Raw genomic sequence first — 70673 nt, forward strand, 5'->3', positions numbered from 1 at the left:
TGGAATGTTAGAGGATTGGGAAACCACAAAACTGTGGAGATTTTGATTAGTTTACTTAAATTACATAAACCCCTCATGGTTTTTCTTGTTGAACCTATGATGTCGTACACCGATGCTTTTGACGTCATTTTCAAATTTGTTAATATGCATTTGGTGGCTACGTCTCCTATTGTTAATAAAGCTGCTAAGCTTTGGTGTTTGTCGGTTCCTAATCTTGTCCAAAATTTCTTGGTCAATGATCAATTTATTTCTGTAACTTGCCTTCTAGATGATAAATGTTTTAACTTTGCAGGTGTTTATGGTGCTAACACATACTTGGCTAGACGATTTTTGTGGAGGGATCTTAGTTCCTTCACTTGACCTTGGTGTATTATGGGAGATTTTAATGTTGTGCTCTCGACGGATGACTGTAGAGGGGGTGACTCGTAATTAGGTTTTTTGTAGTGAATTTCTTTATTGGATTAATACTAATGATTTTTCTTATATGCCTTTTTATTGGATCTTGTTATACATGGTGTAATGGAAGGAGAGGGTTGCATAGAATTCATAGAAGACTGGATAGGGCTTTATGTAATGGAGTGTGTCTGGATGAATGAGATTCTTGTAGTTATCAGGTTCTTGTTAAAAATTGTTATAATCATTCCCCTATTATTGCTAGTCTTGCAAGTAATTCTTTGAGGAATGTTAGCAATTTTCGTTTCTTTTCTATGTGGCTTCAAAACACTTCATGTCTGAAGCTTATTCATGATTCTTGGGCTAACAAGGTTGTTGATTGTCCTGTGTTTATTTTGCAACATAAGTTAAAAATGTTGAAAATTGAACTTCGAGACTGGAATAAAAATTCTTTTGCTAATGTTCACAATGCAGTTCTTCTTAAGTAGAGTCTACTCCTTGGTATTCAACAAAACTTAGAGACTGCTAGTTTGTCTGGTATTGATGATCTTCTCTGTCAAGAAAAGATTGCTAAGGAGAAGTTTGATCATGCTATTCACTGTCAATATTTTTTAAAAAAGAAATGGCTAAGATGTTATGGTTCAAAGATGGAGATAGAAATACGACTTTTTTTCCATGTTATGGTCAAAAGGAGAAATAATTCTAGTGGGATTCATCGTCTACAGATTGATAATGAGGTTACTGAGGATCCTAAACTCATTGAGGATCATATTTTGGACTTTTATAAAAATCTTTATACCGAGTTTATTCCTAATGTTCCGGATACAAGTAATATGGGGGATTTTATTGGTTTTTATATTCCTGAGCTAGTTTCCTTTGAGGAGAATATGATGTTGATTAAATGTCCTAATTTTTTAGAAATCAAGACTGTTGTTTTTAATCTTAATGGTAATAATGCTCCAGGTCATGATGGTTTTGGAGATGTTTTATATCATTCTTGCTAGGACATTATTGGGACAGATGTTTGCAATGTTGTTCAACATTTTTTTAAACAAAATTGGGTTCTCCCATAAATTAATAGTAATGTAGTATCTCTTATTCTTAAGATTCAAGGTGTTGACTCTATTAAAGATTACAGGCCAATTGTTGTTGTTAATTTCAAATTTAAGATTATTTCCAATATACTAGCGGATAGGCTTGCACTTGTGGCTGCTAGAATAATTTCTCCTAATCAATATGGGTTTGTGCAGAGTAGACAAATTCAAGATTGTATTGGTATTGCTTCTGAAGCTATTATCATGCTTTCTAAAAAGGTTAAAGGAGGTAATCTGGCTTACAAAGTTGATATTCATAAAGCCTTTGACATTCTGAGTTGGAAGTTCTTATTACTAGTTTTGGCACACTTTGGTTTTCACCCCTCGTTTGTCAGTTGAATTAGTACAATTCTCCGTTCAGCTATGCTTTCTATCATAATAAATGACAGTTTGGTTGGTTTTTTCCTTGCAGTAGAGGTGTCAGACAAGGTGATTCTTTATCTCCTTTACTTTTTTGTCTTGCAGAGATATCTCCAAGCTTGTGAATGATAAAAAAAAATTACATATGGCTAGTCCGCAAGGTTATCTCACTCCTTCTCGTATTTTATATGCTAATGACATATTTGTTTTTTGTAGGGGGGGATACTAAGTCTCTTAGAAATTTGAGTATTTTTATTAAAACATATGGTGATTTTTCTGGTCAATATGTTAATAACTCTAAAAGTAGTTTTTTCACCATGGATAATTCTGCAAGGTTTGTCACCAAAATTCAATGTATTTTTTCTTGTAATCATGGTTGTTTGCCTTTCAATTATTTAGGAGTGCCAATATTTGTTGGTGCTCCAAAGTGTCAATTTCTTCAACCTTTGGTCGATAAAGTCAAATTGAAGCTAACATCTTGGAAAGGTAAATCTCTTAGCATGATGGGTCGGATTCAGTTGGTCAATGTGGTGATTACAAGATTTCTATCTTATAGTTGTAATATGTATAAATGACCTATTTCACTTCTTAACCAAGTTGAGTAATGGTGTCGAAATTTTATTTTGAATGGTGATATTCTGAAAAAAGACATAGTCATTGTGAATTGTGATACAATTTGTTCTCCTCTTGGGAATGGAGGTTTGAAGATTATTAATCTTCGTCATGAAAATAATGCATATCTTCTTAAGCTTGCTTGAAACTTTGCTTATAGCAACAAGCCTTGGTCTTTTCTCCTGAAAGTCAGGGTTCTTAAATCAAAATACGAGTATAGAATGGTTTATAGATCCTTATCTCTTTGGCATGGAATTAAGTAGTTTTATTCTACTATACTTGATTATACTTCTTGGACTGTTGGTACATGTACTTTTATTAATTTCTCGAATGATAAATGGTGTTCTACTACTTCTTTAGGCAAATATTGCAGGGTTATCTGATGGGGCTAGCATTCTGGATACAGTCTCTCAGTTTTGGATAGTTTGTGATTGGAATATTCCCTTGTCTTCGCAACTGATGCCTTATTTTTTTAATCATATCATGAATAGGGAGGAACAGGATATTCCTAATTGGATTCTAAATGAGTATGGTCGTTTCACTCTTAAATCAATTAAGACTTTTTTCTTGGAACCAAGAGTTCCATGTGGTTGGGGTAAATTCATTTGGTCTTCATCTATTCCACCTTCCAAAACTCTATTACTCTGGAAAGTTTTTCATGGACAACTTCCTACAGACCAACATATTCAGAATAAAGGTTTGCATATATGTTCTATGTGTACGCTTTGTGAAAAACATGAGAAATCTATTCAACATTTATTTTTTGAATGTTCTAATATTTTGCATATTTGGAGTTGAGTTCAAGAGATTTTTCTCACTTCTCATTTCTCTAATAATGATGATCTTCTTTCTTTTATTAAGAGTGATGATAATCCTTTGGTTAAATTGATTAGGCTTGTTGTAATAATTTTTTCTAGTTATATGATATGGCGTATGAAGAATTATGCTAGATTTCAGGATAAGATTGAGGTTTTTAAGGCTTTTAGTTTAATTCTTCTAAACATTACTTTTTAATCTTAGTTCCTATAAATATATTTATTTTATTTTATTTTAATCCATAATAATAATATCATTAGTAATGTGATTACTTATATAATAACATCATTAAAAAAATTGATTAATTTTGATAGCAGTGTAATAGAGAAAATTAATAGCTAGAGCCATAGGACAAACTAGGGATAAAAACAAAATTATCCCTATTTTAAGGTGAGGAAAACAATTTATTTAAACATTTATATATTATCCTAATTTTTTTATGCTATTTCAAACTTGGTTAAAAATATTCTGAATTAGTTCAGTCTCATTTTTTCCTTTTCCCCAAAATGGATGAAACAAAAAATTGGATCTTTCAATCAAAATCACTGCTATCTTATAAGAATGTTCTTTTTTATGTGCTTATCTTGTTATTCCCTTAACATGTCCAAAACTGTGAGTTATGATCTAAAAAAGTTGTAACAGCTGTATTTGTCTTTATTTAAAAATATAAATTATACTTTTATATCCTAAAATTTAGAATAAATTCTCTTTTAGTATTTCAAATTAAGAAAATATTCCAATCCTGAAATTCAGTAAAAATGTGAATTTAATCATTAAATTTAAAACATTAAAAATGGTTTTAAAAAGTAGGAAATAGAATCATTTTTCTATTTTGAGATAAAAAAGTAAACTCTTTTTTTTCAAATTTGTAACCAAATTCAATGTTATCAGAAAGTTTCAGACATAATTAAGCCTTAAAAAAATATTATATCTGTGTTCGAAGTGAATGATAGAAGATTGAAACCTGAAAAATAGTCAATGTGGGTCAAAACGGATAAAGTCAAGTCGTGGTTTTCGAGACTCAGGTGGTTTTAATTCTTTTCACACGTGTGTCTGTGTGTGTATATATATATAAAAGAACAAAGATCCCGGTTCCTGCGACGGCAGAATGAGTAGGTTCAAATAATGTGGGCCATATTGTGGATGACATTGAAGGAGGGGAATTTCTGCTGAAAAGTTAATTGCTCTGACCGTTGGTAATGAGGTTTAGATCTTTCGAGCCGACTGCATCAGAGACAAAAGCTACAAACTTTTTGTGTTTTTTTCTGGTAAAATTCTCTTTCCCTGAACCTGTGATGTTGTGGGTATAGTTGAGGTATGGCTGCAATGGGGTTTCGTGGGAGAAATTCTGTGACCCCAAAGTACTCTTTGTTTGAGTCATGGGTTTTTTGCCCCTCGTTGTTCAATGTTCCTTTGATAATTGAGTTCTTGAGCGTTTTCTGTATCAAGAACAAAGTTTTTTTCTTGTTTGGGTTTTGGGTCGGGAATAGGGTTTGTGGGGTTAATTTTTTCTACCCTTCCTCTCAACCCAATTGCTGAATTTGAATTTGTGCGTGCCCTGATATATGTGTCTTGTTTGTGAATTGTGACGTGCTGTAACATATGAAACCTTGGCGAGGAACCCTGTCGCCTGCTTTTGATGTGTTATGCTTGGTGTGTTGAAGAGTTTATGTGGGGTAGATTAGTGTTTGAAAAGAAGTTAGAATAACATTTATTGAGGAGATGATGATGATGATGATGATGATTTTGATCATGTGAGGATCAATAGAGCCCTAAATGAGAATCTGGGTTAAACAGAGGCGGAGGAAGACTGAATAATCTGTTGCTAGAAACCATTTAAAACACCACGAGTTAAAATGTTCTGTATTAGTTTGCTAATTAAAATGAATTTACTTCATAAATAAATAGCATAACAAAAAGAACATAGAAATTTTAGTGTAAATAGTGAGTCACGCTTTTCTCCCCTTTCTGGTAACATCTCAGTTGTTGAATTCATTCACAATCATTTTTCTTTGCTAAATGTCTGCCATTGCTTTAGTTAAAAAAAGATTCTGCTAGTTATGTCACATTTATCATATTCTGTTTCAGCTTTATTTTGAACTAGTCCTTGGGTCTATATATTATTACATATTGGAGTCACAAGCACTGGTAGGTGAGGGGAAAGGTGTACCTAGTTAAAATTCAAACCCTGACAGCATTATTGTATCTGAAGCTTAAAGACTTGAGTCAAGTTCAATTAAATTACAAGCATGTTGGTTGCTCACTGTTATTTACCTTTAAAGTTCTGGATATTTCATGGTAATTCTTATAACAAACTTAATAAATTAATGGTTTTTGAGGGAATACTAAGTGTGAAATTTTCATGGAGGACTATCACAGTGGCCAAGCAGTGATGTTCCATTTGTTATCATATAAAAGGATATTAGTTTTAGGGGCTGATTTGCTGTTGTACATGCAGTGACTGAAGGTAAAGCCAAGATATTGTGTTTGTGCTGTTGTCTTACATGTCTAGTTTTTTTTTGCCAGAGTTCTAAGCTCTAACATCTGGGCTATGGATGATAGACGAGAAAATTTGTTATCATCCACCTTGCCCAGCCAGCTGTTATCAATTGACGAGGAACTATGGCAGATGGCTGAAGAGAGGGCACAAGAGATACTATGGACAATTGAACCAAATGTATTATCTGAGGTGAACAGAAAGGATGTTATTGATTATGTTCAGAAGCTGATCAGAGGTTGCTATGGCTCTGAGGTTAGAGGATTTTGATCCAATTATCATATTTGTAAATTTAATTGCCGGAGTTGGCTTTCTACATCTGGTCTTTTGTTCATTTAACGAAGTTGCTTTCTTTCCCTCATAATTAGTTGTGTGTTCTTGTTTCGCTTGCTGCTTTAAATTGTTTGTACATAATTAGATGCACTTTGATGTATGCTAAGAATATTCTTTTATATTTTGTAGAAATGATTGATGGATTTTTTTTCCTTTCTCCTGTCATACTTTTCTTTTAAGGGCCGTTAGATTTGAATGTGATTTTATTATTTATTCCACTATCTTAACATGATTTTACAACCATATTGTTGCCTCTTTTATACTTCTACCCTACCTTACATGTGCAGATTGATGCCTTACCCTATCGACTCCATCCATTTCTCCTTTTATATTTCGATATCTAAAAAACATAAAAAATCATGTTATCATTTGCAAGTCTTATGATCAACATAATCTTATTTTTATGGGCTGGCTTAAAATTTTCATGCTAGGTTTTAGTTTAGGGTTTAGTTTCCTTTACACTGTGCTCTTCCTCTCACCTTGACTGACCACCACTAAAGAAAGCTTCTTTTGCAATTTATATGAATTGATACTTCATGGAATCACAAGCATGCAAGCATAAATTGTCCCCAACCAGCCCAAAATTTACTGCCTGGATTCAAAAATATGTGCAACCTGTAGTTCCCCCACCACATTTGATAAATTTCATTTCTCTATACTGTAGTTTTAATAACTTTGAAATGCCTGAACTGAAATGATGTTGAGGTATTTTCCTATTCATTGATTGCTTGGGTGAACATTGTTGACTTCTGGAATTGGGTTGATGACTCAATATCAAATTTACAGATTTGTTTTAACCTTGAGTGCACTTAAATATTAAAAGCATTTTTGCTGCACAAGTTGATTTAATTATGGTTATACCATGAAAGTGGTGATTGAAAATTAATGTTTTACCTCTTTGTGGATCTCCTACAGGTCTTGCCATTTGGTTCTGTTCCCCTAAAAACCTATCTTCCTGATGGAGATATTGACTTGACTGCTCTTAGTCATGAAGATGCAGAGGAGGATCTGGCACAGTCAGTATTGAATGCACTTCAAAGTGTAGATGACCCTGAATACCAAGTAAAAGACATACAAGATATACGGGCACAGGTTTAGAAACAATTTTTCTTAAACTGCTATAATTACTGGCTTTTATATTAAAGAATTAATCCTTTTCTGTGATTGACCTTATTTGAAGTGGTGTTTAATGTTCTTGTTGTCAAAGGATATCTTCTTAGCTTTGTTATTAGACTTACCTTTTTTATGTTTGGGCTCCAGGTCCGGCTTTTGAAATGTACAGTGAAAAATATAGCAGTTGACATCTCTTTCAATCAGATGGCTGGACTTTATACTCTACGTTTCTTGGAGCAGGTATTTGTATTAATTAATATTTACCCCTAATTGGTGTTTGATTTCTACATACCATGTGCTCTGTTTCTGTGTTTCAGATGTCATGTAAGGAACACCATAAAAAAATTCCATGTCTCCATTCAGTCAGCTTGCTGTTTAGTGGTCTCAACGTTGACTTAATTGTTTACTTAGCCCCTTTCCATTCTCTTACTCCATTCACTTTCTTGAAAAACATCTTTCAAATACTTGTTGATCTCTATCCTTCTAATGAAATTCTACTATTACTTCATTTTTAATTGCAAACAGAAATTTTGCCCATGTTCTGATTAAATTCATTTTTTTTAAGTTTATATTCAGGCTTTGCTAATTTTGTTAATTGGAAATATTTTAGGTTGACCAACTTGTTGGAAAGAACCATATTTTCAAGCGCAGTATTATCTTAATCAAAGCTTGGTGCTATTATGAGAGCAGACTGCTTGGTGGACACCACGGCTTGTTATCGACATATGCGATAGAAATATTAGTCTTGTATATTATCAATCGTTTTCACTCTTCAGTGCGTGGTCCTCTAGAGGTGAGTCACGTCTTCCATCAATAATATTCTATGCACCCTTTCAGCATCTGTATTTAAACTTCCAAGAATAAAAACACTGAATTACTACTACTAGCAGGTGCTATTCATATTCTTAGACTACTATGGCTCATTTGATTGGGACCATAATTATGTTAGTATATGGGGTCCAAAGGCCTTATCCTCCCTTCCAGAAATTGCTGGTAAGTGTTGCAATGTGTAAGCAGTTGGATGCATTTTCAATCTTCAGTCCTTGATATACTCATACTCGCTTGCTTGTCGCAGAGACACCAGAATGCGATCAGGGTGAATTCTTGCTCCAGAAAGAGTTTCTCAGAAACTACAGGAATATGTGTTCTTTTCCAGCAAGGGCATCTGAGCCTACAGCCCATGAATTTCCTGTCAAGTTCATGAACATCTTGGATCCTCTTAGAAATGACAACAATCTAGGTCGCAGTGTAAACATAGGTAATTTATTTTTCCTACTAAAGTTTATGGATACTTTACACCTTCAACATGGTAACAAAAAAAAGCATATGAATTATGGTATGCATACACACTTTAATTGCTTGAGCTTCCATTCTTCATAATAATTACAGGACTTGTGGTATTTAGTAGATCCAAATTTTACCCTATGGAAAGTTTTTTAGTTAAGAAGATCTTTACGTTTAAGAACATCTACAAGTTCACGACAACTCAGCAGACTGGTGAAAATGCATCAAAGATTAGTTAAATATCATTATATATATTGATATCTGATATATTGATATCCGAAGTTTTATATATGATACTGAAATAGTTAGAGATTTTGATGTTTCATGATATTTAACACTATAGTGGTTTTGTTTTTAAAATTTATGGTTTTCTTCCACTTATTTGCCTTCCTTTTTACATACCTGCAGCCAGTTTACATCGACTAAGATTTGCTCTCTCCTATGGTGCTCGAAAACTTAAGCAGACCCTCACACTTCCGGGAGAAAACATGGGTGCAGCACTAGAAAAGTTTTTCTTCAGCACTCTGGACCGGAATGGGAAAGGAGAAAGGGCAGATGTTGATGTTCCGGTTTCTCCATTTGGTACTGGAAGATCTGAAGAGTGTGTCCTCCGTGGAGATTGTGAAAGTTACTATGGTGGCTTACAATATATTCAGCTGTATCGTAACTATGCCATGCCAGTATCTGTACATTCCAGTTCTCCTTCAAGGCCTTCTCAGGATGATATCCTTGCATTATCGAGGCAGCAAAACTGGAGTATGTTTTACCAAGGCGGTACAGATGTATATATCCCAGGACAAACACTTTATCATCCAACTTACAGCCTTGAAGAAGGAGGGAAATCACGTGGAACAGGCACATACATCCCTGACTCGGTATAATGTCTTTCTTCTGAAACTTTATCTATATAGGCCTTGTTTGGATAAATTTTCCATAGACACACTTATACAAGAGAAGAAAATAGAAAGTAAACTAATGCACGTAATTTTAATAAAAGTTTTTTTTTATTTTTCTTCTCCAAAAGCTAAGATGCATAAGATGATTATAGCTTATAGAGAAGCTCAATATACTTTATCTTATTTTCTCTTCTTACAAGTGTTTATGGAGAAGTTTAGTTAAATAGAACCTTATATTGTGATAATAAAACACTATATCATCCCCAAAATGGTTGAATCTTGCAGAACTATAATTCCTACTGGGGTATACGTACAAGGGTGAACAGGCCAAGGAGATATACTTCTACAAAGCACATTTCAATGCCCAAATCACCTCCGAAGATGCAACAAGAGGAGGAGGTTCACTATGAGACAGACATGAGTAATGGTGATTCAGATTCAAGGCTTTTTGATCTCTCGAACGAAGATTTCCCCCTTCTTCCATGCAATTGCAAGGCTACACAGTCAACACAAGCCCAAGGGTGTGCTCCATTAGCCAAGATTGATTCTGAGACAGGAATTTATGGTAATTCGAGTATGTCTGAGCCTTCAAATGAAGATTTCTCCCTTCCATTAGTAAAGGTTCATTCTGAGACAGACATGGATGACAGTACTCCACAGTTGTTTGAACTCTTTAAAGAAGACTTCCCCCTTCTTCCAAAGGTTTGTTCTGCGACCCAAATGGGGGGTAGTTCAACGTCAGTTGAGCTCTCAACGAAAGATTTCCCCTTTCTTCAAAGCCATCACAAAACCGTCTGCTCACAGTCTGGTCAGTTAACTAAGCAAGACAGGAGTTCCTCATGCCCAAAAGACTCTAAATGGAAGAGTATTAAGTTTGGCTCTTTCAAGAAATCACAATCACTGAAAGAACCAAGTTTGTCGACAAGGGATGAGAAAGAAGATTGTGGTGTTTCATTATCAGAAAAAGCTGTAATTGTAGTTCCGAAGGTGGCAACGGAGAGGAAAGAGAAATCTGGCGAGGGCAATGAGAAGATGTATTGAACGTGTTAACATAGGTATTTTGTAGGATATACATGAGCAGAGTAAGTGGAAAATAATAGTGTCAAGTCAACTTTTTCTTCCTTTTCTTTTATCTTTGGAGATGTATATTTGGGAGAAACATGAATTTGTTGGTAGTGATATCCTAGAACTTGGTGGGATGAAACAATTGGTAGGAGAGTTGTTCACCAATTTTGTCTTATCTAAGTGTCGGTAGTATACCATTACTCTGGGACAGAATGATAATGACAACTCCCTTTTAATTTAACATCCGTATGAAACTGTTATTCTTTTGATCGTTTATGAGCCACTTATTATGCTTCTATTTAGATTGGTAATAAAGAAGGGAACAATCGGATCAAATGTAATCAGATGGAAGGTATTACAATGGAATAAAAGAAAGGGGGAAAGGAAGATTTTTTATCCTCGGCATAAAACTTGTTTCAGATTTGGTCTGGATTACTACATTAAATAAACAAGTAGGTCTAGTTCAGGTCTAGCTACAAATGGCAATGTGGAGCGAACCTATTAATTTAGCATGTTGATCTCTTTAGGTTTGTCCCTTGACCCGTTTAGGTTTGTCCGCATACTCGTATACTCGTAGTCTCTGTGGATCAACAACAAAACAGGACAGATTGAACAAAACAGGATAGATTAATTCGATGGCCTGCATAAATAAAAAGTAATTATTTTATTTTTTTTTAAAAGAAAGTCATACTCCACTATCCATTATTACAATGTGACTTTTATTTTATTTTATTTTTAAACAAAATTTAATGTACTAAAAAAAATATATTTTATTTTAATCATTTAAAAAAATTAATATTAAGAGTGACAATGAATTCAGTTATAAGGAAAGTCTTATGTTTAAAATTTATTAATAATAAAAAATATAGAAAAGAGATTTCAATAAGATACTCATTAAAAAATTAGTTATTTTCATTAAAATATTTTGTAGCAAAACTTTGATAAAATATTATGATATATTTATATATATATATATAAAATAGATGCAAAATAAAATTTTAATTATTTTCAATCAAACCTTCTAACATTTTTTAAGAATGAAAATATAAAAAGAATATTTAAGAAACTAAAATAAACATCGGGATCCAAAAATTACACGTACGGAACATTTTGTAATGAAATTATTTCATGATACATGTAATAATTAATTTTAAAAACAAGTTGGAATCATTTTAAAAAAGCAACGGAACCAGTTATAATATTTAATTAGTATACTACATTCTTAAGAAAATATATTCATTTATTTTAAGTTTTAAAAAGTTGTTTTTCGTAAAAAGTTCTTATTTATAATAAAAAAAGTCAAAATTTAAGTATCCTTATATTTACTTAAAAGAGTTTAATTTTACGTCGTAAATACAGATAAATTATATTATCATAATAATTCTTTCAATATTTAATAAAAGAAAAACATTAACAACTTATTTCTAGATACACTCGTTTAAAATTCTGTTTACTATTATTTATAATTAATAACAGTAAATAGATACTTTTTATTTGTCGAAAAACATAAAATATCATTAATATTTATCAAATAACTAGCTAAATTTGGGGTTTAATTTTAATAACTGTAAGTTTGAATTTTTGCCCTGTTAATTCATTAAAAAATATTTTATATATTTTAAGAATAATTATCAGTTACATAAAAATCCACAATTGAATGAGAATTTTAAAAAATCAGCAGAAATAAAAATATTATAATTATAAAATTAAAATAATATATTAAAATATCAACTGAGTAAATCTGTTTCAATTATAACTTTAAAAACAATTACTATTTTTGTTATTGATAAATTTCATTGCAGAAACAATATTAATTCATTTGGACCGTCATTAATTAATTTGGTTCATCACTAATTAAATTTCTATTATTAATTAATCAATAAAAATAATATCAATCATAATAATAGTACATAACAATTAATAATGTAGTTTTTTAACTGTTTTTTATACATAATTTTCACTCTAATAAACACAACCAATTTTATTGATATTATAATATTTAAGAAATTAGTAAAAGTGAAGTGTAGTTATTTTAATAAAAGCATTTAAGTAATTAAAATATTATAAAATATTTATTTTTTTCAGATATTATTTTATAGCTCCAATAAATAATATTTTGTACTTTACTAATCTACAGTGATACTTTACTTTTTATTATTAGATTAGATGTAGATAGTGTGTTTTCATTATTATTAATAGTTATAATTGAGCCCATTAAATTTTGTTAAAAAAAGTGTCTGAACAGAGGTATGTCCCTACTACCAAACATTTCTCTTGGAAGCAAAGTCTGGTTTTGACTATGGATCTGAAGCCACTAACTGTTTTGGCCATTACCAAACCCCATTTCAATTAACTCTAATCAATTCCATTTTTCAGAGTGTTTTAAGTGTTTTACTACCAAATCTCTTTTGCTACCTCACTCACCGCTCTACACATATCACAACAATACCAAGCATTCCATTCTTCTGCATCTCACTGCTCTTCCTCACAACCATAATCCTTCTCCTTCCTCACTTTCTTACTTTCCTTTCCTGCTTACCTCACCATTCACTCTCTTTCTACCCTAAATCACTCAATCGATCTAAATTTCTCCCAAATCGTAAACTCCTTTGGCTCAATTCACTCAATTCTCCCCCCTGCTCCGCTGTCGGCTCCTGGGTGGGGTAAAGTTGTCGTTTTTATCTTCTGGGTATGTCTGGTTCTGCTGTTTCAACGTCTTCTTCTTTTTTGTTGTTGATGTCATTTGGGTGTTGGCTGATTCCCCTTCTGATTGGTGTTTTGAAATTGGGGATGCTTCTTTTTGTTTCGGATTGGATTTGGTTTTTCAGGTTTTGGAGCAAAGACGAAGATGGGCGAGGGAGAGCGTTTCCAGCTGGGAACTGTGGGCGCGTTGACTCTTTCTGTGGTCTCATCTGTGTCCATTGTGATTTGCAATAAGGCGTTGATGAGTTCATTGCATTTCATTTTCGGTAAAATAACTTCCCTCTTGATTGTTGTTGCAAGCTTGTACCCTTGTTTTGTTTTCTATTTTTGCCACTTTTTTGTGTCTTTCATTTCTTCCTTTACTAACCTACTTGTTCCGTCAGTGTTTGTGTGATTTCGTGTGTGCTATTACAATTGAAGATTCATAATTTTAACCCTTCCCTTCCTCTTGCCTCTTTTGTTGGAACTGGAAGTTGATCCATTGTACTTGCTGCTACTCCTTGTGATGTATTTTGCCAGCGATCTAGACTATGCACTCACCTAGGGTGTGTCTGGTTGGCTATTTAGGTGGAAGTTTATAATGAAAATTACGCCATACTTGCTTCTTTCAACATGAGAAGGTGGAAAAGAAAATGTTTTTCGTTATCACTTTTGGTTGACAATCATTTTCCACCAACTCAACTGCCCATGCCCTTAGAGAAACTAGAAGTGTTAGTTGGAGATTGGATTTGTCGAATTTTACAATTTGTCATGTTGCCTTTATGTCTAGAATTTAGTTTCCTGAATACTATATGCGGAAATTGATATGATCTGTTGGATTGTTGATATCCCTTCTTTGTCTAAATTAAATATTGCCACTTTGGACGTATCTATTGTCTGTATTCGCTAGGCGTTACCAAGTTAAGTATTTTGTTTTCTTTACCTCTTTCTCTGCAATCTATACAACTGCTTAGTAATGTGAATAATATATAAGTTGCCAGGTAAAAATTATAGTCATTGATTTTGTTTTCTGGAAGTATCTAAACATTAGATATTACTTATCATTATTGTGTTTTTTAATTTACCTATTTTATGTCCTATTGACAAAGAACGTAAACTTATCTCCTTTGAAATTTGGTTTATGATATGGTTTAGGTTATTTCCATCTATCTGTGTGCAAATTTGAGCTTTAATGTTTACACTTCAATATATGTTTTTGAAATTTGTCCTTTTATATTTGCAGCTACAACTTTGACCAGCTGGCATCTGCTTGTAACATTTTGTTCCCTTCATGTGGCTCTCAAAATGAGATTCTTTGAGCACAAACCTTTTGAGCAGAAAGCTGTAATGGGATTTGGGGTTTTAAATGGGATCTCAATTGGACTTTTAAATTTGAGCCTGGGGTTTAATTCTGTTGGCTTCTATCAGGTAGGTTTGTTATGGGTTCCGTTTTTTTCATTTTACTATTGTTGACTCTGAATCTATGAAGCTCGGACATTTTTCTTAAATGGCGTGTCTGAGTCGGACACACGTATCAGACACGACACTCATAGGACACTTATCGGTTAAGTGTCCAATTCAAAAAATATTTGTTTGATTTCTGACAATTCTAACATGGGTATAACACAATTTTAAAAATGAGAAATATATTAGTTTTCTAAAAACTCAAACTTATTGTATAAATTTTTATTTAAAAAATTAATAAACAAATCTTTTCGAATCAGTCATAAAAAACATCTTTATACTAAAAAAAACTGAAACATACTTAATGCACATAAATCTTTATTGTCAATTTATATAATTCATAATTATATAATATATAGATTCGTGTTCCCGTGTCCTCCATTTTAGAGATTATATGTATCTCCGTGTCCGTGTCGTATCAGTGTTGGTACTACATAGCTCTGAATATATTTGTGATATTCATTTTCAGATGACCAAGCTGGCAATCATTCCTTGTACTGTACTGTTGGAGACCCTTTTTCTTGGGAAGAGATTCAGGTTCCATTTAGCTTCTTGTCAGTACTATGATTTTTTATGTTTGATTGTTGATATATACTCGAAATGATAGTTATGTAATGGTCAATGAAGAATTGATTCATTTACCTACCTTTTTTTGCCTTATTTGTTGTCTCCCTCTCTCTATGTCTCTCTCACACACACACACTCAATGTCTTGACCTCAAGTATGCTTGTATCAATTTGTTATGCACATTTAACTGTTTGAGCTTACCTTCCTTTTGTATTTTCAATAAATAAAATTCATTGTTGTCTTTTCATTTGTTATTGCAGTAAGAGAATTCAATTTGCCCTTAGTATCCTCCTTCTGGGTGTCGGGATTGCTACTGTCACAGATTTGCAGCTCAATGCTCTTGGCTCTTTCTTATCTTTTCTTGCAGTGATTACAACTTGTGTTGCTCAGATTGTATCCTTTAAATAATTTCACTTGCATTACCATGAATTTTTTTTCGCAATATTGTCTGATCAATTGTGATAGATTGAATATTATATATACTGGGGACTTATTTTTGAACGTGTTCAACTTTGGCATTTATTATTATATACTCTATTTGTTAAACATGTTCAATATTTATGGATTATGCAGCTAAATTATAGTTTAAAAAAATTCTATGTTTGCCTTGGTCACTTGAAGCGATTATCTTCTGCCCAAGGTACATGAGGTGGTTGAAGAACTAATCATACCCCTAACTTCATTTTTTGTTGGGTTTTCTTGTTTAAATTGTGCAAGGCTTTACATGCAGAGCCTCATTTTTGGCCTGGAAGCCCCTGTTTCCCTTGACTTTGGACAAGTTCATTTTCTTTATCTAGGGGCTCTCATTTATGTTATTTGACGATAGTTAGCAGTAAATATAAGTTTTTATTGCAATTAAAAGCTTTACACAGATGGTTGTCTGATTTATTTTCCTGGGATGTCACTGTTTTATTTGGTGTCTTGTCCTTAATTAGTTGCTTTTAGATGACAAATACTATCCAAAAGAAGTTCAAGGTTTCTTCCACCCAGCTTCTGTATCAATCATGTCCATATCAAGCAGCAACCCTGTTAATCTTTGGTCCATATCTGGATAAACTTTTAACCAACCAAAATGTATTTGGTTTCAAGTATACAACACAAGTGACGGTAAGAGTTAACTTATTAAGCAAGTATTCTCAAGTTCCAACTCCTTTTCTAAACGTGTTATCAACTGCTTCTTTCTGCATTGCAGGTTTTCATTATTCTTTCCTGCCTTATCTCCATCTCAGTCAATTTTAGTACATTCCTTGTTATTGGAAAGACATCTCCTGTCACCTATCAGGTTCTTGGACACCTGAAGACATGCCTTGTCTTGGCTTTTGGTTATATACTACTCCAAGACCCATTTAGCTGGAGAAACATTCTGGGAATTATGATAGCCATGATGGGGATGATTCTATATTCTTACTATTGCACACTTGAGAACCAGCAAAAAACTATTGAAGCTTCATCACAAGCATCCCAGGTTTGTTCGGCCAACTTTGCATGTCTTAGTTTTTTGCACTGCCACAATCATTTCTAGAAGTACATTCTGTCACTATTTCTTCTTAACGTTTCCAGGCAAGAGAAGGTGAATCTGATCCTCTGGTCAATGTGGAAAATGGAAGTGCAGTTGTGAGTGATACAATTGGACAGAGACAGATGTCCCCTGTATGGAGCAAGAGCAATGACTAGTATGTTTAATGGGCTTTCGTTATAGCATTCTCAAGAACAGTTATAGTCCTTATAGAGGGTTGACACCCATGATCATTTGGAATTAGGAAGTGGAATTGCTGCCAAATATATGTCCCTGTCATTTTTCTCAGTAGCTATAGTCTAATATCCGTTTGCCGACCAACAATATTAGGGAGGGGAACAAGATGGTCATGTCGTAATTCTATTGGCCAACAGATATGCCTTATAGTAGCATACACTTTTCTGGTGATGTTTTCACATCATGTTACATTATAATTTCATATAGATATTCAAACTTTTTTCTTTTCCTGAATAACGTATAAACACCTACCGGTTATTATTTTCTTTTATTCACAGTTTTTCCTGTGTGTTTTAGATATGTCCTGGTTGTATTCCTATACCAAAAGTAGTCATTTCTTCTAGTCTTTATTGTATTATTTATTTTTTGAAACTGAACTTATTCGAAGCATGACGACCGCATTATATACTGTTCTTGGCTTGAACTTTACTCGTGCCCTCTATCTTTTCTTTGTATATTGTAATATAAATTGAAACTTATGCTCTTTTAAGGAAGTACCAAGAAAAAAATATTTCTCATTTCCCTGTTGATTTTGCTTCTCTTGTTGTCTACATCAATTCAAGCGTGCGGCAGATATGGTTTCGAGTGAATGAAATGAAGAAGCATCTAATAAAAAAGAAACAAAATAATTAGCATCCATTACTAAGGATATATTTGGGTAAATACTTGTTTATCATGTTAATGTAAGGAAAACTTTCACTTTGTAAAATACTGACATACAACCTTGATGAAAACCGACTCAATGTCATATAACCTTGATGAGGGCTCATCAAATCTCTTTCAAGCTGGAAATTTCGGGATCCATTTTGCTGTTGCAGAGGCAATGGAAGCAGGTATTCACTAGCAGCGATGTCCTTGGATATAGAATTCAGAATCCAAGATGCAACAATGTTATTCTACTGTGACTTTTTACATATTCATTGTATGAGAAGAAAATAAGTTTTTAAATAAAGTTAAAATTAATATATATATATATATATATATATAAGTTCCATTCTAAAAAAGTATTTTTGTTTTCCTTCCCTATTAATGTTTATAGAGAAGAGTTCACTCTCATCATGTAATACGTAATAAAACAAGTTGTATTTTTGAATCAGATAGAAATGGTGCAAATGATGATAACAAAAGAAGGGTTTTATGGGAGAGGTAGCAGCACCAGAATAGAAGTGCACCCAATATGAGGGGATAAAACATTATTCTGATTGAGCATTTCATTATTTAGTTTCAAATGAGTCTGAATAAAATAAATAGAAGCGGCGGAAAATGTTAATAACGTGGGGTGGTGGTGGTGTGCTGTAACGCTCCCATTGAGACTGGTGTGGTGTGTACACTCTCTAATATTCAATCAATCACTATATTTAGAAAATGTTACTTAAAAAAAGTAAGTTTAGTGAGTTGAAAAGCATGAATTTATTTAGTAAGTATTATTGAAAGAAGAGTATTAGTTGCATCATCTTATATAGTTGGCATTGGCCACAAAACATTTGATTTACAAATCCATTCAATCCGTATCTTTCTCGATGGCTGCGCGAGCCCTATTGACCAGAAAAACCCTAGCCTCGCTGCTCCGCAATGACGCCAACCCTCTCCGAGTAGGCTCAGCGGTGGCTACTCACTCACGCGGCTTGCACGTGTACACGTTACCTGATCTCGACTACGACTATGGGGCACTCGAGCCAGCCATCAGCGGCGAAATCATGCAGCTCCACCACCAGAAGCACCACCAGACTTACATCACCAACTACAACAAGGCCCTCGAGCAGCTCCAAGATGCCGTTGCCAAGGCCGATTCCGCTGCCGTCGTTAAGCTCCAGGCCGCCATCAAGTTCAATGGCGGAGGTCCGCTTCCCTTTTTCTCTTTCTTCTTTTTCGTATGTCTTCTTTGGTTTATTCAATGTTAAAATACGGCGACTGCGTGATTTGTTGATTGAATTAAAATCGATTCTTGAATAGGTGATAGTGGATTGTTTAGTTTGTTCTGGATGATAAGTTAATTGGCCTTTGTTGATGTGATAAGTTAATTGGCCTTTGTTGATGTGATAAGTCAGGAGTAAAATAGAAGCAGGGGAGTGGGGATTTTCTTAATACGCCGCTGTGATTCTGGTAGTGCTTAGTGAAAGTAACATATTGTATTGTATCCTAGCCATTGATGCACGTATGATTAAAATGACGACCATTCCGTTTTGTATCGTACTCGAACAAACATAATTTTTATTTCACCCAAATGCAGTAGTTGTGTAACATGGATCTTTGAGTGCTTGTGTGTGTGTGTGTTTCCCAAAATTTGTCATTCTGCTTGGAAACCGAAGGGGGTGGTTGGTGTCTAGCCTCTATACTAAGATGGATTGGTTGATGAGAATGGACAGTGGTTGCATAACTGCAATGAAATCCGGAGTTGTTGTCTGTGTTTTTCATATTTTACTCTTCATGTAAGAAATTATGCCTGGTTTTAAAATGAACCAAAAAAACTTTTGAGTGATGAAGCCAGGATATATCTTCCATGGTTTTTAAATTTATCTAATTCATTCAGTTCATGTACAACTAAGGATCATTTCCTGCAGGTCATATCAACCATTCTATTTTCTGGAAAAATCTAGCTCCTGTTCGTGTAAGTTTGTATTTTGATCCTGCTTTATGGGAAAGTATTTTGTCTTTGGTGGTCTTTTACCTAATAAAACTTCTCCCCTTTTGCAGGAAGGAGGTGGTGAGCCACCCAAGGGTTCACTGGGATGGGCTATTGACACGCATTTTGGCTCTTTTGAAGCATTGATACAAAAAGTTAATGCAGAAGGTGCAGCACTGCAGGGGTCTGGTTGGGTGGTGAGTTGGTCAGATTCTGAAGTTCCCAGAATATTTTCTTTCCTTGCATAAGCTTAATGTCTTGGCCATTGTTCGAAATGCTGTTTCCTTTTACTTATTCTGTACTGCCTTGTCAGTGGCTCGGTCTGGACAAAGAGTTGAAGAGGCTTGTAGTTGAAACCACTGCCAACCAGGTAAACTGACCCTTCCACCATCAATGCCCCTCCTCATTTTCTACATGATCCCAAGAGGCTTCATAGATTAGCAGTAACTTAATAAAAAAGAAATAAATTAAAGTAGTCTTTTTGGTTTGGCCTCCAATTATGCCTTTTTGTATTTCTATTGTATCTCTTGTAAGTTGTCACACCATTCAAGATCTTTTACTTTGATATTACTATTTGGAATAGTCTATAATCCTCATGTTAAACCCATGAGATTCAACAATCAAAGAATACTTTACCAAACAATACTTTAATATTGTAATATGGCTTTGTAAACTGCGTTTGACTTTTTAGACTTCAAGTTTATTTATAGGTATAAATTTCTAGAGTCCTTACACACGTTGTATTAAATTTTTAGTCAAGTCTTTTACTTACCTTCATAAATTCTTATCTCTCTAGGTAAAGAACATCTTGCCTAGTGGACAAAAATAATATTATTATATGCATATCAAACTATATTTACCTGTGTAAACCAACAGTGTTTATTTGTCATTCCATCCTTTTTTAATCACTTTTTCATTTTCATTTTCTCTTGTTATCATTGCTGAGACAGAGCAACCTCTCAAGTTCTCATTTTTTTAGCTTTAAGTCTGAGCACGAGAGGACCTGCAGCCACCTGCCACCATATCTTATCAGTTTTTCCTCAATTCTTCTCTTTAAACTGTTCATTCTCTTTGTCTTCCATTTTTTGCTTTTCTGATCTGGCTATCGAACTGTTCTATCACTTTGTTTGTCTAGACCCAACCACCAAAACAACCAATAGACCTCAGGTGAACTTTTTCTCTCTAGCTCTGTTTAATCTTGCTGCCTCTGAATCAATGGCTGACTTATAGTTGAAGGGGGCATAAGCTATTTGGCCGGTGTTACTTTTTTCTAGATCTGGTAAGACAAGTTTCAGTAATGTCAGTTCAGTTTTAATGAAGTTATAGCAATTAATGATTGAGGGACCTGCTTACAACATTTTAAAATAGCCAGGACTCAATTTTAAATTAGCAAAAATGTGCAGATTAAAATTAAGTGACATTATTGGAATGTAGAGGACTTCTTCAAATGTTAATGGTATTCAGGATATATAAATATTTCTATAATGAAAACTATTGAAAAGAAAAGGAACTAGTTGGAGTTTTTTGTCTTTTCTCAATCCTCATACATACTCATTATTTTAGCTTTAGTGAACTATGTTTATGCTTCTATGCATATGTCTGTTGATTATATGATGTAATTTTTAACATTTTATTTGCAGGACCCACTGGTTACCAAGGCACCAAATCTGGTTCCGTTGCTTGGTATTGATGTTTGGGAGCATGCGTACTACTTACAGGTAAAAATGACTTGGTGATACACTAGTGACAGCGTGGTTGCTGTAATATTGTTACTTGAATCCTGTGCATATTTTCAGTTTGGTGGTTATGACTTATGAGATGCAAAGAAATATTGGGCTGTCAAATTTAGGGTCTGTTTGGGTGGTTGCAAAAATTGATTCTTGGTTTCCGAATGGAATTTCAAAAGAAGATCTCTTCAGTTAAAATAGAATTGAATTATTTTTTTCTCAATTTTGAAACGCCTTTTTTAGAGCTTTTTCATCCCAACACTTATCTTAATAAAATGTCAGTTACAAAGAATTGGTTTCCTAACATAGTTAATAGTGTGACTGCCTTATTTCATCTTGAAATTCGCCTTCAAACGTTCTTCTATAGCTTTTATATTTATTTGCATTTTGATAGTTGAAATTACTGATTGGTTTTAGTGAACATAAACTAATAATAAACACAAGTAGGAAATGATGCAATAGCTTTCTCCTAAGTCTCAGAAGTTTATTATTAGCTTCTGTTAAGATCTCTCACATTGATTAGGGATAGGGCCAAAATAGTTCTTATAAGAATTGGGTAATCCTCCCCCATTCTTGAGCTAGGTTTCGGAATTGGAAGGTTTTGTACACTTTTAGTCACTATGTTTTATGTAATTGCTCATATTTAGTCTTCAGTTTGTTTATTTTCTTGAAGCAAAGTCCTCGTAGTTTTTCAGCCGTCCAAATCAAGCCCCTCTTCCTAAAATTCCGTCCAATAATTAACAGAAATGTAAAGGTATGACGAAACATTCATTTGTATAAATTAGCAAAGGAAGACATGTATATAATGTAGCAAAGCCATTTTTTGTTTTTGTTTTTTATTAACAAAGTAAAACAAAATCTTAGTGAAGCTTATAATTTCAAGAATTCAGGTAAAGTCACAACTTACAATGGAGTATTCATTTTACGTCCGTTATGTTGGTTAGAAATTGAAATCCACACACCCACCTTAGAATAGAATATTCACATACTCACAGGTTTATAAATAAATTAATTTTTCGTCACGTACAATATGTTGAAACTTTTATCTTGCTATTATTTGGCAATCAGGAAGAAAAGGTGACACGCTTTCCGAGATTCCTGGATGCATATCTGTTGTCAAAATAATTTCTGATGTATGCTTGTTTTTTCTCAATGCAGTACAAGAATGTTAGACCAGATTATCTGAAGAACATTTGGAAAGTTATTAATTGGAAATATGCCAATGATGTGTATGAGAAAGAGACCTCTTAGACTAAAAGTCTGAAAGTGCTGCTTGATATGGCACCTGTGAGATGACAGATTTCCGGCAAGGTAAGAGAAGGGGAATAAAATAATGTGATGTAGAAGATAACACTGACTATTTATATAGTTGTGCCAAAGAACCTCGAGCATTTATGGCTGCATTGCTCATGTCTTGTGGATTTTCTGATGCTCTGTTAAGATACTATTTGTGTCCGTTGATGTATATTTTTTGCTTCTAGGTTGTGATCCTTTTGCTGGAATAAGTATAATAATCAAATTCAAGCCCCATATTATTTGTTGGTTGAGCGAGTTGTTATTTAGTTGCGATTAATCATGGGAAAATTATTATTTTTTAAATTTTTAGAAGTTAGGATATAAAATGATTATTTTTCAAAATAAATTATTCCAAACACCTGCATTAAGACAAGAGTGAAGTATCAAAGAGGTCCCTAAAATATATGGCCGATGACCGACAAAGCCTCTGAAAGAAAAATTCTTGCACGTTAGTTCTAATGTTTTTATTAGTTGAATTCTTCCGTTAATAGAAACACCATCTTTAAGACCAAGAAATTGCAACTTAAAGTAGTGTTGTCGAAGCTCTGTTTATTACTTGAATAACATCCTCTGATTTAGATTTTGAATACTTTTTGTTGTTCCTAAAACAACTTAGATGGAAGTAAAGAAAGTGTTGTAGCTTTTAATTCTTTGGCCGTAGTCTAAGCTTCAGCTTTCAATTTCAGTAACTATCACTGTCAATGTCTCTCTAACAAGAGTGTTCTTCAGCTTGAAGCTTCGCTTGGATATTTTTTTCGTTTACCATCTTCAACTTTCTTTTGTGCTTTCTTCCATTCCAATGGGAGTATTTTTCAATCTCCTTTATTGGTTGTTGGATTTTGATTTATTCCATTAGAATTTAAGATTTCCTTTTCTTTTCTAACTTTTTATGGATGTGGGTTGGATTTTCTAATTAGGATGTATTTGAGAATGTAGGGTTTTGGACAACAATCGAATAAGGTTTTAATCATGGTGGAAAAATAATTGAAGTTGAGAAAGAGGAAATGAGAAAGTTGCAGTTGTTGAGGGAGAAGAATCGAAAAAAGAAATGTTACAGACAATCTGATCTAGAAGTGAAAATTTTTGTCAATGGGCACATAAATGAGGATATGGTCTTCTGATGATTTAGAATTATTAATGAAAAGACTAACTTCTCTTCAGAAAATCTTTAAAAACTAAGGTGAAAATTGTTTTTGGAAAATATTAATAGTATACCATTTATGTAACTTCCATACCATCCTTTTACTAAATATAAAAATACCATTTTCTCATTTATTGTGCCACTTTCATACATAATTTGAAAGAATCCGGAAGATGTTTTTGGATCTAAAAGTGTTTTTGATATTTATAAAATTCAAAACTTTTTTTTGCATTTGAAATAAGTTTATGGATTATGTAATCCGAACGGAAGTCAATCTCATATTTAGAAAAAACTTTTGGATTATGTAATCTGGAAGCTAATCACACATCTGAAAAAAAGACTTTTGGATTACAAAATTTGAAAGTTTTTCTATACATAATCCAAAAGCTAATAACAAAAGGTTTTCGAATTACATAATCCTTCTGGATCTAGAAAAAGACTTTCGAATCATGTAATCCAAAATATTAAAAATAGATATTTTTGTAATATAAAAAACATATGAAGTGGCACAAGAAGGTGTGGAGGTGCAGGAAGAAGCAGCCGTGAAAATAACGTCACAGTAGTTTTTAAAGGAAAAATATTTGAGAAACTAAATATGGAAAGGAAGGAAGAAGAGAGAGTGGAAAAAAAATGGTGTAGAACATCAGGAAAAAAAAAAGATAAAAGTGGAGAAAATCTAAAAGTGAGAAATCCAACAAATAAAAAAAAAATCATATAGTTTGTAATTCACATTTGTACATTTTCGGTGTGGTTGGGACGGTTCCTAGAGACCATAATCTATGTCTGATGTGGTTGTAGACATTTCCCATTTTAAATTTTTTCAAATCACTGTCTTAACTCGTTTCTAAGAATCTGAAAAGGATAAGACTGTCAAACTGCTTTAAAAAGCTTATTAGGGTTTCTGATAAACATGATTTCACTAAAGTGCAGCAATGCTTGTGGAGCTAGAGTTCAACATTACGATGATAACGGTATGTCTAACAAGAAAAAGAACATAATGGAACTAGCGTTGAGGAAAATAAGAAGTTTAGAAAAGTTTTCTTGTGTTGAAAATTGAATGTGCCAATGTCAACATTTTACAAATCCGTTAACAATAAAAGAAAAAAGCCACAAAATAAGTGTCGAGATGGAGTCAATAAAATGCTTATGCAGGTATATATCATTATCATGGTTGGAAAATAAATGTGCAATGTGAATTTTATTTTTTTTAAGTGAAAGATACTGTGGCAATGAATTTTATGTGGTCAAATGTTACCGATTTCTTCATGTGTACATGTAGTCAATACACTCTCGTGTGTGTTCAATTCTTAACTCTTTGCAAAATTGTTAGATATCTTATTCCATTCTAACTTCCATATTGGTTACAAACCATGAAGAGTAGTGATACATGTACATTAATATATTTTTTACATCATCTTAATACTTTTGATTTGACATCTTTTATTCTTAATAGATGTGCATATTCAATTTTCAAACACAAAAAAACTTCTCTAATCTTAGTCTCTTCAACGTTGGTTTTATCATGTTTCTCCTCAATGAAATAACCATTTTCATCATTGTGTTGAATGATAAACATTGTTCCACTTCAGTGAAATCAAAGTAGTTTATGGGTGTTATCCTTTCGGATTCTTAAAAATTAGTTGAGGCATGATCAGAGAGGAATTAAAGTGGCAACGACAGTGGTTGTTAACAAAAATATTAAAATTTCCTAAAACAGTTTCAACATACCGGAAACGAGAACAACAAGAATTTGAAGTACAGAAGATATGGAAAAGGGTATTATGATATTCAGGTGACTTCTTCTTAAAAAAATATTAAGTTATTCTTCAATTAAAAAATAATACATCACATCAAATACCTTGTATGAGAATAATTTCAAAAGCAACAGAATCACTTTCTACTATAAAGACAAGTATCTTATTACAAATTATTAATTAATAAAAGTTCAAAACTAATATGATAAAAGTTAGGAAACAAACCTAAGGCTTAGAAGTAAATTCAGAAATAAACCTAAGGCTAAGAAGTAATTTCAAATACCTTTCGATCCAAAAAAAAACTAATATTATTCGTAGACATCAAATGATATTTATTTTACTAGATAATAAATATTTTGTAAAAATGAAATTTAAAAAAGTCAACACTTCTAATATGAAACACAGATGTTCACTAAACCGTCACTTATATACTATTTTTTTATGAAAACTTATATATTTATATGACATAATATAAACACGTTTTATAATGTTTCAAAATCACATTTCTTTATAATGCACGAAAACAATTAAAAATAATTTATTTTAAAAACTTACCAATGAAACTGATTTTATTTAATTTGAATAGAACACATTTAACTATTATTATTTGTATATTTATTTAATAGCTATAATGATCTACATATGTATAAACTTTTATGAATTTAACATCCATTTTCCATTAGATAAAAACATTCAAACAATTAAAACATTGACTTGTATTTTTATAAAATTTATTACAAATAATAAATAATCTACCTTATAACACAATTTTGGCACTTCAAAATACTTTCTTTAAAATGGGTTCGAGTTCTTTGCATTTTGCACATGACAATTTTATGTCTTCAAACGATCCTTCAAAAAACAATTGTACCAATTCAATAACAGAAAAAATTATAAACGAAACAAGGAGTTTTTAAATAACTGTTTTAAAAGGCACAACAATAATCAAATTTCAACAGCGTTTCTATATTACCGAAGTATTAAATAATATTGAAAGATGATATGAAATATTAATTTGGTTAGATCAGATTAACTTCACAAATTAGAGAAATCAAGAAACCCAATTAAAAAAATGAAAAAAAATGTAGAAAGTTATATATCAAGTTGTCATTCATAAAAAAGCAAATATTATAGCCAGAAAGATATATAATCCAACGACTAGAGCAAATAAATTAGGAGAAAATAACCTTCCACAAAACTGATATTTTCAAAACTAAGTAGAGCAAATAAAAGTCTCTCATAAATTTGATTCAGCACAACAAGAAGCCTTTTTTTCCAATGACTTTCTCTCAGGTTCGGACAGGAGGTCCTGCACCAGCAGGACGAGGTGCTTGACCAGGCTGACCAGGCCTTGGAGCATCATCCTGATAAAGATAATAAACCATCAAACAGGTCAAGAAGGGTAGGTGATACCTTAATTCATGAATCAGAATAAAGATACATAACAATCAACCAACAATGACTTAACAATTTCAAATACAGAAAAAATCATCAGAGTTTATTCATACAAATGTAGCACATTTTCCTATTGCAAACTAAATGTTGTTAATCGAATCGAATTCTCTTTGTATACCCAAAAGAGACGATGACTTTTATTTAACAATCAAATAACTCATTGATACGTCAATCTCCCAGCCAAATAGAGAGCCGGATACAAGTTTGATATGATTAGTTCAAATCTTAATGTTCACAGTATTGTAAAACTAATCCACGATATCAAGAATACACCCCAAGTTTTGCCTCTATAAATATTAACCTTTCTCGTAATTAAGCCCAAAAGCAATGAAATTATCTAAGCAATCCAGGAGTATTGAACACCTAACATTTTTATCTTTAAGTTGATGATTTTAGTTTTCTCAATTTGAAGAGTTTTAAACTTGGAAACTGCTCAACATGATTTCTAATACTTCTATAGGACTGCTAGAATAGTTCCAACATAAAATTCAAAAATCTACTAAAGTAAGACTGGCCTGTTGAGGCATGGGAGGGGTAAGACTTAACTCCGTCAAGGAACAGAAGCCAGGCAAGCTGATGTTTTCATATAGAGTATGTTGCAAGTAGATATGGTGATTGTACAATGGAACTAACTAAGATTAAATCTGTCCACAAGAAATAGGCTGCATCCTCTCCGATCGAAAATTTTCAAATGTAGTGTACGCTAGGTTCAGTGTCAATTTTTACAACATTTAAACAGTGAAACAATATGCGCACTACCTGTACACATCAAAACACCATTCTATCTAAACTGCCCTTCAGTAAGTAAACAACACCAAATGATATTGGATAAAACACAATGTCGAGGGGAAAACACAAGGAAAAAAGAGTTATATATAGTTACCCTGCGCCTGATGAATCGCTGAGGAGGGTCACGCTTCCTCCTGTTAGTGCGGGAACGAACCCTAACAACGTGGGAGTGGATGGCACAGGAAACACAGTACTGCATCTTCACATACAATTTGGGAAGAGTGTATTCTACAAATAACAATTAAAAAAACAAATAATTAACATAATCGTAAGTGAAATTTTCATGAAAAAACGAGACGGCAAATAAGATTATTATTACGTTCATAGACGCAAGCCTCCTGCACATCTCTAACTGCGGCTTGCTCAACAATGTTCCTTACCAGAAATCTCTTGATTGCCTTGTCCTGTTTTGTTTTTCCAAACAGGACAAAATCTTAATTGAAATCCTACACATGAATTTGAAAGAGAGATGAAGTGAAATCAAAACCTTGGGGCAGCATTTGCCGCAGTTGGAGCACCGAATGAATTTGACGTGGCCGCGTCCGTGCTTGTTACGGCCTCCATTCCTACGCTTGAATGTCTGCAAAAAAAAATGAGATCCAAGTATGAAAAAAGAAGAAGAAGGTTCTAGAATTGCAGAATGATAATAGATCTCAAACCATGGTGGGTTTGCGGGAAGATGCACACTCTCCTCTTTAGGGTTTTCTTGCTGCGGCTGCTGAGATAAATTTGAGAACAGCAGAATCCCTTTTATATGACCCTATTGTTAACTGGTTTTCTGAATACTCCATGACTCAACTAAATTAAAAATTAAAAATAGGTTAAATTAATGTTTTTTAAATTAGAAAAAATATTATAAAAAAAATTAAAACACCATATTATATATATATAATTAATTAAATTTAAAATAAATTATTGTCACTAATATGTCTTGATCTCTCAATCAAAATCTCAAATTTAAGTTTTGTAAATCTAAAATATATTCTATAAAAATTACTCCTGTCTATATTTTACCCAATAACACGTATGATTAACCAAAATATTGGTCAAGCTTTAGAAAATAAAGGATATACTAAAAAATAAAAGGAAAAATTATAAAATAACACCATTTTATAAATTTGGATAACCGCACTTTTAATATTTTATTTTGTTTAAATTCTCTCTCACACAAGGTTAATTTTATTCTTAACTAAAAATTTGGTTATGAACTAAGTGACTGTAACAAAGATAAAATTAATCAGATTTTGTAATGGATATTAGTTATCAATAATTTATTTTAACTAAACTGAGTTCTTTTGTGATCAGAAATATTAAATTTTACTCTGATTATTTGATATGTATATTTACTTTAATTATATGATAAGAATAATTTTTTATTTTTTTAATAAATAATTATAACCATAATTTTTCCTTATATAATAAATAATTATATTTTCAAAAATTTATATATTTTAACGTGCAAGGCATAAAATAAAACACTAGTTTAGTTTATTATTCTAGGAGAAGGTTATTGAAATATTATTTAAAATTCTGCTGGAGGTTTAAGTTATAATATTTGCAGTTATGGATGATAAAAAAGAAAAATTGATGAGGAACTTTGGAAGATGATTGAAGAGAGGGCCCATACTATGGACAATTGAACCAAATGTGTTATCTGAGGAGAACATAGAAGATGTTATTGATTATGTTCGGAAGCTGATTGGGGAATACTATGGTTTTATAACAATGTTGTTGGCTATTGTATACTTTTTACCATACCTTAGAAGTGCAATAGATAGCTTCCCCTAGTAGATATTGGTCAACTTATTCATTAAAATAGTTAAATTTTGTTTAAAAAATTATAAATTGTCAAAAAATTAGTTGGTAAAGACTGATTGACCTATTTACTAGTGTGGGTAGATGAGATTAAGACAATTTTGAAATTTTCAGGTTTTATATATATATATATATATATATATATATATATAAACTATTTTTATTCTCATATCAACATCTAAAGAAACAAAATTCTAGCTCATATAATAGAGAAACATGCATATAGAGTGAATAATGTATTTATATATATTGTCTAAAGCATTTTTTTAAAATTTATGGTTGGATTGAGATCTGCAACTTGATAGCGAGCAGCTAAATAAATCAAAAATCACTATCTTTTGTCGAATGTGGTTAGTCACAAACAAAATGAAGCTCAAAGTGTTTGGTTTCAGAGTGCATGATCATGTTGACACTTAGAAGAACAACATCTAAGTTATCTGAATAAATCTTTGGGATATTAGTGTTGATGTGCAACTCAACCAACAACAATACCAAAAAATTTATGCAAGAACAATATCCACGCTATGATATTCAACCTTCATATTGTTGTGTGACACTACCTTATGTTTGTGGAAAGACTAGGCAACGATTTTGAACCAAGGTATACACAATATCTTGTCATAGACTTACGATCATTAACCTCACATATCCAATCAACATCAAAAAATCAAATGATAGATTATGAGCACAATTTTACTAACACTTCAAAGCTCCACTGTTTTAATTGAGATTCATCTAATTAGATTAATTTTGGCCTTAGTTGTTATTTCTGTTAATTCTGTGTTTTAAGAGGTAACAAATGATCTAGTATTTCACAAGACTGACGATTTAATGAGAGCATTTGTTGGACTATCTTCTTAAAGTGTCTACTAATTGGTATTATGGAAATGGAAGATGTTGAGTTGGGGATTCGATTATATTATAAGGAAGTAAGAATCAAAATAAATTCAATCTAATTTTATGCAAGGAGATTCTCTCAAAATATTGTAATTAAAACTCCTATACAAAATGCGTAAAAAATAAAGCAAATATCATTTGGAGATATTATTCAAGAAAATCTTCTACAATATCTCTAGTAGCAACCTATGATCAATGCGCAAATATGAAGCAATTTTGGCAACAATATATCTAAAAGAGAAGCGAGAATAAAATTTGGGACTAGTTGGGAATGAAGATATTTGCTTAATAATTTGATAAAGATAAAGGAAACATTAGATCATTGTTAAACAATATCATGAGGCAGATTTCGAATATGATTTTGTGTAAAGGAAAAGAAAATTATAAAGTCTCTTATACCAGTTCATCGTCTTCACTTAATAATTTCTCCTTATCCATCTTTTCATCCTAAAACTTAGAGATCAATTTGACTTTTTCTAAGAAAATACCAGCCAAGGTAGATTCAATTATATTCACTATCAAAATGGTCAGACATTACTTGAGTCTCTTGTTCATTACTTGAATGATATTCAAAATAATTTTGGAGGACTAAATATTGAGAAACATATTTAGAAGTAACTCGTTTGTAAATTAGTAATTTAAAAGTACCCGTTTACATATAATTATGATTATAATTATTTATTTAAAAAAACATTCTTATCATATAATTAAAGTAAATATACATATCAAATTACCAGAGTAAAATTGAATAACAAAAGAAAGCTAAATATTGTAACTAGCCAAAAAAAATTGTAATAACAACTCGTTTCGTTAAAAATAATTTTTGATAACTAATATCCATTACAAAATTTGATTAATTTTATCTTTGTTAGTGTCACTTGGTTCAAAACCAAATTTTTAGTTAAGAATAAAATTAACCTTGCGTGAGAGAAATAAATTTAAACAAAATAAAATATTAAAAGTGCGGTTATTCAAATTTATAAAATGGTGTTATTTATATTTTTCCTTTTATTCTTTAGTATATGCTTTATTTCCTAAAGCTTGACCAATATTTTGGATAATCATATTATTTGGTAAACACAATTTATTTACCACTTTTTGTTATACATAATTTTTTTTCCGATTCTATCATTATTTAATATATTTTATTTTATTAATACAATAAAATATTTTGTCATTTCATACAAATTACTTAATATATATATATATATATTAATTAATATTAATGTACATTTTTTATATGACTCATCTCTTCCCTTTAATTATTTATTTTAAGACAACGACAGGAAAGAACCGAGAATATACTTTCACATATTTTTTACCAAATCTCACATATCAAAAAAATAACCTTAATTTTCAATCACTTTTTTGCACTTCATTTTTTGCTTTTCAATTTCAACTCATCCAAAATTATTTATATATGTATGTTAAATTTCTATCCTCGTAAAAGTTGAGTAAAAAGAAAAATGTGAATAGACACGTGTGTTTCTGCTAGTAAAATATAAAAAATATATACACCAGTGATTTTTATAGAATATTTTTTAGATTTACAAAACTTTGAGATTTTGTTTGAGGGATCCAAGACATATTAGTGACAATAATTTTTTTTTAAATTTAATTATATATAATATATATTGTCTTTCAATTAATTTTTATGTTTATTTTATAATATGTTTTTCTAATTTAAAAAACATTAATTTAACCTAATTTTAATTTAGCTGAGGCGTTGAGTATTGACAAAACCAGTTAACAAAAGGCTCGTATAAAAAGGATTCTGGTGTTCTCAATTCTACCTCAGCAGCCGCAGCACCGAAACCCTAGAGAGGAGAGGAAAGGAGAGGAGAGCGTGTATCTACCCGCTAACCCACCATGGTTGGAGATCTCTTCTCATCCTCCATTCCTGCAATTCTAGAACCTTTTTCTTCTTTTTTTCTCTTACTTGGATCTCATTTTTTTTGTAGACATTCAAGCGCAGGAATGGAGGCCGCAACAAGCACGGACGCGGTCACGTCAAATTCATTCGGTGCTCCAACTGCGGCAAATGCTGCCCTAAGGTTTTGATTTCACTTCCTCCCTCCTTCAAATTCATGTGTAGGATTTCAATTAAGATTTTGTGCTGTTTCAAAAAATATATCAGGACAAGGCAATCAAGAGATTTCTGGTAAGGAACATTGTTGAGCAAGCTGCAGTTAGAGATGTGCAGGAGGCTTGCGTCTATGAGCGTAATAATGATCTTCTTTACCTTCTCGTTTTTTCTTGAAAATTTCACTTACGATTATGTTAATTATTTATTTTTTTAATTGTTATTTGTAGAATACACTCTTCCCAAATTGTATGTGAAGATGCAGTACTGTGTTTCCTGTGCCATCCACTCCCACGTCGTTAGGGTTCGTTCCCGCACTAACAGGAGGAAGCGTGACCCTCCTCAGCGATTCATCAGGCGCAGGGTAACTATATATAACTCTTTTTTCCTTGTGTTTTCCCCTCGACATTGTGTTTTATGTTGTTTGAATGTTATTCTTTCCCAATGTGCTACTTACCTAAGTGCAGTTTAGATAAGATAGAATGGTGTTTTGATGTGTACAGGTACACATATTGTTTCATTGTTTAAATATTGAAAAAATTGACACTGAACCTAGCGTACACTACATTTGAAAATTTTCAAACGGAGAGGATACGGCCTATTTTTTGTGTACATATTTAGTATTAAGTTAGTTCAATTGTACAATCTCCATGATCTACTTATTCCCCAGTTGATCATTCGTACTGTAGTAGATTTTTTAATTTTATTTTGGAACTATTCAAGTAGTCCTATAGAAGTATTAGAAATCATGTTGAGGAGTTCCCAAATTTAAAATCCCTTCAAAGTGTGAGGCGTTCAATACTCCTGGATTGCTTAAATAATTTCACTGCTTTGGGGCTTAATTACGAGTAAAGTTAATATTTAAAGAGGCAAAACTGGTGGTGTATTCTTGATATTGTGGATTAGTTTTACAATACTGTGAACATTATTTAAGATTTGAACTAATCATATCAAACTTGTATCTGGCTCTCTATTTGGCTGGGAGATTGATATATCAATGAGTTAGTTGATGGTTAAATAAAAGTTATCCTCCCTTTTGGATATACAAAGAGAATTCTCTTAACATTTGGTTTGCAATAGGAAAATGTGCTACATTTGTATGAATAATTTCTGATGATTTTTTGTATTTGAAATTGTTAGTCATTGTTGATTGGTTGTTATGTATCTTTATACTGATTCTTGAATTAATGTAACAGCTACCCTTGTTGATCTGTTTAATGATTTATTATCTTTACCAGGATGATGCTCCAAGGCCTGGTCAGCCTGGTCAAGCACCTCGTCCTGCTGGTGCAGGAGCTCCAGTCCGAACCTGAGAGCAAAGACATGGAAAAAAAGGCCTGATCAAATTTATGATAGACTTTTATTTGCTACTTAATTTTGAAAATATCAGTTTTGTGGAAGGTTATTTTCTCCTAATTTATCTTCTCTAGTCGTTGGATGGTATCTTTCTTTCTATAATATTGGTGTTTTTTTTTTATGAATGACAACGTTCAACATTTTGGGGATAATACGTTTTAATTGGTTTTAGAGAGGAAAGAGATAAAACACTATAAAGGGAAATATAATTTGGTTTTGTAATATTTTTTGGAATTAAATTTATGATTATTTGTTGGTTGAATGTAAAAAAGTTTTGGTATTAGAAAAAAGAATTATAATTTTTGAATGCTTCTTTAACAAATAAATAGTGGTTTAAATAAAATTAAAATTAAACATTGGAAATTAAATTAAATTAGTTTAATAAACTTTGTTGCTATGTATATGACGGTAAATAATTTTGTGGATGTTAAAGAAAATGGAAAGGACGTTCTCAATATGTTTAATAGTATATTGGAAAGGTAAAAGTCTGTAATAATTATTAAAAAGTATAATAGATGTTATGGAATTATGGATAAAAATTGGTAGTGTTTAATATTCTAGAGTTAAAATTAGAATTTTGAAATGTCTAGTTAAGAAAAATTTATTTTAACATTTTTAGTATAACAGTTTTATATATTAATTAATCTTTAATAAGATTTTTAGAAAAAAATACATGTTGAAATATAAAGAAAAATCATGTTGAAAATATAAAGAAATTTATATGTTGAAAATATAAAGAAAAATTTAATTATTTAATAATTAAAGTTGTGAAATAAAATATTTGAATTTATAAACATAATTGTCATTATAACATACACTTAAATGTGAATCTTTTTATGCTGTTATGGTTTATGTGGGTTTGTAAGTTCTGAATCGCTTCATCAAATGTTGTTTTCTATAAATCTTTAATTTGAATAAATAGTTCAATGGTAGTGGTTGATTCTTCACGTTACACATTAGTTAATAAGTTAGGTTATTTATGAATGGTTGATCATTTATGTCATATTAACATTATTTTGTATTTATATTGAGTTGTGTACGAATTTTTAATCAAGGCATCCATTCATAGTTGATTTTTGTACTTGTTTTTATTCCGAAATTGTGAAATAGTGAAATAGTTTATTAAAATAATAGTTGTGGAAGATTGAGATTTTTTGTAGGATTGATTTATAGGTGAAAGCGTATTCATTTGTATTTTCTATTATGGTGATCAATTGGATAAATTTCTTGTAGTAGATTATCGCTTCAATGGAACTGATTGGGTATGAATTTATGGAAAAATTTGATGCACGGGGTGAGTTTAGAAGCAACAAAATTTCTTTGTAGATATTGTTAACTTGGTTTACAATTCAATCATTATAGTAAATGAAAATTGGGACTTCCAAGTTAACAATTGAAAATTAATGTTATTAGTTAATATCCGAACAACATTGTACCTAATTTGACCGTCATCAATTGAGGTTGACGGTAATACAACTTGTTCAATGTTGTTTGAGTGGGAAGTCCTAAAGTAATGCACACATTTTCCTTCAAATGAGAGAAAATATAGTTGTGTGGATAATTTAGGAGATGAACATTTAAAGTAGACTCCTTCATTAGTTTATGTTATTTGAAGATGAATTTTCACATTGTGGAAAGAGGAAAAAATTTGTATGTTTGATCAAGAGGGAAGTCCTAAAGTGATGCACACATTTTTCTTCAAATGAGATAAGGTATAATTGTGTGGATAATTTAGGAGAGAACATTTAAAGTAGACTCCTTCATCAGTTTATGTTATTTGAAGATGAATTTCACATTGTAGAAAAAGGGAAGATTTTGCATGTTTGGTCGAGAGGATGTGTTTTAGCTAAATGCTTTGAGTGTGGTGGATTGTTGAATTTATAGATGAGGAAGGATTGATATGCAAATAAACATCATTGTTGTGATGTGTCAAATGAACAATGTATGTTAGATCAAGTATTTTTTATAGGTCTAAATGTAGACACATTAAACAAACATTGGTGTTGGGGGGATTCCTTAGATGTGGAACATATTTTTTAGATGTGTGTGCTGGCGAAAAGCAATTATGAAAGACTAATGCGACAAAATACATTATTGTACTATGTGCCCTGATAAAAAAATCATTTATGGAAAATTATGTGATAGTGCACTTTGATGGTGAGTGTACCGAAAAGCCATTTCTAAAGGATGGATGTGAATATATACTTTATTGATCAATGTGTCATAATAGAAAACACTTATGAAGACATGAGCACACTTCTTGTATCAATGTGTCCACACTTAACACAAATTATAGAGCGGTATCCAATCTGTGTAACATTACTATCATTGTGAATTATTTTTAGATGTTAGTTATTACTTAAAAATTGTTCTTAAGTAATAAAATACCAAATTATATGTTGAAAATGAAGAGAAAAAAAAAGAAATACGTGTTCATTAAATATTTGAATACATGGTACATGAACATAATCAACGTCAAGAAGTGGATGCTCCAAGCAATGTTGGAACATGTTCTTTTCGTGTGTCCAGGAGTATGACAATAAGAATATTTTTTGGATTGACCATGTTATTCCCTTATATTTATTTTCGTCCTTACTTGGCTTGACTTAAGATAACTCTCTTTTATGTTATTTTCATTTTAGGATTTAGGCATAATATTTGTCTAATGTGAGAATGCCAATACTCTTAATTTGTGAGTTCTTCAAATAGTTCTTCATGGATATGAGAGACATGTTCCAATGTGTACACTATGCGATGTACATAGCAAAATTATGGTGTGCATGTTTGCATGTAGCAAACACATGGGAGATTGCCTAACGTAATTTTTGAAATTTGTCATAGTCACACTATGATTCGTCCAAGCAGACTTCAAAATTAGCTTGGTGGTCGTACCTCTCATATATTATGTATTTCCTCCATTAAAAATCACATGCTCTTCCTATCAAAGGAAAACACTTTATTAGTGTTTGCCTTAGACTTTGCATCTTTTAATGCCTTTGCTTCCACTTCAAAGTAGACATGGCCAATAACATGGCTGCCACTTGCTTGCCTCTATCAGTGAAAAACTTGTTGTAATGAGTGATGTTGCCATCAATGCAGAAGAGATTGAAAGGTTTCTTGTTTTCTTTAGCATTGAGTTGATCGACTTTACAAGATTGTAGCCATATATCCCAACCATTGACCATTGTCCCATGCAAGAGACCACTTGTCCCTTTGGATATTATCGAACTATTGTGTCACCTTGAGGTTTTTCTCTCTTATTATGTTGTAATAATAAGAGAAACATGTCTTTGTCATTTCACATGCTGCGATTATTTGTTAGAAATGCAATTTTTAAAACAATTGGACAAAAATGGTAAATTATTAATTAAATAAAATAGGAATGAAGAGAATAATCCATGTCCACAACATCTTTCTTTAGTGTTATATTTTTAAATCACCTTATTAAGTGATGTGCTATGTTCTGAATGCAGTAGACATGCACATAATTGTTGTCATTCCAACCACTATCGTCCTTAGAGTATGCACTCTTGATTGATTTGTGACAGTAGAAAATTAGGTAGAAGCCTAAAGAGTCTCATCTTCTACGATAACGAAGGCAATAATAATATGTTGTACTTGTCTTATCCAACTAAGACCAATAATGTTCCTCTATATTTGTCGTACAAAAAACATTTCATCAACTAGGACAACCGATTTTCAAAATTTGAAATCATTAATACATGGTTTTGAATATTAAAAAAATCCTCTTAAAAATGATATGTTGCTCATGCAATTGGTTGCCCTCATATTTTAGTTGAGTATTGATTTTCCAAATAAACCCTGGAACGTAAAGTTACATTGTGTTTAGGAGAGGTGTGCTAATTCATCTCTGGCAATTTAGAGAAAGAACTAAATTTTACCATTATTAAAGAATAAGTGAATCGCGAATATCTAATTATTAATTTTTGACGTGTTTTTATCACCCCTTACTATTAATATATATTATTAATTATAATTCGAACGGTTAAATCATCAAAATAATTTCAATAATATATTTCTTAATTTCTATAACATTTGTTTTTATAAATTGAAAATAAAATAAATATTAGAAAAAAATTAGTTGAAAAAGGTTAATATAATATTTAGACTTGAGTGTGAGAAATTCTTTCTCCTTCTATAATCTATATAATAGATGGATAGATTTTTTATTTAATTTAAAAAATATTAATTGAATCCGTTTTAACTTAGTGGAGGAAGGGAACTATTATAAATCAAGTAAATGTGACTCCACAACTGCACCACTGAGACTCTACGGAAGAGACCGAGGAACTTCCGGCTACTCACCATGGTTAGAGATTCGTTCTTCCCTCTTTGTAATCAGAGCCTTCTTCATCTTCTTCTTAATTTTGGGTTTTTAACTTTTCAGTGATTTTGCATTTTGGAGGACATGGATTGTTCATTAAAATAAATTCACTGGAAAAAGCTGTCAAAGAGTGTTTTTTTTTTTATAATTTAGTTTTAAAAATTAGGGGCTGCTGTCAAATATATCTTGTCAGTGTAATTTGATTTTAAACTTGAGTTTAAGTAAAATCATTTGAGTTTAAACACCAAGTCTAATGGATTTTAAAAAAATGATTTAGATTAAAATAAATTTTGAAGTGAAGTATTTTCTTACAAAACATCATCCAAGATATTTATTGAAAGAAATTCTTTCAAAGTTGTTATTTTCTTTTTGTAAACAATTTCTTGGTTGTAAAACATTTTTCTTCCAAAAGGTTTCAGTTCATTTTCACTACTAATTCAAATATAGCCATAAGAACTGACCCATACAAGATCAAAAGGTTTTTTGCTACCATTATCAATGTACAAGTTCATCCGAATGGAGAAGTGAATCTGTCTCTTGTACGATTACTATTCTGACCAATGCAGAAGAGAACTGCTTAGCATCCTAACCAATTATTTGTTCCTACGAGGTTTGAGACTATACCAGCAACTAATTCTATATCTCCTTTATAATATTTGTTGAAAGAAAAAGGTTAAAATTGACTATTATTTTTAAGTTATTATATTAGAGATGACCCAATCGCAACACAGCCACACATTGCAACTCTGCTGATACATATCCCTCCAAAATATCCATGTTATCACGGTCAATCCATCTTCTTATTGCTTTGGTAAGATTCCTGTTTCCTCTGACTTGCCACATTCGGAACTACCATCACAGTTTTTTGAGATAATGAAACACCACAATCTTCTTTCTTACTCTTTGTTGACAAACTTTGTCCCTTCAGTGATTGTGAATACTTTAGAGTTCCAAACTCCATATTGTTCAGTTTAGAGGATGTGAAACTCTTAGCTTGCTTGGTTAACTTTGCAGACTCTGACAGAACAGTCTTCTGAGAGGATTGAAGAAGAGGGAAATCTTTCTTTGAGAGCTCAAACGATGTTGACTTGCCATCCTTGTGTGTCTCCGAACAAACCTTTGGAAGAAGGGGGAAATCTTCATCTGTGAGTTCAAAAGACTGCGATTTGCTACCCATGTCTGCCTCAGAATGAGCATTTTCCAATGGAGTAGAGTCTTGGGCTTGTGTTGGTGGTGTATCATTGCGAACGCATGGAAGAAGCGGGGACAAATCTTCACTTGAGAGCTCAGATAACATCGAATCACCACCCTTGTCTGTCTCAGAACTTGCCTTTGCTAATGGAGCTGGCCCTTGTGCATGTGTTGGCAGTGTAGCCTTGGGAATGCCTGGAAGAAAGGGGAAGTATTCTTTTGTGATCTCAAACGGCGTTGAGTCAGCATTCAAATTTGTCTCAGAATGAACCTCCTCCTCTAGTTGCTCTGTAGGAAATTTGGGCAATTCATTGTTCTCTGTAAAGGAAATTTCCCTTGGCTGGTTCGCATTTGTGCGTATATCCCAGTAGGAGTTATAGTTCTGCAAGATTCAACCATTTTTAGGATGCTATATTGTGTGCTGTCATAATATATATAGATGGAGTTTGATAAGAAAGACAAAATACCAAGTCAGGTATATATGTGCCTGTTCCTCGTGATTTTACTCCTTCATCAAGGCTGTAAGTTGGATGATACAGTGTCTGTCTCGGGATGTATACATTTCTACCACTTTGATAAAACATGTTCCAGTTTTGCTGTAATGTCAGGAAATCACCTTCACTCCAGTTTTGCTGGGTTGATATGGCAAACATATCACTATGAGAAGGTGAAGATGGAGAACTGGAAAGTACAGTTGTTACTGGAATGGAATAATTAGGATATAGCTGAACACATTGTAAGTCAAAATAGTAACTGCCATAATCTCCATCCAAGACAGACCCTTCAGATCTTCCAGTACCAAATGGACAAACAGGAATGTCAACATCTGCCCTTTCTCCTTTCCCATTCCTTTCCAAAGTACAGAAGAAAAACTTCTCAAGTGCTGAACCCATGTTTTCTCCTGGAAGGGCGAGGACCTGCTTGAGCTTTCGTGCACCATAGGAAAGAGCTAATCTTATTCGATGTAAATTGGCTGCAGATAAGTAAAATAGTAGGCAAATAAGTGGAAGAGGGAAATACACAAATTTCTTAAGTCTTTTAATCATTACGATGAAGTATTAAAGGTATAGCACAAATAAAGTATAAAACATGTTGACCATAAACCGTTGATTCTTAAGGGGGTAAAATTACCTAAGTTGACGCAACGACCTACGTTGTTATCATTTCTTAGAGGATCCAAGATGTTCATGAGCTTAACGGGAAATTCAGGAGTCACATTCTCGGATGCTCTTATGCTGAAAGAGCACATATCCCTGTAGTTTCTGAGGAGATCTTTCTGGAACAAGAATCCACCCTGATCACATTCTGGTGTTTCTGCAACAATCATGTTGAAATCAAAGGAAGGACTGAAGAATGAAAATACATCCAATGGCTTATGCATACTTAACACTTACCAACAATTTCTGGAAGGGAGGATAAGGCTTTTGGACCCCATATACTAGCATAATTGTTGTCCCAGTCAAATGAGCCGTAGTAGTCCAAAAACATGTATAGAACCTGCTGATAGTAGCGATTCAGTAGTTTTATTCTTCAGGTAGATTTAAATACAAATGCTGAAAGGGTCCAAAGAATGTTCCTGATGGAAGACATGACTCACCTCTAGAGGACCACGCAGTGACGAATGAAAACGATTGACAATATACAAGACTAATATTTCTATGGCATAAGTTGATAACAGTCCATGGTGTGCACCAAGTATTCGGCTTTCATAATAGCACCAAGCTTTGATTAAGACAATACTGCGTTTGAAAAGATGGTTCTTTCCAACAAGCTGGTCAACCTAAAAGTTTATTTTCAACTAGAACAATTAGCAAAGCCTGAACAGAAACAGAATGAAAATATAATTTCAATCAGAAACAGATGAACTATTTGGGAAGAGATACAATGGACAACACACATGTATAGAGAAAATGGAAAGGGGCTGAGTAAAAAACTAAATCAATATTAACCACTGAAAAAACAAGCTGACTGAATGGAGACAGATTTTTTTATGGTGTCTCTACATGATCATTCACACAGTTTTTGACTTTGCAGGACCTGGAAACATAGCTAAGAATCTATAGCACACACTGTAGTAGAAGGAGAAACCAAGCAGATATGTAAAAACGTAACAGGAAAATGAGTCCAACATGTCTACATGACATCTGAAACACAGAGAAGTGCAGTACCAAATACCAATGTATAAAATGATAGGTCTAACTCTCCATATATTCACAAGCACAACTAAGACTATTCACAGATAAAGTATACTTAACTGTCAAGTATTTTTTGGTTACACTTAACTATCAAGTTTAAGCATACAAAAACTGTACAACAATGTTCAGTGCCAAAGAGAGATTTAAGCTTATAGATCTTAAACACTAGATGAATAGATATCAGAAAACACCCAACTAGGTGTAAATGTTAATTAAAACAAATACCTGCTCCAAAAAGTATATAGTATAGAATCCAACCATCTGATTGAAAGAGATGTCAACTGGTATGTTTTTCACTGTACATTTCACAAGCTGGACCTGCAGCTCATCATCAAAACATAAAAGAGGAAGTCCATAAAATAGACAGATAACCTTTGACAAAAGGTTAAACACTACTATCTAATCAGGTCAAACACATAAAGAGATTAATTTTGAAAATAAAAAAAAACAGGAAGATAAGGATAACAGTTGAAATGGGAAATTTTGTTTCTAAACCTGTGCAGGTATATGTTGTATGTCTTTTATCTGGTATTCAGGGTCATCTTCTCTTTCAAGTATACTGCACACTGTTAATGCCAAATCATCCTCTGCATCTGCCGGACTGAGAGCTGTCAAGTCAATATCTCCATCAGGAAGGTAGGTTTTTAGTGGAACAGAACCGAATGGCAAAACCTGTAGGAGGTTCACAAAGAGGTAAAACATCCATTTACAATCACACTGTAACAATATAAAATAATGAAATGAACTTTTTATTGGCAGCAAAAAGCTTTCAATGTTTAAAGTGACAATCAAGGTTTAATTTTTTTTTGTAAATTTGATCTTGAACCCTTTTCCTTTTTGGAAATAGTGTCCAATTCCTAGTCAACAACGTGTACCACAGCAATCAATTACTTGCAAAATATACCACAATATCATTCAATTCATGCATTTCAGAGTTTTAAAACTATACATGTTTTAGTGGCATGGATAAATTCAATTTATAGGAGGACTACAGACATTTTTCTTTTCTAATTCTGACAGTAAATTCTGGGTTGTTAAGGTACAATTTGTACACACAAGCTTGTGATAGTATGAAGTGTCAGTTCATATGAATTGGAAAAATCTTACTATCTGGTGATCAAGGTAAGAGGAAGAACACAGTGTAAAGGAAACAAAATACAGCATGCAAAGTTTAAGCCAACCAGCAGTGTAAGGATTATACTGATCATAAGACTTGTAAATGGTAACTTGGTTTTGCATGACATGATTTTTATGTTATTTTAGATATGTATATATAGAAGGGGAAAAGGATGAGTTGATAGGGGAAGGTATCTATCTGCACATCTAAGGTATGGTAAAAGTATACAAGAGCCAACAACATGGTTATAAAACCATGTTAAGACAGTACAATAAATAATAAAATCACATTTGAATATAACTGCTCTTAAAAGGAAAGTATATAAAGAGAGAAAAAGAGTTTTGCACCAATAATTTCTATACAGAAATCAAATAACAGTCACAGCAGCATACATCAAAACGGATCTAATTATATGCAAATCATTTAAAGCAGCAGAAATTACAAGAGCAGACAACTAATTATGAGAGGAAGAAAGCAACTTCATTAAAGGAAGAAAAGACCAAATCTAGAAAACCAATGCTACCAATAAGAAATTATAAATATGATTTATCAGATCAAAGTATTCTAACATGTGCTCCATAGTAATCTCCTATCAGCTTCCGAACATAATGAATAACATCCTTTCTGTTCTCCTCAGATAATAAATTTGGTTCAATTGTCCATAGTATCTCTTGGGCCCTCTCTTCAATCATATTCCAAAGTTCCTCATCCATTGATAACAGCTGGCTATGTAGAGTTGGTAGCAAATTTTCTTTTTTATTATCCATAGCTGCAGATATTATAACTTAGACCTCCAGCAAAATAAAAACCTGGACAACAACACAAACACAACATCTAGGCATTAACTTCAAAGACTGCATGTAAAACAGAAAAATAGTCCATAAAACTAATATCTTTTTATAAGAGAACCACATTCCTGAAAACATAAACAATTAGGCAAATTCCATTTGGGTGAACCTAGGATTAAATATGGCACATCTACACCTAGTTATATTTAAAACAAATGAGCCAATATTGCAGGGTAATAATTGTTAACTGAAGACATATATAGCTTTCGGTTCCTTACCAAATTTTCGAAGCACTTGTCTTCGTATATACCAGCTACTGCTTTTGAGACACTTCTAAAATTTTCTGGGCTAATGTTGTATAGAAAACTTTAACCGATTGATTTGAAGAGCTTCACAGCTGGCCATGCAAACCTATCAAATTATATTCATAAACATTTGATATTTGGTATCATAAGGAACAATAACAACAACCAAGTCTCATCCCCTTAGGCAAGGTTGGCAGCATGGATAAAACAAGATGTAACAGCATGCCACAATTCACAAACAAGACACAGATAACTAATTATTCACAAAAAATCAAATTCAGCACAGGCGTTAAAAGAAGGACTCAAAAAATTAACACCACAAACCCTGTTCCCAACTCAAAAGAGTAAAAGATCAGTTCTTTATGCAGAAAACTCTCAAGAACTCAACAATTAAGTCACACGAGGACCATGAAGGAAGGTACATTGAACAAAGATGGACAAGAAACGGATGACTAAAGAAAATAGCAGTTTTTGAGTCACAAAATTTCTCCCATGAGACCACACTGCAGCCATACCTCAATGATCATCACCCACAACAACAGAGGTTAAGGGAAAGCGAATTTACTACAGAAACTGAAGAAAGCTTCTAGCTTTTGCCTGGAATGCAGCATGGTCATAAGCTCTGAACCTCATTGCCAACGTTCACACCAGTTAAAATTCTAAAGAAACTCCCTCCCTGTCAGTCACTGACACAGTGGTCCATGACGTTAGAAGCTGCTAACTCTCCTGTTCCAGGAAACGTGATCCTTGCTCTTTATATATACAAAAAAAAATAAAAAATACTAAATAAAAAATAAAACCACCTATATTGGACAAGCAAAGTCTGGACTCTATCCGTTATTGACACACAAGCATTATTTCTCAGGGTTTCAATTTTTTTCATCACTTGACTTAAGACCACTTAGACTGTTACATTTCTTTCTGAGCGTAATCTTCGACATGTTATTTATTCTTTCTTCTCCTTGTCAAACTCTTTCGTCACCTCGCTTGTATTTTCCAAATAACTCCTTCTCTGCTATTAAGTGTGACGGTGCTAAAGTTCCAGTCTTTCCGCAGAAAACCCGCGAGAGTTACCTCATTGAAAGGGGTTTGGAGTTTAGCGCAGGAGACGCGTTTTTTCGAGAGGAAAGTGCCACCGGCCGAGACCTCGGCGTTTTGGCCGCTTCGTTACACAAGAAAAGCAACGGAAGGTTGCGCGTCCTGGACGCATTGTGTGGATGTGGAATTCGATCACTTCGGTACTTGGCTGAGGCTGAAGCGGATTTTGTTGCGGCAAATGATGGGAATGAGAGTTATGGAAGCACCATTGTCGAGAATTTGTCCAGAGTTTCCTCGGAAGAAGAGGGGAGATGGGTGGTTACCCATTTGGAAGCTAATAGGGTTATGACCGATTATTATTTGCAGAAAAATTTATTTGATTTTATTGATGTTGATTCTTTTGGGAGTGATTCCTCGTTCTTGAGGTCTGCCATTTGTACTTTGAAATTCGGTGGCTTGCTCTATGTTACTTCCACTGATGGCTACTCATCTGGTGGCCACCGTCCTCATCAGTAAGAATCCTTTTTATTCTTTTGCTCTATGTTATGTATGGTTAATAAGTGATTGTTTGTTTATTTGCATGTTCTGTTGTAATGGATTTAGGTCCCAGTTGGTTAACTTCATGCTTTTCTGCAGTTCTTTAGCCGCATATGGAGCTTATGTGCGCCCTATGCCGTATGCGAACGAGATTGGTTTGCGAATGCTTATTGGTGGGGTTGCCAGGGAGGCTTCGGTGTTGGGGTATCATATTACACCCTTGTTTTCTTACTATGCCTTTCATGGACCTGTTTTTCGAGTCTTGCTCAGATTGAATCGCGGGAAGATTCATGACAGTAGGTATTGTATCATTGTGTCTGTGTTAACCTTATCTTTCCATTTCTTTCTGTGTGTTCTTGTTTATTTGCTATGTTTTTTACTCTTTTATTTATTACTTTTGTGACTATCTTAGGTATTATGGTTACATTGGCTACTGCAACCAGTGTGGAAATTCCCATGAGTTTTCTTGGGATCAACTGGGTCAGATAAGTTGCTCGTGCAGCGTGTCAGAGGTATGGTCTGGTTTGTTTGAGACTTCATCATTGAGGTTTGTTCATATTTGTGAGTTTAACTTGTGCTGTCAAGGAATATTGCCAGACAATCCTTCTCAGATTTATATGATATTTTATTCATCTCTATTTTTTTAATCTTAAACTCCTATCTGAACTGTTACTGCATAAGAAATAATCAATTCCGACTGTATTCGTTTCTTTTCCCTTCGTTGTAATTGTTATTTATATGTAATACAACTAAGATGTAACCCTCTTCACCTTTTGGATTCATTTATTATTCACACATGATAATGAATGGTTTATGGAACAGGAATGAGGAAAACCGTTCAAGTTTTGTGGTGTGGTTTAAATTTTCTGCAGACCATATTGCAGAAAAATATTACTTTATATGAGTGCATAAATTATTTTCTATTTTAATTTCTTTTTCAGGTTTCAAACTCCCTTGTGGTATCAGGGCCTCTTTGGACGGGACCTCTTCATGATGCTGCCTATCTTATGGACATGCTAAATCTGGCCAAGGAGTGGGGATGGATAGGCTGTGATGGTAAAGACAGCCTTGAAAAGCTAATAACAGTGATGATGGATGAAAGTGACCCAAAGTTACCATTTGGATACATTAAGTTGGATGAGGTGCTTCTTATTGAAATTGTATCTTTGTTGCAATGCGAAATAATGTTAGCTACTCTGGTTAGAAAAATGGCTTAAGGTGGATTTTGTGTACTTATGCAGATGGCAAGCCGTGCAAAAATCAATTCTCCACGTTTGAGGACCTTGATTAGCGCCATGCACCAGGTACTCTTTAACAAATCTTTTATCTGAGAAAAAGTAAGCCATAATTGTGTACTTTATTGAGTATATATTTGGAAGATTTTTGTTAGAAACAAATTTAGTTTAGATCTTTTTTCAAAATTGCTAAAAGATTATTGATCACTACATTGATCTATATAGATAGTCTTAATTTAATAATTGTATTTATTGATCATTAATTCAAATATGACTAATTAAACTCCTACGTTAAGCCATGAAATCATTTATGACTTAACATTGTTCACATCACATGGCACAACACAGCCCCCTGTTTAGGTAAATGCCCAAAACTTTACTTGTTCACTAAAACTGATTGGTTTCCTGATGTATGGTTTACCAAAATGTAAAACGAAAGGGTTGTTACCTTTTATTATGTATCATGAGTGTATTCTTTCCCTTGGAAATTTTCAATAGGAAAAAGATACACTAAAAGAGGTTAAATGCTGAAAAATTTAAAATACTCTTTAATCTCTTTCAATACTAAACAGCATACTAAAATCAATGTCAGTTTCATTACTTTCTTTGGTTAGATGAGATAATGAGATCATACATTGTTCATGCTGACTCCAAATAAAGCTCCAGAAACCAGATATTTACTGAGCTTTTAATGTTGTTTATTGCAGAAGGGTTATGCTGCCAGCAGGTCTCACATTGCAACAAATGCAATCAAGACAAATTGCCCCATGACAGAATGCATCAAGATTGCCAAAGAACTACTGCAGGTTTCTATCGCTTAATTTAAGGGCTGAAGAAAGTCCTCTGGTTGTGAACCACACAAGCATAGTACAGTCACAAGTACCAATGCTTGATAAATGTTTAGAAGTTAGAAGAAGTGAAAATTTTGCAACTGTAACCTAATTATGGAAATGCTTTTATGGTTATTTGATGATTTTTTCTTATCAACAGATAATGATCACAATTTTAAAAAATAATACCTGTTGCAATAAAAAAATGTTACATATATATTTTCATTACTTCAGAAAAACATTATTTTCCCTTTGAATATGTTACAAAATTTCCCCCTAACCCAAGCCAAAATATCACAAATATCATTTACTCCTAGTCAAAGAAGTTTTCACTGTAACAGCTTGTTTAGCTTCAAGGATGCATACGAAGGAAAAGTTGTAAATGTATGCAATTTCAATCTTGTTCAACATGTTTAGTAATAATACAAATCTACCACTTAATAAAATTTTAAAAAATAAAAAATGAAGAATTTCCCATGTATAGGTAAAAAATATGCATACTACACTATTTTTTGCCAATTTTGGAATATGTATGAGAGAGCTTATAGGAGCAAATATTGAAGATAGAAGACTCTAAGTGCAGCAAAACCATATCAAGCAAGACAAAGATCATTTGAAATCTTTGGTCTTCTAATCCAAATCTGCATTGTAATCATTGCTACTGTTACTAGTTACAAGGAAATGATTTACTGGGACATATTGGCTGAGTAATCTGCATAGCTAAGGTGCTTTTTTTTATCCAGTACAAAATATATTCTTTTAAAAGAAGAGATGTATTATATAGAGGAGTTTGGTAAACTTTTATTTATGGATTCTGTGTATAGAATTAAAATGTAATACAAAAGGTGTAAGATTTAACTGTTGTTTAAGTTTCTCTAAATGTAAATGCATTTTGATTCATTTAAAAAAAATAAATGACTAAAGTAGACTTTTTTTATTAGATAAAGAACTAAATTCACCTACAAGTGAAAAGTTAAAAGATTGAAATTAGAATTCAACATATATTTTCTTTACTCCCTCTTCTCTTGAAAAGTTAATATCTATCAACAGCTAGTTTGAATTCAATGTGAAATCATACTTTTCTTCATTGAGTTGAGTGCCTTTTTTTTTCTTCCTCTTATTTTGATAATAATTATATATACTATGTGGAGTATGTTGTTGAGCTTTTATTCATGGGTTTTAAATAAAGCTAACAAGCAGCACAAGTTTTAAATTCCAAAATCATCCTAACTATAACATCCTAAATATAAATAATATTAATATTCTACAAATTTAAAACATAAGAAAAACTCTTAAAACTACATTTTTTTTTCAATTTCAAACTGTAATCAATTAGACATACATAATGTCTATTTAAACGACTTAATTGTTTCATGTATAAAGTCATATTTATATTCAACTAATTGATATAAATTTATTATAAGTTACCTTTAATTTTCATTTAAACTCAATATTTGTCCTTATTAAAGAAGACACAGACAAAAATTATCTTAGTTAATGAATTTCAATTGCATAACATTCACCGTAATAAACGTAAAGATTATCTCTCCATCAATAACATTTGTGGATTGTTTAATAGAAAGAAAAAAAATAATAGAAAAGAAGCCAGACACAATAAATATAGTTTTAATATAAACTAAATTAGATACTATTTTAGAGACTATACTATTTTTTTTATCTAAAGTAATTTATATTATTAATAAAAATTATAAATTAGTTTTTAAATTGATATTTAATTAGTTATCAACTTTAAAATCTAAAGTAATCTGTGACTAAAACCTTGACAACTAATTAAATACCAATTTAGAAACTACTTTATAAATTTTATTAATAGTAAAAACTAATTTAGATACTAATAATTTTTAGTCTCTAAAATAATATCAAATTTAGTCAATATAATGACTAATTATTTTTTTATAAATTAGTTTTTAAATTGATATTTAATTAGTTATCAACTTTAAAATCTAAAGTAATCGGTGACTAAAACCTTGACAACTAATTAAATACCAATTTAGAAACTACTTTATAAATTTTATTAATAGTAGAAACTAATTTAGATACTAATAATTTTTAGTCTCTAAAATAATATCAAATTTAGTCAATATAATGACTAATTATTTTTTTATAAATTAGTTTTTAAATTGATATTTAATTTGTTATCAACTTTAAAATCTAAAGTAATCGGTGACTAAAACCTTGACAACTAATTAAATACCAATTTAGAAACTACTTTATAAATTTTATTAATAGTAGAAACTAATTTAGATACTAATAATTTTTAGTCTTTAAAATAATATCAAATTTAATCAATATAATGACTAATTATTTTTTATCTTTAAAATTAATTTTTATTTAATAATTTTCTTGTAGTGTATATTTCAGTATGATATAATATCTCTATATTTTTTATGAAATGCAATGGAGGTTAATATTAATTAGAAAAAAAGTATCCTTTAACTAATTAATTTAAAAACAATAATTATATTGATTTTTAAAAGACACTTAATGAAATTAAAAACCATATTTAAATTTAGTTTGTCCTATTTGTTTATGAATATGATGCTATATTTGTATAAAAATCAATTAATTTGAGTGTCTATGATGATTTATGCATGAAAAACAAAACTAATTAATGTGAGTATCTATGAGGATCAATATCATAAAAATATATAAAAAAACATTTGTATGTCAAGTCATTAAAGTATGTTGAATCAGTAATAACATTAAGTTCCAATACTTTGAGTAGTAATCTTTTTTATCTATGATAAAAGAAACTCCAAGGAAAAAAAAGAGTCTTCTCATACCACAAAGAAAATAGTCAAACAAACTTGAAATTCATCTACTCAAGTCAATGTTTATAGGTGAATGTTTTGTCTCCAAAAATTTTCAATCAATATAAGACGGCTTCTTCCTGCACCTCCATCACTTCTTCAACCATCGTTCATATATTTTTAAATTCCAAAATTATCCTTCAATAAAATAAAAAGATAAAAATAGAAACAATGTTTTACCTACCTACAGATTACGTAATTCAGAAGTAAAAAATTATAACTTCCAGATTACATAATCCACATAATTCGGAACTTATTTAAAAAAAATAAACCTACCAAATTATGTAAACTGTTTAGCTTGGTATTGTTAGTTTTTAATTTTTGACTTTCAGATGACATAATCTAATAGATTTATTTTTGTAAATAAGTTCAGATTACGTAATCAAGTATTGTGTGTTGTTAAATAGATTTTGAATTATGTAATTTGAAAGTTGTAATTTTTGACTTCTGAATTACGTAATCTGGAAGCTGTAATTTTTTACTTCTGAATTGTAATCCATAGTATAAAACATTGTTTTTATTTTTATTTTTATTTTTTAATGAAGAATAATTTTGGAAATTTAAAAATTTATGGAGGTGGGTAAAGAAGTGATGATATAAATAAGCACATGAGAGAGCCTTCTTCTCTCTCTCACTTTGGCCATGAATTTAAAATTGAACAAGGGAGGAGAAGTTTGGTCCTTGTTGGAGGAAAGCAATCACTCACATAAGCACTAGTTCTTCTTCTTTTTCTTTAGCTTCCATTCATCTTTTCCTCACTCTTTTGTGTTAAAATCTGCTAAAGAGTTGTTCACCTTTGATTTTATCTTCACTTTGGGAGTTACACTTAAGGTGTGGAGACTTTTCTTACAACTTGAACATTTCTTATTGTTCATTTTATGTTATGACATTGTTTGGGATTAAATGACATATTTACATGTTTGAAATATATAAATGTGTGTTCTTAACTTTTCTAGAGTGTTGGAGGATTAACCTTGGAGTATAATCCTTTAAAAAAATATTGGTGAAGGACATAAAGAATAAAATGGTCGATTTAGTATAAAGATAATCGACTATTTTTCAATCCTAGATGCATATAATATCAATTATTTTAGTGAAAAAATAATCGATTATTTAAGTAAAATTGGTGTACTCACGTGCATTTAATGAATTATCTATAATTGATTAAATCTAGTGCTAAAAATAATTGACTACCAAATTGTCCTTATGAAATTATTATGTTTTAAATAAACTATGTGAATATGTTAAATGTATTATATATCCAATGGATTGTGTCTAATGCAGAAACCAATTAAATGACTATACAAATACCAAATTTTTCAGTGAGATTAATGAAAATAAATAAACCCAACCACTAAAATCGACAATTTCTGGTAACTTAAAATTGCTAGAAAACTATTTGATAGAATTTGGTGTCTTCTTGGTATTTTTGAACAGCTAGTGTAGTAAAAAATATTTAAAATGCATTTAATAATTAATAACATAATTTATTTCCCTCTTTCTTATTTATCTCAAATCAAATAATTACTATTTCCTTTCTACTCTTTTTTTTTTCTTTCTTTTTTCATCTATTCATTTGTTTTCTTCTCCCTCTACCAATCAGAACCTTGGTAGAAGGGCTACTAAAACTTCTCACGACATACACATCTCTAAATTTGTCTCTAATAAACAAAATCATAATCTGGTTACTCTGTCCTAACATGAATCTACACGACCATTTGTTATGCCCTTTGTTCATTGTTAATCTGCTAGGTTCATGGGTTAAGGAGTTGAAAAACATAAAGACTTTTTTCTACTGAAATTCACATTGAAAATCAAAATAAAAAATCATTAATAATAGTTCTAACAGAAACTTTCATCATAAATCCATTGAAAGGAACTTTTAGGACAGAAATGATGTGATGAGGATGAATGAGTAGGTACCCAAGAATCTTGTACACAATGTATTTGAGATGTAAACCCAAGATATCAAATTATTCTAAGTGGTTTATGTCTGAGTTCAACCAACAAATAATGCAACAGAAGAGAAGAGAAAAGAAGAAAAGAAAACGAACATAGGTTCCCTTTCATGAAAGCAGCGAATCCAAACTGGACATGACTAGTGCTATACAGATGGAACATGAACATGAGTGTATGAAGTATGAGCTACTCTACAGAGTGAGAAACTATAAATGGAGTGAAAATGTACAGTTGACAGTCGTGGATATCAACTCGAGCACTGAATGATGATACTGCATCTCCAGTTACTAACTTGTGCTGCAAGATAATAAGGAGCAAAAAACACATAATATGCTCTTATATAGGAAAAACAACAGTAGTAAGGGATTTTTTTTCAAAAAAATAGGGAAGGTATACTAAAATAAATAAATAGAAGCTCTAGCATGAGACACAGAACCAATAAGATCATATAGAAAGACCGACTTAAGCAGTTTCATGCAACTAGGCCAGCTTACCTGCCACAGATCCCTCACAGAAACATGAACCCCAGATTCAAGCCCAAGTGCTTCCCATGAAGCTGTTATAGTAGCAACTTCTGAGCACCGATTCCAGAGAGCAACAACCAATCGATTTCCTGACAAAGGACCAGCCCAAACCTGTAAAGATGTAAAAGTGAAGTCCAAATTTAGCATATAGTAGCATATTCGGATCATATAGTCAAATTCAAATTCAATATGCTGATAAAAAATAAAAAAAAGTCAAATTCAATATATCAGAATACGGCATAGCAGTAGCCTTATCGCTCTTGATTCGTTTTTCTAAGAAGTTCATCTCCAAACAAGTGAAGTTCCAAAGATAATGATCATGAGATACACGGAGAAATTTGTTATAGGACAAAGCTAGTTTGGCATACACTGTTCTGTTCTCCTGTTGGTATGAAGCTGTATAGGCTGTTATGAGAATGAAAAAACATAGAAAAAACTTCAATTGTAATTCCTGAATTCTTTCTCTTAACTCAATACAAATCGGAATCCATTCTTCCACTGGAATTCCCTTCGTTTCCTAAATTCTTCGAGTGACCTTAAGCTCCTAAAATTAACTACATCAGTGGTATCAACTGGGCACCTTCCTATCAAGAGTATGGCAGAAGCAACACGTAGTCAAGCCGCGTTACGTTAAGACCGTCTCGAAGCAAGATTGGAAGCAAGATTCATGGAGATAATGATCTCCATGAGATAGACGCTAGACTCTGCTGTGGCAGAACGCGTTCAAGAATGTTTCAAGACTCATCTTGCTGGCCCAGATTTCCAACCGGCACAACCACACAGATTGGCCCGAATCGAATTTCCTCGTTTTAATGGTGATGACGTGAAGCAACAATGGATTTACCGTTGCAAAACTTACTTTGCCATTGACGGTACGGCTGAGGAGGTCAAAAACAAAGCTCGCCATTGTTCAAATCTTGAAGGCAAAGCTTCACAATGGCACACATCTTGGTGAAATCTTTTTCCCTGGACAACCTCCCTGTTAGGACAGAATTTAAGCCAGTGTTGACAGAATGATTCAGAGTTATTTACAATGACCCAATTGGTTGCTGAATATCAAGAAAAATTTGAATCCGTGGTTTCTAGATTACACCTATCCAAAGAATATAAAATTAGATGTTTCTTGAGTGGGTTAAAACATGACATTCAGATGATGGTTCGAATGTTCCAGCCGACCACCTTTTTGAAAGCAGCACAGCTGGCAAAGTTATATGAATCTGCGGCAACATCTGGCTCTCCACCTAAACAATTCTTGAAGTTTCCCAAGAACAGTGTTGTAACCAAGCCACTCCTATCTCTTCCTTCTCCCATCAAAGGGGATTTTACATCTACTGAAAATCGAACCCAACTCAATCCGCAACTCTACAGAAGCCTCACACCTGCTTTTATGAGTGAAAGAAGATCTAAGGGTCTTTGTTATTTCTGTGATGAACCTTTTACGCTTGCACATGCTCTAACCCACAAAAAGTTAGAAATTCATGTGTTAGAAGTCAATGATGATCGGTCATCAGATTTGGAGGAGGAGGATTCACCTCAAAATTTTCTCACGGATCCTGGACAGTCACTGGACCCTCACATTTTTGTTCATGTTCTTACGGGTGTTGCAAATTTTTAAACTATGAGAGTAACGGGGTATTTCAAGAAACGACCAATCCACATCCTTATTGACAGTGGCAACACTCACAATTTTCTTGATGTCCAATTGAAAAGTTACGGGGTGATATTACTTAGAACTTTGAAAAGTTGATTATGCAGTTTTCGGTTAAAGGAAGAAAGTTTGTATTGCGTGGGTCTTCTAAAGAAGGACTGAAAACTGTACGAAGAAAACAGCTGGAGAAAACAATTGATTCGGGTGTTCATATCTCTATGCTTCATGTATGTGCTGCATAAGATGTTACACTGCTGCATTCTTAACAACTCATGCTTCTTCCAGTCCAGAGATTGCACACATAAGATGTTACACTGCTGCAATTCCAAGATATCTTTTTCGAGCCAACCACCTTGCCACCAATGCTCCAACAACATTTCAAGGGTTAATGAATGTGGTATTTAGCAAATTCTTAAGGAAATTTCTGTTAGTATTTTTTTATGATATCTTGATTTACAGTGTAGCATTGGAAGATCATGTGATTCATCTAGAACAAGTGCCGATGACTATGCGACAACAATCTCTATTTGAAAAAAAATCTAAATGCTATTTTGGAGTGGAACAAGTAGAATACTTGGATCACATGATTTCTAAACAAGGAGTAGCCACTAATCCAAAAAAGATCATGGCTGTACAGCAGTGGCCAATGCTCAAAACAATTAAACAGTTGCGTGGATTCCTTGGGCTAGCAGGTTATTACAGAAGATTTGTGAAAGGATATGGAACTTTTGCTAGACCCTTAACAAATATGCTAAAGAAAAATAGTTTTTGTTAGTCTGCAGAAGCTAAAGCTGCCTTTCAGGATCAAAAAGCTAGTTTGGTAAGTGCACCCGTTGCTTTACCAATTTTTTCTAAACCATTTGTTGTTGAGGTGGATGCTTCAGGTACAGGTATTGGGGCTGTTTTAATGCAGGAACACCATCCTATAGCCTTTATTAGCCGTGCCTTGAATTTACATCAACAATCTCTTTCCACTTATGAAAAAGAATTGTTAGCCTTAGTTTTTGCAGTACAAAAGTGGAGACATTATTTGCTTTCTTCTCACTTCATTATAAAAACAGATCATAGAAGTCTCCAGTACATATTGAGTCAACCATTGACCACACCCTTCCAGCATAAATGGTGGTTGGTCAAACTCATGGAGTTTGATTTCTCTATTGAATTCAAACAGGGTCATACAAATGTGGCTGCAGATGCTTTATCCAGGAAGGATATAGTGGAAAATATGGCTATCACTACACTTATTCCTAAAGTGACTTAATGGACATAATTATATTATCATAGCAGCAGGACATATTCTTAAAACAACTCATACAGGATATCCAATCTATGGAAGCCACTCATAGACATTATACATGGCACCAAGGTATTCTGCGCAGAAAAGGCCGACTAGTAGTGGGCAAAGATGCTGAGTTGAGAAGGGATATTCTTCTTTGGTTACATTCTTTTGCTGTGGGTGGCCTTTTAGGTAAAGATGCTATAAAAAAACTGCAAGCTGTCTTTTATTGGAAATGAATGACAAAAGATTGACATCTTTTGTTATGAGGTGTGAAATCTGTCAACAATGCAAATATGATGCAGCTGCGTCTCCAGGACTGTTGCAACCTTTACCTATACCTGGAAGATTTGGCAGCATATTTACAATGGATGTTATAGAAGGACTGCCTTCTTCAAATGGTAAAATATGTCATTTATGTGGTTGTGGATAGGTTGAGCAAATTGGCCCACCTAATGTCCTTAAGTCATCCTTATTCTGCTGCTGAAGTAGCCCAATCTTTTCTTGATAATGTGTTTAAATTGCATGGGTTTCTTGACTCTATTACTAGTGATAGAGATGCAGTTTTTGTGAGTCAATTATGGATGGATTTAATGGTTTTTCAAGGTGTGCAGGTTCAATTGTCTACTGCATATCATCCACAAACGGATGGCCAAACGGAGATTGTTAATAGATGTTTGGAGACATTTTTGCGATGTATGTGTTCAGATGTTCCTCACGAGTGGTATAAATGGTTATTATTATAAAATAGAACAGACATGAACAAAAGAGAACAAAGATGAACAAGTAAAAGGAAGGCAAGGCAAAGGATATAAGAATAAATATCTCTTCTTTTTTATTCAATGAAATCAAAACAAATAGTCTGAATATATACAAGCAGTACACTCATTCTATGTTTAGCTAAAAAGATAAAGAATCAATCTATAAATACTAGAATCATAACAGACAAAAACAAAATAAAGGTTATTCACCTCTATAAGGAGAAACAATTAAGAATTAGAAAAGACACAATTAATATTAGCATTCTTCTATAACTCTTGTATCCATATTCTTTAATAGTTATCCTTTATAATACTACATACCACACTACCATTAAGTCCAGTCCTTATGAAGTGGTGTATGACCAACAATCGCCCCTTTATCTCCCTTATTTGCCAGGTGAATCAAGAATTGAATTAGTTGATAGAAGATTGCAGAAGAGAGAGGAAGCATTGAAATTTATTAAGTTTCACATGAAAAGGGAGCAGAAAAGGATGAAACAACAAGCGGACAAACACAGGAGTGATAGAACATTTGAAATCGGTGACATGGTTTATGTCAAGTTGCATCCTTATCGCCAAACTTCGGTAGCTTTTCGAAATAACACTCGCACCGAAATACTTTGGTCCTTTACCAATTGACGACAAGATGGTAGCAGTGGCATACACGCTACAACTTCCTTCCCAATCTAAAATTCATAATGTGTTTCATGTTTCGCAACTCAAACGCCATGTGGGGGATACGGTGACTGCGATTTCAATTCCAGAAACTGAAGTGCAGATAAGAGAACCAGAATTAATTCTGGATCACATGACAGTTAAAAGAAAAAAACAGAGCTGTGACTAAAGTCCTTGTCAAATGGAAGCACCAATTGCCTGAAGATGCTACCTGTGAATTCTTTTATGATTTCACGCAAAGATTTCCAGATTTTCATCCTTGAGGACAAGGATTCTTTGAAGGGGAAGGGTTTGTTACAGGACAAAGCTAGTTTGGCAGTTACACAATTTTGTTTTTCTATTCTGTTTTTCTGTTGGTAGGAAGCTGTATAGATAGCTATATAAGGCTGTTATGAGAATGAAAAAACATAGAAAAAACTTCAATAGTAATTCCTGAATTCTTCCTCTTAACTCAATACAATCGGAATCCATTCTTCCATTGGAATTCCCTTTGTTTCCCAAATTCTTCGAGTGACCTTAAGCTCCTAGAATTAACTACATCAAAATTCAGCACCAATAACCATGAACAAACTCATATAAGAGACTATGAAACTACATTCAATCAAGAATCTTAAGACCGTGATATTAAGTTAGAGTTTAATTAAGAGAGAAACATTAAGCTGAAATCGTGTGTTTCTGAGATTTCATGAGTGTTTTATTTATATTGAGAAAAAAAATCAAAATACAATAAATAGAAAAGATTTGATATCCTCTAATAACAAAAATATGATAAAGGAAATAAAAATGTTTCTAATAATACATGTATTCCTTATTTCTATATTTATAACAGATTGGATTAGTTATTGAGATATTGATTTTGTAGTTATTTTTTGTTAAAAATTCAAGTATGAGTCTAAGTCTTGCATTGAGTAAAAATACGAAAGTTGAGCACCAAATAAGGAAGAAGACTCATAAACCCATTGCCTTAAGGTTTTGAATTGAAGGTGGTTTCAATCTCTTATGTGGGTTTAACTAAGGTCTCATTGTTGTTGAATCTTTCTTGTGAATCCTCCCTCAAAAAGATCCAAAAGTGGGCGAATCCCCCTTTAAACACCCATCATTTTTTTTATTTAAGATTATTTCATATTTACGAATTTTATCCTAAACTAAGGTTAACTTGCTTTACCATTTTAGATTGCATTAGACTTTTTCTAACTAATTGAACCCTAGTAATCTGATGAAATCTAATCCAATTAAATCAATATCAGAAGCATGACTACAATGAACCTCTAAAACACCTAACTAATTGAACCCCTAGTAATCTGATGAAATCTAATCCAATTAAATCAACATCAGAAGCATGACTACAATGAACCTCTAAAACAATACATATATTCCTTACAAGGTGGTACAAAATAGTTTACCTGTCCACAACCATCTACTCCAGCAACTTGGACTTTTCTTCCCTGGACTCCAAGTGAGTCTGCAGAGATATAAAATAATCAGTATCTTTACTTAACCTTAGTGACTGAGATAGATGAAAAAATGTACTCCTTCCGATCTTTTATATAAGAAACAAATAATAAATTCACCAAGAACATTAAAAATAGTTAAGTTAATTCTAATTAATAATGTCCTAAATTTTACTTTTATTCCAGAAATACCCTTTGGAGTAATTGGTTTAAGTAGGAGTTACATTAAATCAAGCAACACCTAATTCAAAAAACAATTTTTCCATCAATAAGTGAAACTTGTATTGGTAATAGACCAATAAATACATAAAGAATGTGTATCTGTCTCATAGATTCACAATAAATGAAGGGTACAAAACGAAATTACTAATTAATACATCTTTATTATCTATTTGATTTATAAAGGACGGAAGGAAGTGCCAACTACCACATAACAAAAGAAAGATCATTGTCATCACACACAGAGGGAGTTATGCATCAACTTGTTAACAATAATAGAAAGCAGTGGTGCGACCTTGATTGATGGCAATGACTTCTTCATTGCCCAAAATCTCAAGTGTTTCAGCAGTCAAATTTCTTACATCACAGCCAATCAATAGTGGTGCCTGCACACACATGTTCAAAATTTTGAGCATGTGAAGTTTCAAATATAAAATGTGTGTCTCAGTCTTAGCAAGCTTAGCTTGTCTTTATTCTTTAATCAAAAGAAATTATGGTTAAGCCAAACTGAAAACGAATTCAGACTAGCCCTGTTTTTTATTTTGTTTACACCAGAGTATCAATTTCGCAACTATGCCTGCTATTCTAAGATCTCAAATTGCTAGTTATTTGCGGGGCAGCATATAGAAAAACATGTGATGACAGACTAAATTGAGATGACTAATCTTGCATAGATGTATGCCAGGGAGAAAATATAGGAAGTAAGCAACACCTTCGCTAAAGCCCAGATGCTGAAGTGAGCACGGTATTCCTGGTAAGTCATGCCACCATTTCCAACTTCCAACATATCTGGGTCTGTCCGGTAAAATGAGTTAAGTAGGAATGCTTCTGGTTTTCCTAATATTTTCAATATAATTTCAAGAAAGACAAGATGTTTACCATTCCATCCCCCAGGACCAGCATATGCAGCCCATTTATCATTAAGATCGGCAATGGTTGTCATGCTAAACAAAAAAAAAAGTTAAAAATTATACAACCATGTAAAACAGATAATTTTGGACAGGAATTTTCCGAATTGATCAAATATTAAAACTTTGTATTGAAATGATAGCTAGTGTTTGACGTGGTACCTATGGTTTGCCAAGAAGAACAAATTATGGAATGAGTGTTGTAGTAATAGATATACACAAAATCAAGGGAATGTATTAGATTATTTCATAGGGTCAAACCTCAAACAAAATTGATGGCTGCTGCAGGATAATCCAGATTCCACATTAACAAATGTGATACCTGACTATGTTAATGTCATCTCTATCATCATGATTATTAGTGTTACTTTATGACAAATAGTCATGAGACTCGTGCCAATCACTATTTGCATACACATTCTTAATAGATCTTTCATGAATTCTAGGATCTAAAATAACTGTACGCTAGAGTGCATCTAATTTCTTGAGTCCAGCTACTATGTGACAACAAGATAATATTTGGCTGGGTAGGATTATCTGAGCTTTAAGTGATGAACTCACTGATGTTCTTACTCTTCAAAGACAGAGTATTCACAAGCATGTGAATATTCTTAAACCTTTTCCCTATTCTGCCTGCCAGGAATAGATGGAAAAACACCATCCACCCTTTGCGCTCATTTATCCCCTACACTTTCCCCTTCCTTTCACATGCCTACTCATTGCTACAACCTTATGCAAATTTTCATTCCTACCAAGCCAAGGGATCAAAAAAGGTAACCATTACACCATTAAATATATTCCAATAATCTGTTGGTGTGTGCACAATTCCAATGCAGTATCTAAGGACTGATTTGACCCCACAACTTTTGCTGGTTTAATGCTATTATCTATCGTTAAGCCATGAGCATCACCAATAGAACTTTAAAGGTACCAGTTATAAATCAAAGTCTAAAGCTTTAACCTTGCCCACGAATCATTGATGTCTTCAGTTGTGCGCCAGCTGTTACCTACCTTGTCTGCCCACAAGGCAGGGTTATCAATGCCCCTGCAAAATCAAAAGCAGACCATGAAGAATTCTATCGAGCTAAATGTAACTAAGCTCAGATAACAAAGTACCAAAAATGCTTTATTACCATTCACATAATGAGTAGAAAATTTTACGTCCAGTTGCATTGAGAGCATCACGCATAGGTGGATAACTGGAATAAAAGCAACCACATTGGCTCAATTTAACAACTAATACAAATATGGTGAGACAAAGATGAGAACACACCGTTTTTTGGGAGGGATACCAAGATTGTAACAGTTGTCATACTTCAAATAATCTACACCCTGTTAAAAGGAATTGAGTTAAAATTCCTGATAAGTAAAGAAAAATATAACCAGTAACAATTCCAATTCATGAACAATGTTACTTAAATGTTAAGTTACAAAAGAATGATTTCAAAAGGCAGCTCAAGATACATTACTCGCATAATTTTTCTAAGATGTGTCTACTTTTATTTTGGTTTCGGTAAAGGTATCCTCCTTTAGAGGCAATCCTGATCGAGAGACGGTCAGACACTAAATGTGAACATCTTTCTCAATAGGGATTCAAATCACGGTTCACTACATTGTGGGGACCAGCCCCTTTCTCTGAACCCAACTGCCCTTGGTTCTCGATGCTAATCTTAATCAGTGGTGGATGCACTTCTTCATAAAATATTTGATTGATTGATAGTAGATATATATTATTGCAATTTACATTTCCAGTTAGATATTTGACATATTTTAGGGCAGCCAACTAAACTTTATAGTTAAACACATCAAGCAGTGAGTCTAATTTCTTGTATTACTTGAGAAATTCTGGAGTTGTGCTGTAATTCTAGAATCTAATTGTGCCATATAGACATAATATTTATAACAACAGTATAGGTCATTGCTAAGTTCTGTGAAGACATTTCAACAAACAAATTTCAGTCATATCGATGGATTGAGTACTATTTGATCTAGAACGGCATAATTTTTTCTATTTGTTTTCTGAAAAGCTAGACGCATTCCATTTAATGGAACAATGTCTTATCAAATCCAATTTTGGGTATATGATGATGCTATTAGAAATTCTTATCTAAAGCTTGGTTTTGTTTTGTAAAATGACAAATTAATTCCACAAAAGATATATGAGGCTGAGCTAAACAATTTATATCAGATGTGCTACACATACACAAGGCACATAATAAAATAGAAATGAATAGTATGAATAGTATCTGATACTGTTTCACAAATCATGAAAATGAGATAATAGAATCTAACCCAAGAGGCAAATAAATCTGCATCATCAGTTTCATGGAAAATCGATCCTGGCCGGACTTGACATGTAAAAACCCTAATAACATTAAGATATGTAAAAGTATTAAGCAGGAGATTAGATGATCAGTTAGTCACAATCAACATGAATGAAATTTATTTAAGAATGAATTGTTCAAACATCTGGCTTATTGCAATGTCATCTTACCCAGCATCCGAATATATGCCAAGCTTGAGTCCCTTTCCATGTACATAATCTGCAAGAGCTTTGATTCCAGATGGAAATGTCTTAGGATCAGGAACAAGTTGACCCTGCACTTCCACACCCAAAATAGTAAGGACCAACATATAATAAAGAAAGCTCAAAACAGACTTTTAAACTTTGATACATAACCATTTATTCACATAGAAAATAGGTAGTGCATGTAATCATGAATAAAATACATGCTTCCTGCTTGATTAAACAAATATGCAACTGCAGTGCAAGGTTGGAAGCACAACAATGTATCTTTAAATCATTACATAACAATAACTTTAGGCATGCTATAACAAATACCAATTGAAACAATTTTTCTTCATCCAACTGAACTTCCGGATTGATAACATTAAAAGCCAACAGTTAGGTAAAATAATAGATGATAACCATAAAGTTGATCCAGTAAGATTGAAAGCAACAGAATTTAACTGACCTTCTGATTTCTGCTCACAGCAGACCAGCAATCATCTGCACATTGCAAATTGTGATATCAAATAAGTATAAATACAAGACATGTTAGAATGTTCATTTTGAACAGACAAGAACAGTACCTATGTTGACATATACATAACCTAAATCAGCTAATCCGGTTGATACCAGTGCATCAGCTGGAAGTATAACAAACATATCAGCATTAGTAGAACCGAGAAAAAGATTGAATTACTGATATTGAGTATGAACCATAATGCTTGCAGTGAAACAAAATATGTGGAGATTATAAATGTAAAATTACAATAAAATCATTATACAATGGAATGCAAATTTCACAATTAATAAGTTTTTGTCTTTTTAAATAGTTAATCTATTTCACCAAAAAAGACAGCCATACAGTCAAGAATGCAAAGTTTATTTAGAGTACAGGGAGAACCAAAGACCATGGGGCGAAATCTCCACCCCCTCCAACAACACACACACTCTTTGGGGGACTTATCTAAATTATGGGTGGCCGAAGGATATAAATTTTGATTAGGCTCGCAATTAATTGAAATAAAATCAAGTTAACATATGATTACTTTTCAAAAGGCAAAATAAAGGAAGATTGATGAGAGAGGATCAAATGTTTATATATGAAACTGAGGAGACTAGTAAGATCATAATCCGTGTCAATTCACTGAAGAAATGGAAGTTATTGATACATCTAGAAGTGGTAGGAAAGGAAGAAAGCAAGAAAAAGATACCCGTTTCCTTAATGACCCTTTCACTGATATTGCATGCAAAGAAGTTCCAGCTATTCCATCTGCAGACAAATTAAAACAAACATCAAAGTTAAGACCATCCAAACTATCTGTGTGTGATTGTGATGGTGACCGTGTTTGTGCAGGAGGGTCTTATAGTTTTATCAGTTTGGTGGAAGCAACAGTGAAAAGAAAAACTCGAGGAAAAGTTAACAACTCACACATTTTATTCAACTAAAAAGAAAAGAGTAAGCAAGAGAAAGCGAGAATCGAACCCCATCTGAGGCGTTTTAGCCAATCCATTACTCAGCTGAAGCGGACCGTACTTGGAAGTGTCGTAAACAGAATGAAAGTTTGATCCGAAAATGGGGTTCCCGTAGCTCTGCAAAAGAGGCGCAACTCTCGCTGAAGCCGAAGCAGAGGAAGCAACAAAGAAGAAGAGAATCACCAAGTACACCAAAAAAGTGTATATGAGTTTCTGCTTTGCCATGAGTCAGAGCTCCTTTTGCCTAATACTCAACACACAGTTCTTCAAAGTGATGAAATTTGGAAGTACAAGAATTTTTGCAATAGAAGCAACTGAACAATGTCACTCGAAACAAATCCAAAACATCATTCTAGCCACTGTCGGAAAGAGAAACATTTAACACCATTTGCCACATATTCTATCACTTAAATCTTATTATTTTATTTTAAGGATTTTATATTGCATTTTAAAATGGAAAATGATGCTTTGAGAATTTTGTAGTTATATATAGCTCTTGATCTAATAAATTTAGAAATAAATATATGTAATATTTATAATTAAATAATATGAAAAAATATTAAAACAAATAATATTAAGATTGTAATGTAGTTATATAAAAAATATGAATTATAATGTATCATTACTTTTTAAATCAATCCTTAATGAATGTGAATAGAAGGAATACTTTAAGTTAGGGATAAGAATCTCATCGTAATATTCCAAATGTATAGTTTTCAGTATCTTATTACGTGTCGCTTCTACAATTTTTTAAGATAACTAAATGTGAATTTATATGTTTTTCCATCTGAATTATTTTTTTCCATAATTATTAATCATTTGAGTTATTTTTTATTAGGGTTAGACATTACAGCATTTTTCTACCCTCAAATAAGTTTTTATAAATAATAGGGTCTAGACACTTCTCTTCCTGAGATAGGACCCACAATTAGTAAGATAATCCTTTTGTAATAATATATTTTTCTACTATTTTTAAGATAGTTATCTCCAACGTAGTTTCGTATAAAGGTTGCTTATTGTTAAAACCCATTCTTGACAATTTATTACCAAACAAAAATAGTGTGACATTGTTAGTATAATTAAATTTAGAAATTTGTTTAATTTTGTGGCAACCTAAAATAACATGAGAGATATATAAAATGAATCTAAAAGGTCATATATTAAATTTATATTTATTCGTAGATTTTAATAATATTAAATTAGAGGATTGTATTAATGAAAAGGGAATTTTTTTACCAATAATTTAGGCAACTAATTCATATTTTCAAACTAAAAAATTAACTCACTTACTTTTTTTATCATTTTTTCCTTCACATTCGTGGGTGTATTGATGGATAAAAATACCTTTTACTTCTTATATAAATTTTATCCTCCTTAGAACTTATAGATAAATGCACATGTTGAGGCATGTCTTGCATTAGTATGGGTACACACAAATCATCTCTCAACCTCGTGTAAGTTGAAAGATAGATCGATAACCAATTTGGAATAATATATACTATATGAAAAGTACCGTGATACCAAATAGTTAAAATTTATCTGATTTGTCATGCATAAGATACTTATTTATTTAGTAGTTTTAATTACTTTTAGTGAAGTCTTTTGTGTAATTTTGTAGTTATTTAATAGTTATTTCATTTATTTTATTACTTTTATGTGCAATTGTTTAATTTTGGTTTGTAAAATGAAAGCGATTAATACAATCTTTCAGAAATAGTAATAGCTAATAATGTGAATTGATACATTATTTTTTATTTCAATTTCAATCATATGCAAAGTTAACACAATGACAATGAATTCCTAATAATCATGAAAAGACTTGCATCCAACCAACATAAAATGATGACAATGATTTAGCTTTCGCATAACAATGAGTAGGTTAAAGAATGTTTATAATGGTGTGGGACAACCATATTTTAATATGACCTACACAATAATGAGAAACATCCAAATAAGTCATCAAGTTAATGTTTTCACTAAGAAAATGTCAACATATGTGCACAATAGTTGAACGAAATGGGTATTATACATATGTCTAAAACAAATAATATGACGTAGACTAATATATATGGGAAGTTTACTTCAAAATGATAATATTTTTATGCTTTAGTTTAATGTTAAATAGACCAATATAACTTTATATCTACTTGCAATCACATATCTCATATTAGGTATAGTCATTCACTTGTCTACACCAGCTTATAAAGACAATTTATTATAATCATTATAGCCTTTCAAAAACTAAAAGCACAAGTCGTTGACTTACACAATACTTATCATTGATACACCGTCTAGGAATAATAACATTTTTAGTTGATATACTAGTCCATAACCTCCTAATATTGTAATATATTAATCATATCACAGATCAATATCTTTACATGAATATTCACTCATGTTCAATATTTACAATGATATTCACTAATGTACATTTTGAAATAAAAATGAATAAATTATTTTATATTATACATTTTAGAATAAAAAAATGTATAATCCAAAATATAAAAATATTATTTTTAATATTTTGGAATATACAATATGGAAGGTCACCAAATTTTACAATATAGAATTGAAACTGCAAAAATAAAAAACCACAAATTATTTATTTTCAGAAAGGTAGATTTGGAATTTCAAATTTTATGAGGTATAACTTGGAAGTGTAGGTGTGCAGAATACAATACCCCAAATATATTGCATATTTTTTCTGGATTATCATCAGAAAGAAATTACTTCCTGCACCCAATGAAATTTGAACCTGCACCCAATTTTTATATGAAATGCCAAAAATGCTCTTAAAAAGTGATTGCGGACCAAAATACATTCTTAAATAAATTTTCTAGAATACATTTCTAGATTTAGATTTCCATATAACACTTTTATGAATTTCAGAGTTTTTTTTAATATATTTCCAGATTTTGTATTCTAAGATTTGTTTTTCAAAACATATTTTTTTATTTTATAATTAATTTTTCATGATAAGATTTTAATTTTTCAATTTTATTTTAGAATTCCGTTTCTGAAATTAAAAAAAATATATTTTAAATTTACTTCTCTGAAATGTATTTCTTTAATTCTGAATTTTCAATTTTAAAATAAAGAATAATTTTAGAAATTTTAAAATGCATAGATCATATCACAATTTATAAGGTCAAGGAAGAATTTGCCGGATCAGCACGGCCCATTCCAAGAGTTACTGAGCGTAACCAATGAGCCCAATATATTAGTTCTTATTGTGGCCAGATCTCTATTCCGATATTAAGAGCAAAGTAAAGATTATAGATTTTAGGCCGATTCTCTTGCACCATATCAATTCAGATTTGCACTTAAGACACTTATGTAAAATATTCATTTGTTATTAATGATTTAAAAAATTTGCCTTCTGGATATTCATATCCGTAAGTCAAATTACAAAGTTCTGGACATATAAATCTGGACCTAATATATCACTTCCAAATTTCACCATCCAGAAGTTTATCTGGACAGCATAAATGACCTTCCAGATGTCAAAATCCGTAAACAAACATAAATGAATTCCAGATCTCTATCTTCAGCATCATTTACAATACACCATTCTGGATATAAAAATCCAGAACTCATAACTCACTTCTTAATATACATCCAGAAGCATAAATAAAATATGAAATTTACCTTCCAGATTTTGAAATTCAGAATGTATAAAAATCACTTCTGAATATTGAAAAAGGAAAGAATGGAGTTTTAAAATTTTCTTTGGATGCTAGTCAAAATTGATTGAGTATCAGGAAATAATTTTAATAGTTTATATTACTGAGATAAATAAGTGGAGTTACACATACATTTAGTCCACTTTTTTTTATAAGAAAATATAAAAAATTATTTATTATAATAATTATTAAAATAAAGAATACTACTAAAACTTATATTAAAATTATAAGAAATGAGTTTATAAAAAATAATTAAAAACTAATTTATTTTATAAATTTTCATAATTTTATTATAGGTGACTTTTTTTTAATGTAGTTAAGTTTTTTTTTTAAATAATTAAAAATATACATTACAAATAATTATTAAACATAAAAAATAGATCAGTGAAGAACTGTATAAAAAAAATTTATAAAAATAATAAAAATTAAATTTGTTTAAATTAAGAAAAAAAGAGTGAAAAATAAGAAGAAAGGAATGGAAAGTTTGTGAGTAATTTGATTAATATAATTTTTTAAATCTTTTATAAAATAATATATTTATAAAATGATCAAATTATTCTTATTATTATAAATTAATTTTAATTAAATATTAAAATGATAATTTTATTATTTAATACTTTTTATTATTTTTATTTTTATTAGTATTTTATTTATATATTATTATTACTATTATTTCTAATTAATTTTTATTTTATTATTTTAAATCATTTTATACTATAATTAATTTTTGAATATTCTATTATTATTATTATTTTAATAATATTAATATTTTTTTTATTTTATGTGACATAATCATAAATTAATTTTAATTAAATATTAAAATTTTAATTTATTATACTTAATATATTATTTTTAATAATATTTTCTTTATTTAATTTATATATAATTTTTTTATTTTTTTTTATTTTAATGATTTCTATTATTATTACTTTTTAAATATTCTATTATTATTTTTTAATATTATTAACATTATACTATATATATAATGTAATCCATAAATTGTTATTGTTATGTATAACATAAGAAAGAAGTTTTCTTAGACTTTCGTAATCATTGTATCATTAAAGTTTTCTCATACTTTCATGGCATTAGCATCTTCATAACAACAGCACTTTTACAAGGGTAACATTTTTAGTTTTGAAAGAAAACAAATAAATTCAAAAGAACAAAATAAAGAAGGAAGGAAGAATCAATCAATGACAAAGAAAGATAAATAAGTAATCGTTTTCTTCTTATGAATAAAACAACTTTAATTGGATAAGTGGGTTGTTTTGAATAGTATATAGTAATGATGTTGAAAAGGAAAGTTAAGAAATGATGAGTAGTTTGATGTTTGTAGTTGTTTTATATTGTTGGATTTTGTGATGTGCTTGGAAGTTCCCAACTTTTACTTTAAAGTCAAGTGCTTAGTGACTTCAATTAAATTTCAAACACATTGGATACATGACAAAGACAAAACAATAATGTTTTGGCTCATATTAGATGCCTAGTCAAATACTTCTTGTGTTTCATTTTATCTCTATAATTGATTTGGTAAAAATGGCTACCTAAATTTTGAGTGGTTTATGATTTATAGGCCTAAGAAATAAAAGTAGCCTACTTTAGACAATTTTCTCCATATAGAATTTTGAATAAAAAAATGAAAATATTTTTTTATGGATGAAAATTATTTTATACTGAAGTTAATTTGTAATTTTTTTTATTTAGTGTTGGTAAATTTTGTTTTCAAATTATTGTATAAATTAATTTAATTTAAGGGGGAGTTCTTTCTTTCTTATTTTTTTTTCTTTTATAAACTTTTTTCCAAATATACTCACCATTCTGCGGTGATTAAAAAAAAGTGGGGCCACAACTTTTGATAGATTAATTCTCTTTAGTTCAAATAAAAGACAAACTGATTTAAACTCTTATTTTATTGTTATTTTTTTAAGAAAGAGAATAAATAACAAATGTAAGATTAGACTAATATAGTTAAGTCATTAATGATAATATTTATAAACTTACATGAGAAAATAATGAAATGTGTATTACTATCAATATCTCTAGGAAAAGATTTCTTTTACACACAAAAATTAACATACATACACTTTTGACAAACTATTATTATAATAATTTAATAATATTTTAAATTAAAATATTAATTTATTGATATGTGAAGTGTATGTATTTTACTTTAGATGGTGTTAATATATTAATGGTGTTAATATAATTGAGACTCATATTTCTAATTCCTAGAAAATTAGTACCAACACTGATATTGGGGATAAATATAATTTTGATTTTTTTTATTATGTTTTTAATTAGGAGGATTGAATGACCGTATAGGAAGAGAAAAGAAAAGTAGATCACAATAATGTGAATCATTCATGATGTTTTAAGAGTTGGAAATAATTATGCATAAAATGTGAATGGAGAATAATATTAATATGAGTTTATTATTAATGGATATTATTAAAAATTATTTAATGAGAATTTCGTAAAATGTAAAGAGTATTACATGATTTAGAATAATAAAGGAATATATTTGTAATGAATTTATGAACACATGAATTTTTGTGTTTGTCTCTCACAACTTTATAGAGTTTTAAATTAAAAAAATTTAAATTTAATCTTATTAAGGTAATCGATCAATTACTTATCACTTATTTTCTTATTTTATTGAGTATGAAGTCAATATCTTTCTTCAAATTGGATATCAAAATTGTTCTCCCGTATTTCATATTATATGTGAATAAGTTTAAAGTTTGAATACTCAATAGTAAAATAAAATATTTTAAATTTTCAAATGACTTTTTATAGAAGTGCATATCAATAAGTCATCATGTGCTTTTAGAATATTCGTATAATGTCTTTCTCACACTAAGAGGATGATATTTTACCAAACGGGATGATATTTTACCAAATATGATCAAAACCAATTTTCATGGCTTCTAGTTTCACATGCTATATACTCCCACCTCCACAAAGTTTATAAATCAAATACCCAATCATCTTCACAATTTCTAATAATTTTTCACATGCATAGTCCCACCTCCACAAAGTTTATAAATCAAATATTCAATCATCTTCACAATTTCTAATAATTTTACCTATTTTCATTGCATCATGATTTAATTGGGTTCCATTAATATTCACTTGGCACGAGGAGATGTAGAAAATTCAAATATTATTTGCAATTTGATTTATGATCAAGTTCATACAATAATTTATAGACAATATGTATAGTTGCATGAGTTTGTGCATGGACACATGTATGGTTCGCTTTATGTGATGCTTCTCTATTTATAATTTTCACTTCTATTTCTATGTA

The 70673-nt window shown here is 31.7% G+C and overlaps 8 protein-coding genes across 9 annotated transcripts; 5 read left to right on the forward strand and 3 right to left on the reverse strand.

Annotated features, from left to right (window-relative positions):
* The first annotated feature begins 4230 nt into the window (after nt 1-4230).
* Nucleotides 4231-10704, forward strand: LOC137820952 (uncharacterized). The gene is made up of 9 exons (XM_068625307.1): nt 4231-4543; nt 5802-6027; nt 7021-7197; nt 7366-7458; nt 7829-8011; nt 8109-8211; nt 8294-8476; nt 8911-9377; nt 9684-10704. Exons 2-9 carry the CDS (start codon nt 5827-5829, stop codon nt 10437-10439), a joined length of 2163 nt encoding a protein of 720 aa, XP_068481408.1. The 5' UTR covers nt 4231-4543; nt 5802-5826; the 3' UTR covers nt 10440-10704.
* Nucleotides 10705-12686: 1982 nt separating this feature from the next.
* On the forward strand, nt 12687-17200 carry LOC137821377 (UDP-xylose transporter 3-like). Its single transcript, XM_068625937.1, has 8 exons — nt 12687-13152; nt 13292-13432; nt 14389-14573; nt 15079-15146; nt 15437-15569; nt 16122-16283; nt 16369-16641; nt 16737-17200. The coding sequence occupies exons 2-8, from the start codon at nt 13312-13314 to the stop codon at nt 16848-16850; spliced, it is 1056 nt and encodes a 351-aa protein (XP_068482038.1). The 5' UTR covers nt 12687-13152; nt 13292-13311; the 3' UTR covers nt 16851-17200.
* A 969-nt stretch (nt 17201-18169) lies between these two features.
* Nucleotides 18170-22826, forward strand: LOC137821378 (superoxide dismutase [Mn], mitochondrial-like). Its single transcript, XM_068625938.1, has 6 exons — nt 18170-18768; nt 19491-19537; nt 19624-19749; nt 19866-19922; nt 21193-21270; nt 22438-22826. The coding sequence occupies exons 1-6, from the start codon at nt 18450-18452 to the stop codon at nt 22528-22530; spliced, it is 720 nt and encodes a 239-aa protein (XP_068482039.1). The 5' UTR covers nt 18170-18449; the 3' UTR covers nt 22531-22826.
* A 3754-nt stretch (nt 22827-26580) lies between these two features.
* On the reverse strand, nt 26581-28510 carry LOC137820561 (small ribosomal subunit protein eS26x-like). The gene is made up of 5 exons (XM_068624703.1): nt 28374-28510; nt 28202-28294; nt 28034-28118; nt 27809-27942; nt 26581-26834 (listed from the first exon to the last, which is right to left on the reverse strand). Exons 1-5 carry the CDS (start codon nt 28374-28376, stop codon nt 26760-26762), a joined length of 390 nt encoding a protein of 129 aa, XP_068480804.1. The 5' UTR covers nt 28377-28510; the 3' UTR covers nt 26581-26759.
* Nucleotides 28511-32158: 3648 nt separating this feature from the next.
* LOC137820562 (small ribosomal subunit protein eS26y-like) lies at nt 32159-34017 on the forward strand. The gene is made up of 5 exons (XM_068624704.1): nt 32159-32298; nt 32388-32480; nt 32564-32648; nt 32740-32873; nt 33748-34017. Exons 1-5 carry the CDS (start codon nt 32296-32298, stop codon nt 33820-33822), a joined length of 390 nt encoding a protein of 129 aa, XP_068480805.1. The 5' UTR covers nt 32159-32295; the 3' UTR covers nt 33823-34017.
* A 4638-nt stretch (nt 34018-38655) lies between these two features.
* On the reverse strand, nt 38656-44534 carry LOC137820563 (uncharacterized). The gene is made up of 10 exons (XM_068624705.1): nt 44322-44534; nt 43780-43912; nt 43283-43522; nt 42092-42268; nt 41822-41914; nt 40999-41181; nt 40796-40898; nt 40533-40715; nt 39869-40374; nt 38656-39783 (listed from the first exon to the last, which is right to left on the reverse strand). The coding sequence occupies exons 3-10, from the start codon at nt 43478-43480 to the stop codon at nt 38998-39000; spliced, it is 2229 nt and encodes a 742-aa protein (XP_068480806.1). The 5' UTR covers nt 43481-43522; nt 43780-43912; nt 44322-44534; the 3' UTR covers nt 38656-38997.
* Nucleotides 44535-44632: 98 nt separating this feature from the next.
* Nucleotides 44633-47603, forward strand: LOC137820564 (uncharacterized). The gene is made up of 6 exons (XM_068624706.1): nt 44633-45356; nt 45481-45681; nt 45794-45893; nt 46323-46523; nt 46623-46685; nt 47324-47603. Exons 1-6 carry the CDS (start codon nt 44746-44748, stop codon nt 47435-47437), a joined length of 1290 nt encoding a protein of 429 aa, XP_068480807.1. The 5' UTR covers nt 44633-44745; the 3' UTR covers nt 47438-47603.
* Nucleotides 47604-52223: 4620 nt separating this feature from the next.
* LOC137820565 (alpha-galactosidase 3) lies at nt 52224-64089 on the reverse strand. 2 transcript variants are annotated; one of them, XM_068624707.1, is made up of 15 exons: nt 63691-64089; nt 63419-63477; nt 62792-62848; nt 62674-62708; nt 62193-62296; nt 61991-62063; nt 60972-61030; nt 60832-60897; nt 60660-60743; nt 59670-59734; nt 59503-59585; nt 59086-59176; nt 58524-58582; nt 52731-52871; nt 52224-52533 (listed from the first exon to the last, which is right to left on the reverse strand). In XM_068624707.1, the coding sequence occupies exons 1-15, from the start codon at nt 63903-63905 to the stop codon at nt 52423-52425; spliced, it is 1302 nt and encodes a 433-aa protein (XP_068480808.1). In that variant the 5' UTR covers nt 63906-64089; the 3' UTR covers nt 52224-52422. The 2 variants fall into 2 exon arrangements, with proteins under 2 accessions (XP_068480808.1, XP_068480809.1); XM_068624708.1 differs by lacking the exon at nt 62792-62848 and having other exon boundaries at nt 63691-64046.
* Between the last annotated feature and the right edge of the window lie 6584 nt (nt 64090-70673).

The sequence above is a fragment of the Phaseolus vulgaris genome, chromosome 9 (genome assembly GCF_000499845.2).
Source record: "Phaseolus vulgaris cultivar G19833 chromosome 9, P. vulgaris v2.0, whole genome shotgun sequence".
Classification (NCBI taxonomy): domain Eukaryota; kingdom Viridiplantae; phylum Streptophyta; class Magnoliopsida; order Fabales; family Fabaceae; genus Phaseolus; species Phaseolus vulgaris.

Bases quoted from the DNA above. Each gene is read 5' to 3' on its own strand.
- LOC137820952 (XM_068625307.1), top strand. From the start codon at position 5,827: ATGGATGATAGACGAGAAAATTTGTTATCATCCACCTTGCCCAGCCAG. The intron at 7,198-7,365 runs GTTTAGAAACAA...TTTGGGCTCCAG, and splicing joins TACAAGATATACGGGCACAG to GTCCGGCTTTTGAAATGTAC. The intron at 8,212-8,293 runs GTAAGTGTTGCA...TGCTTGTCGCAG, and splicing joins CTCCCTTCCAGAAATTGCTG to AGACACCAGAATGCGATCAG.
- LOC137821377 (XM_068625937.1), top strand. From the start codon at position 13,312: ATGGGCGAGGGAGAGCGTTTCCAGCTGGGAACTGTGGGCGCGTTGACT. The intron at 15,570-16,121 runs GTATCCTTTAAA...AGTTGCTTTTAG, and splicing joins CAACTTGTGTTGCTCAGATT to ATGACAAATACTATCCAAAA. The intron at 16,284-16,368 runs GTAAGAGTTAAC...TCTGCATTGCAG, and splicing joins AGTATACAACACAAGTGACG to GTTTTCATTATTCTTTCCTG.
- LOC137821378 (XM_068625938.1), top strand. From the start codon at position 18,450: ATGGCTGCGCGAGCCCTATTGACCAGAAAAACCCTAGCCTCGCTGCTC. The intron at 18,769-19,490 runs GTCCGCTTCCCT...CATTTCCTGCAG, and splicing joins CATCAAGTTCAATGGCGGAG to GTCATATCAACCATTCTATT. The intron at 21,271-22,437 runs GTAAAAATGACT...TTCTCAATGCAG, and splicing joins AGCATGCGTACTACTTACAG to TACAAGAATGTTAGACCAGA.
- LOC137820561 (XM_068624703.1), bottom strand. The intron at 28,119-28,201 runs GTTTTGATTTCA...AAAACAAAACAG, and splicing joins GCGGCAAATGCTGCCCCAAG to GACAAGGCAATCAAGAGATT. The intron at 27,943-28,033 runs GTAATAATAATC...TGTTATTTGTAG, and splicing joins GGAGGCTTGCGTCTATGAAC to AATACACTCTTCCCAAATTG.
- LOC137820562 (XM_068624704.1), top strand. The intron at 32,649-32,739 runs GTAATAATGATC...TGTTATTTGTAG, and splicing joins GGAGGCTTGCGTCTATGAGC to AATACACTCTTCCCAAATTG. The intron at 32,874-33,747 runs GTAACTATATAT...TATCTTTACCAG, and splicing joins AGCGATTCATCAGGCGCAGG to GATGATGCTCCAAGGCCTGG.
- LOC137820563 (XM_068624705.1), bottom strand. From the start codon at position 43,480: ATGGATAATAAAAAAGAAAATTTGCTACCAACTCTACATAGCCAGCTG. The intron at 42,269-43,282 runs GTTAGAATACTT...AACCTCCTACAG, and splicing joins GAGATTACTATGGAGCACAT to GTTTTGCCATTCGGTTCTGT. The intron at 40,716-40,795 runs GTAAGTGTTAAG...TGATTGTTGCAG, and splicing joins CTCCCTTCCAGAAATTGTTG to AAACACCAGAATGTGATCAG.
- LOC137820564 (XM_068624706.1), top strand. From the start codon at position 44,746: ATGTTATTTATTCTTTCTTCTCCTTGTCAAACTCTTTCGTCACCTCGC. The intron at 45,357-45,480 runs GTAAGAATCCTT...GCTTTTCTGCAG, and splicing joins GGTGGCCACCGTCCTCATCA to TTCTTTAGCCGCATATGGAG. The intron at 45,894-46,322 runs GTATGGTCTGGT...TTTCTTTTTCAG, and splicing joins GCTCGTGCAGCGTGTCAGAG to GTTTCAAACTCCCTTGTGGT.
- LOC137820565 (XM_068624707.1), bottom strand. From the start codon at position 63,905: ATGGCAAAGCAGAAACTCATATACACTTTTTTGGTGTACTTGGTGATT. The intron at 60,898-60,971 runs GTGTGTTCTCAT...CTTTTATTCCAG, and splicing joins GGTATCCCTCCCAAAAAACG to TTATCCACCTATGCGTGATG. The intron at 59,586-59,669 runs GTAAACATCTTG...TTTACCGGACAG, and splicing joins TGGTCCTGGGGGATGGAATG to ACCCAGATATGTTGGAAGTT.